General features: G+C 35.3%; 2 protein-coding genes across 2 annotated transcripts in view; both read right to left on the bottom strand.

Moving 5' to 3' along the window:
• The window catches only part of LOC142339811 (protein CASP-like), a 23100-nt gene extending 4611 nt beyond the window's left edge, over positions 1 to 18489 (bottom strand). The window contains exons 1-5 of the mRNA XM_075390097.1: positions 18323 to 18489; positions 9557 to 9635; positions 9375 to 9457; positions 9050 to 9163; positions 3460 to 3552 (exon numbers count right to left, since the gene is read on the bottom strand). Of these exons, the coding sequence (XP_075246212.1) occupies positions 3460 to 3552; positions 9050 to 9163; positions 9375 to 9457; positions 9557 to 9635; positions 18323 to 18469 (516 nt within the window). The 5' untranslated portion in view covers positions 18470 to 18489. The remainder of the gene's footprint in view (positions 1 to 3459; positions 3553 to 9049; positions 9164 to 9374; positions 9458 to 9556; positions 9636 to 18322) is intronic.
• Positions 18490 to 43248: 24759 nt separating this feature from the next.
• On the bottom strand, positions 43249 to 70744 carry LOC142349677 (uncharacterized). Its single transcript, XM_075401403.1, has 5 exons — positions 70262 to 70744; positions 69452 to 69601; positions 47668 to 48256; positions 44600 to 44935; positions 43249 to 44347 (listed from the first exon to the last, which is right to left on the bottom strand). The coding sequence occupies exons 1-5, from the start codon at positions 70553 to 70555 to the stop codon at positions 43476 to 43478; spliced, it is 2241 nt and encodes a 746-aa protein (XP_075257518.1). The 5' UTR covers positions 70556 to 70744; the 3' UTR covers positions 43249 to 43475.
• Between the last annotated feature and the right edge of the window lie 1345 nt (positions 70745 to 72089).

Genomic DNA, 72089 nt, shown 5'->3' with positions numbered 1-72089 from the left:
TTGGACAGAAATTATTTAAAAGCGCGAACCCTTTTGGTGCCACTCCACAGTTAGACATACTCCTGTTTCTTAATGATTGAATATAGGGGCTCATATCAATACCAATAAGCACTAGAAATAGTAAATAGGACTAATTAGAAAAGAAGCGTGCATCCAAAGTTAGGCTATATGGGTTTATCCAGTTCTATTCCAGATTTCAGTTTATGACCCCATTCATTTTAAATTGCGTTGCCGAGCAACTAGCCTGTTGAAGTACGAAATATTACACACAATGTTGAACAAGCTGCGACTTACGGTAAAGGACAACAAACTTTTATTCGACGAAGTAAAATAGGGCCGCTATAATAGTCGGCGGAAAAGAATAGTGTGGCTATTAAACTGAAATAAATCGAATCAATTTCGGGTGAATTGCTCTCGAACGACAGGCGGGGGGTGTTTAATTTAGAGAGGGTGTAGCTTAGAACAATTTTAAGGATGCAAACTTTAGGGGTTCGAACCACTGACCTCCAGGTTGACAATTTCACATCTTAACTACGCAACCACAATGCCTTGGATTTCCTTTCGCTCACAATCGCTTTTACCAACAAACTTTATTACAGAAAGAGAGCAACTTAGACCACACAAAAAGAACAATTAAAGTGTGAAAAAGTCACTAAAGAGGTCACAGAATGTTCTTGAACAACAGCAGAAAAACGGTCAAGCAAAATTTGTGCATAAAAAGACCAACATGTTTGTAATAGTTGATTCAAACATCGTTCGAGAGCAATTTAGAAGCCAAATAAAAGACTGCACTACGATACAACTGAAGGCATATATGCTGTGCATCACAAAATGCAATGTAAAGTGATAGCACATAAATTCTGTGAAAATGAAATTCTATTACCATTTCCATTCTTGAAATCAAGTGGCGCCAGAGCTTGTATCTTAAAACCTGTACCTTAAACTTCAACTCTTTTATTGAACGATTTTCATAATCAGAATCCAAATACCGACTAATAGCCGGGAGATTGCCGGAAAATAGCCGCGATAGACGCTTCAGGCCTTCCATGGATTTGAAGCAACTAAACATAGCTGGCAAATTGCCAGAAAATAGCCGCAATAGCTTCAAAGATCTGTAGTCTCAAAAAGATGGTAAAAAGACAGACCAAAAAAAATATACTTATTCTTTTCATTAAGCGCTGAGATGTTAAATTTTGATTACAAATCTATATAAATTATTGCTGTTTCTATTTGCTGCTCTTAAATAACCTTCAGAGCGACAAGCACTCATTTGACCTTATCTCTTTGAATTAAAGCAAAAAAGTCAATTTTAGAGTGAGGAAGTCATTTTTAAGAGTGAGGTAAGTCACGTGTGACCAAAAATTTAATCACGCAAATGAACAAAAAAACTCGCTCCACTAAGAGTGAAAAATGACTTCACGCACGCAAATCAGTTGAAATTGCATGAACGAATGAACAAAAAGCAGATTTGAAGTGGTTGTGACGTCATATGGTCGTAACAAAATCATGACGACGAAATAAATAAAAAACCAAGAGAAGGCCAAAAATAGCCTCAGCTATCGCTTCGCGGCTATTAAAAAAGATAGACAGATTGACCACCAATCCTTTAATAGACCGTTAGACCTTTTGGGTGAGATCCGGTCTGTCATTTTTATGAGATACAAACGCTCTATAGGGAAAAAGCCCTGAGGGAGATTTTTCAAAAATAGTATTTGAAACCATAAATTCAAGACTCTATCTAATACTCAAGAATTAGGGAAAATACGTTTGGCAATACTTAGATGCACACTATTGATCTTTAACTAGTAATGTGTCATAAAGTTTAAAGTTCATTAAGTGATTTCATAAGTCATTTTTTAATTGAGTAAGTTCACCACTCTAAGTACTTGAAGGACTACTAAACGCGGCAAAGGGACTGTAAGGAAACTTGAAGCCCGCTGAGCTTTACCTGTTTATCCCGTTTTGAAAGCTCAAAGTCATGAAAGTCAGGGTAAGAAGAAACAAAAATCTGTTAGACAAAAAAATAGGAGCGCAAAAATAGCCGCCTGGAATTGCTGACGCGGCTATTAATAAAATTACATAACCAGGCAACAAAAATTGCAGGCGAAAATCAATTTGACTAGAACTTTTTCGAAAACGAATGGTTTCCAAGTAAATCAATCCATTAGCTACAAACTGAAACATACCCGGCAGATTGCCGGGAAAAAACCGCCGTTGATTCCCATGACTCTATTGGGATTGAAAGAAAAGAAAATATCAACAAAAATTGATTTTTGTATAAAAACATTTTTAAATTCGATTTATTTTGATGTCATTTCGTAATTGAACACTACTGTCTCTCAGTGAGAGGCTACAGAGTCTAGTATCAATACCAATAAGCATTATAGATAGTAATTAAAACTTATGAGAACAAAGTTCAAGTACCGGGCATCTAAAAATGGGCTTTATGGGTTTATCCCGTTTCTATTTCTGACTTTGATTTTTTATACTGACTATCTCCATTTTGAATAGCTTTGCTGAGCAGCTGCTGTTTAAAAAGACTTTGAGCAGAATGACAGAAGAGTGAAATAAGCCTAGAGAATTCAAAAAGATTTCACATTTTGCGTGAAATGTCGAAAACGCGGCAAAATGGGTAAAGCGAAAAAAAAGTTCGTCGAAGTAAAAAAAATAGGAGCGCTATAATAGCCGACTGAGAAGATGAGGGCGGCCATTAAACACTCAAATTGATTAAACGCATCCTAATAGGAAGAATTGAATCCGGATGGGGGACGGGGGAGGAGGGTGGTCCAAGAGGAGGGTGAATCCGGAGGAGGGGGATGGGGGAGGAGGGTGGTCCGGGGGAGGAGGGTGGTCCTCTAGACCCTCGGTGCGCAAAGACTTGGAGCTCACTAAAAATCTAAGAGAGCTGCTCAGACGCTGAATGCCCTCGGGATTGATCAGTTTATCTCATTTTTGAAGACAACAAGTTGATTTAAATTGCTCAAGCGAGCGACAGAAATTTATAGCCAAAAAGTAAAAAACGGTTAAGCGAAAATTTTGCAATTAAAAATATGACAGGTAGAATACAAAAACCGACTCAAATGGATCGTCGTGAAATACGAACTCCTTAATTTACCAAACCTCGATCAGAATTAACAAATTGAAAGTAAACATGAAACAAAATTTGATTGTCTTATAACTACACTGTTTTCAAAAATTCCAGACTATTTCATTTCTAGGCGGAGGTTAGGTTGGTGGTAATAGTGGAAGGGCTGGGTGGTGGGGTATGTGAGGGGTACGGGTAGGTGGTAGGGGTAGCTGATGCGTAAGTGTTCAAGCCATGAACTGTTACGCTTGAGCTAAAAAAATCAACCTATATCATTCGCTGAATACAGGCAAAAATTTCTTAACAGCAAAGGCTACACAGAGCTCAGGAAGCAAAGAGCTATTTAGGGCTTTAAAGAGTTCTTCACTTCTCACCCTTTGACTGAAAGTGGTGAAGGGGTCCAGTTTGTTCTCGTACTCTGCCGAGTATCTGTTCTCAACATCATTCTTGCTCTCACTTCTCAGGGTCTGAAACAAAAAAATACGCAAACAAAAGCATTACCTGTAAGCTAGTATGGACATATTTTTAATCCGACCCCACTGAGTGGGATGGTGGCGGGAGTTATTTATAGTCAAGTGTTCCTTTCAACCAATTATGGCCCATCAAAATAATTCGCCATATTTTATACCTGAAGATGTAAACCAGGGATCGCAATCAGCGTAAATAATCATATTTACCACTTTTACAATCCTCATTTCACTTATTTAGGCGTTAATTTCGGAGAAATTTATCTCAAACATTTATGAAACAAACGGAGTGTTGAGGGGGTGGTGACTGAAGGGGCAACTTTAAAGATTAAGAACCGCCCTCCACACCATGAAATTTTCTCAAAACAGTGTTGGTGAATCGCATTCTTAGAGTATAGTAAAGCTTAGGGCTATAAGAGAACGCTACGTGTTTATCCCGCATTTGAGGACGAAAAGTCAAATGGGTCAGACGAAAAATCGCGCAAGCGAAAAATCGCATAAAAAGACTACAGGACTAATATAGTTACAAAACTTCGTTTGAGAGCAATTAATCAATAATCATCCAAAATTGATAATTCGTTTTTGATGTAATTCTCCGAATCGGTGAAACTTTTTAATGTCCGCCAGGCTCTTGAATTAAGGCTGCCAGTCATTTCAGGTCTGCAGTTTTTCTTCCCACTATACTTCAGGATTTTTCCTGCTTTGTTTTTCTTACATCTGCTCACACATTTTGATTTTTGATGGCAATGATCAAAGAAAATTGGAGTTAAGAGAGTCACATTGGAAACGTAAAAGAGCCAAATGAAGTAATTTTAAATAATTTTAAAGCGTTAAATGCTTTGACAGTGCTCTCAAAGTAAATAGGGAAATTTGTATTTGAGCGGATTTTCCCTTTCCAGATAGAATTTTATTTTACGTGCGACAACTGACTTCCGTTTTAGCTGTATTCTCTCTTTTTTCCAATGCCAAATTAAGTGTTCTAATGGTGAGCAAATGATGTGATTTGAATCATTCAATATGTAGTTAATATTTTTTGCTTTAAAGGTAGCTAATGTTCTTTTTTTAAGGGTCAGCTTATGTTTTTTACTTCTAGGGCCAATCAGTAGTCAATACGTTGACATCTACAGAATTTTAACAAAATCATTATTTCGTTATTGTTCCCGCCCGACTTCAAGTGTGTGGGAAACTATATGCCGGAATAGGTTTTTCAGTGAATTTTGGACCTTCGATATATTTGACATCAGACATGATGGATATCATTAGAAATCCCATCGGGCGTACACTTCAAACAAATTATTATTATTTTGTGCGCTTAACAATATTTTGGCTAAAATTTGATTAATTTCGATAGATTTTAGAACTGGCATCAAAACTGGCATCATAGAGATAACTCTTATTTTACGTGCAAATTTAATTCGGTTTTTGCTTTATCTTCATTTTGTCTCAAGTTCTTCGGCAGCCAAATAAAGAGTTCTAAAGGCGCGTAGATGAAGGGGATTTAATGAATCAAAGGTTAGTGATTTTTTTTACTTTTGCACAGTGCGTTTTCCGTTTACAAAATTGTGAAATTTGGTGTGCCGGTAATTGTTTTCTTGTCCTTTAGCATCATCAATGAAAGCTCTCACTGACGTTCTAATTATGCCAAAGTTATTATATACATGTTTTCAAAAATAGCATATCCAGTTCATGATTTCAGATTTTGTAAATTTTTAGCGATTTTCTGAGTTTCTCTCCTTTATTAATTTTTACGATAAAAAACAAATTTATGTCGTTTCACTGTCCCTTTCCATCTTATCATTATGTCTCATTTAAGTCACGCCCATTGACCTCCTAAGAAGTTAAAATTGAGTAATTGCTACGATTTCAGTTGATAAATAATAGATTATATTAAAACTGTGTTGATAGATGACTTTGTGCCTTAACTTTGTCCATTCAGTTGACTTGTAATTTAGTCTCAATGAAGACAGGTTCCATAAAGGTTCCAAAAAAATCAACTAATATGTCTATTTGATTTGGTTTAACCTAATATAATTTTTGGCCTTTTATCCAATTTCTTGTATCAAAATGAATAATCCTGAAAAAAACTAATAACAGAGCTTGATAATATCAATACCTACTTTTTTTCGGTCTTGAAAAGAAAAGATTTTATCAACCCCCAACGAAACGCTCTTTTAAGTCATGTCAGATTACAGTGGATCTTTATTGACCCTGACACATTTGTTTTTGCTATTCACTTTCCGCAATATCGTTACTGCTCTTTGGTAGATATAGAAGTCGATGGGATCTTTTCTGCTAGCGCCCCCCCCCCCCCCCCCCAGCCTTATATAGCCGTTAAATTTGCACCCCCCAAAATCTAAGTTTTGTGAGACCGATATTTGCATTCCATTGAAACAAGAGTGTCTAGGTAGATTGAAGGCACTTTTAGAATAGTTTCCTTAAGAAGTTTTAAAAAAATCAAGCCCTTACTGTAGCCAAAAACACCAAAAATGATCTAATACAGAAATTTTTATTGATGCTTACGTTAAATGCAACAAATTTTGGTTGAATACGTAATACTTTCAAACCATAGCTGTGCTAGCTTTTAGTAAATGCATATTGCTCATATATGTTCACGTATAACATTACGTAGCTTTAACAATATGTTTACACATTTATAAATGGGGGGTGCCTAACTAAGCGGGGGGGGGGGCGCTAGCAGAAAAGATCCAGACGATGTTGGCCAGCAATCTTTTGATCTCGTTTTTTTATTATCTTTGACGTCGCTGAATTTCAAAAACGTTTTTATTTCCTTTAATCATTTTCGTTACCTTGGTCTGTACGGTCTCATTGCTTCTCAACAAAGTTAAGTGTATGATTTTTGAGCACAAGTAGCGTGGAGTTATTCAAAACACAATTTGTTGAGATATCATTACCATTTACAGCAGTATTTTTGAGGAAAGGTGCCCGTTCAATCTTCCATACTTCTTACCATATCTTTTAATTATATTCGAATGGACGATTTCTCAGTCAGACGATATTCAATATTTTTAGATTCGTATTCAAGACCAGTCTTGGTTAAATAAACCTGAAAAATTCGGATTCTTAAAACCTAAAGAATTTTGATTTAAATTGGAAATAAAAGGTTTTGAACTCAAAGCTTCACGAAATTTTCAATCGAATGTTATAAGTCAATGGGCAGCAAATTCTCTTTAACTTATGCCATCCGTCATCGTAAACTATTAGTGTGTTTTGCCTAAATTAGTTACTCTTTCAAATGAGTGTAATTAAGAACAGGTGCCATCGGCTTTCTAATAAAGTAGAAATAAACCTATTTAAAGTTTTCAGTTGATAGCTTTTGTGTCTCATGGCTTCACATGTAGTGTAACACAATTGAAATTTTGAGTTTTACCCGTTATCGCAGTTCATTTTATTGCGCCTTCACATAAATGCCCTGAAAACAGTTCGTATTGGCTCGCTAGCGAAGTATAATTGAAAACAATCAATGGCTTCACACCATAACTTATGGCTCTGACTACTAATTGTTTTCACTAAATTTAATAAATATTTGAGTTGAGAAAGTAATTATAATTTAAATTTGTTGTGCTGTCATTCAATTTCTTCAAAGTTACTTTCTGTAGTTACCACGTTTGTTTTCAAAAATTAAAACCGGTTTTTGAAATCTGCTCAGAAACGATATGTCTAAACAAATTTCTAATGAGGCCTTGAACAATCTATTCGGTGTCTAAAAAGCAATAGACTGAACGCTTACGGAAAATTCAATGAGTAAGGCACCATTAATTTTCTCGAAAAATTGAGAAAGAAGTTTTCATCTCTTTTTATTTGTTCATATTAGTTTGGTTTGTTATATGCTGTGTTGACTACCATATACTGTTCTAATAATGAGGCCGATTGCAAAACCTTTATATTGTCAAATTCTTTGGACCTGATTCCAGGAATTCTCCAGTTAAATATTTTTAGTTCATCTTCCTTAATTTGTTACGATTATATAATAACGCGCCACGAAGTCGAATAGTGACTTTCTGGTGACTTCTATTACACTCAAAAGCTGAATTTTTGTGTATGCTAAATTAGATGTTTCCTTGTTAAAGTGGTTTTTGAATGAGAAATTGCAAACCAAGCGTTCTAATCTGTTTAGTCCAATCTAGTAAACAAATATCAGCCAGCCGTATTAAAGAACTGGCATAAATATCAGTCATTACTTTAGACTAAATCAAGTTTTAAATAACAAAGTACAAACTCTTCTTTGATGGTTTCAAAAATTTTGTATTTATGCTTTATTTGGTACAGAATTGAGCCAAAATTCGGATGATCTGATCGCAATGGCAAAATACCAAGCCTCCTCGTTACTTTTAATCATCACTTCACCTACACTTTATGTTTTCAAATCCTTAGCACACAACACAGCGTTCATCGGAAAAATACAAGAATCAGATTCCATGGCTTTTTAAGTTTTTATGCTTAAAATGAAACTAAACCTAGGAAACTGTTTCTATTTCGTTCCATTTTTCTTTTGTATAATATTCCGATATTGAAGTTTGGAAAACATAACAGACTAAACGTCGAATTGCTCTCGAACTACAACCGCTTGAAATTGTGATTGAGAGAGAATTTAAGATCACGCGAAACGCAAAAAGTCAAAGGCGTAAAAGTCACTCGTTTACAATAATTGCTATGAACTTCGTTCAAGAGCAATTAAAAATAGTTCACTTATGACGAAATGACGTGTCAGCACATCTTTTTACAGAACTGCTATATTAAGGATTAAGTCAATTTGGTAAAAAAAAAGTGGAAACAACCAACTAGCGTCGGGAAAATTGCTTCCAAAAGACGGTCGAGCGGTTGACGTCGGTAGTAGCCAGCTGAGGCTTAAGGATGATATCATTAGTGGGGGTGAGATTCATCCCGTGTTTGTGGACGAAATCGTTCAAGCGAAAAATCGGACTAATATAATTGGTACAAACTTTGTTTGCAAGCATTTAAGCATAAGCCGACGGCAACTTAATTCAGAGGGGGGTGCCGTCTTGATAACTTTACGGGCACATAAAGAGTTGTTCGACCCACGGAACTCAAGCGTACTAGACTGAAGGATTAACCACTCTGCTATCAGGTCAAAGTGCTAGCGACTCTTACAATCGCTTTTGTTTTGGCAACAGACTTGATTTCTGAATAAGAGCAATGTAGGTCACAAAAAATCACCGAGAAATGAAATCGAAAGAATGTTTTAGAACAAAACGGCCAGACACACATGTTTACATTAATTCCTTGAAAGTTTGCAAACGCACACTACCAAGCCTCTTTGTTGAGGCTTCTTTGTGTCTACATTTTTGTACTGGGCACTTTTTAATCTAAATGGAAACCATCATTTGACGCTCGCACAGTCGTAGATCAAACAACGAAACAATTATTCCTCTTTAAAAACTGCCATCACTCATCACTTCATTTACATCACTTCATATTGTTTCTACATATAGAATTGGGTTTCTGTTTGTAAACTGACCTGATTGTAGCTCTGGAGGTATTTAATCTTTTCGTACAATTTTACATTATCAGTCCTCAGCTTGTCACACTCTCCTCGCAACACTCCGATCTTCTGCTGATAACCTTTGTTCTCCTAAAATAGAGCAGCCACTTTCAATCTTCAGATATCATCTGAACTCCTCTTAGCTAAGTTTCGCAGCAATTATCTAGGCACAATTTGAACAAATTAACAATGTTAAGCATTTAAACTCGTCAGCAACACCTAAAGTCTCTGCGAGAGAAATCAACGGTTGCCCCTAAGAAACCAATTATTGTAATAACGACCTTCAAGATGGTGTACTAACCACTTCAAGTTCCTGATTTCGCGCCTTGAATCTCTCCCGCTGACTGGACACAATTGATAACAAAGTGTTCTCTGGCTCACTTTCTGAAAGCAGCAAATAGCTTCAGTAATCAGATCTATCTTGTGTTACATATTCATTTGCAGCAGCTCTTTGAAAATGTTATAGTATCTGCAATAGATTACCTTCAACTTTGCCTTGGACTGCAGCCGCTATCAATTTTTGCTCGGTCGTGATCTCTGGTTCCACAGTATTGCTCTCAATCTCAAAAAAAAACAACTGATAGTTTCTGTTTACATGCAATAAAATGTATCAATTGACATACGTGTATTCACCACCTGTTGACAACTATATCCTTCTTTTGAAAACGAAACTATAAATTACACATTTCTAGAGGCTCTTTCACGGTTCTGCACTTTCCGACGCGCAATGAACTTATGCATACTGAACATTCGATAAGACAATTGCTGTATCTAGAGCAATTATGAAAGTGTTAAATTACTTGTTAACATATTACTTGCTAAAGTGTTGAACTACTTCTGAAGATAATTCATAATTAGACTGCAAACAAAACAGTTCAGTTCTTGGTACCGTTATTCGACCCAAGACGCAATAGGTTACGTTATAGGCACCATTCGCTTAAATATTGATGAAAATAAGTATACATCAACAGCGCAGTTATATCTTTTGACACCAAACATTCAAAAGTTTTAACTGGAAACATGAAACATTGCACCTAATTTAAGTGAATTCTATGTATTCAAGAGAACCTACACAAAAACGTCATCAGTTATCATATTAATGCGAACTGCAACCTTGTACAATTTGCTCATAACCCCATGAGATTCGCTGAAAACCAGGACTTCTAAGCAGCAGTAAATAACCCAGACATTTGGCTAGCCAAGCACTTCAATCAAAACAGCTTCAATTCGAGCTCCCAGGAGGGTCACAAATAACATCGCGCAAACAAATTCAGCTGCATAGTGGTTCAAGTCAGCAAGAACGTCGCACCTGGACTTATTAACACCTGATCAAATGGTCGCAACAAGAGCAAAACGGACCACTAACCGCGATGCGAACAATATTAGCATCGCTATCGCTTCGCAGCTATTAAAAACAGAATACTCAGCTACTAAGTTGAAGTGTAAAAATTACAATATGCTCTCAACTACCTGATAGTCTTTCTCAATTGATCAAATGAAGCTCAAGATGAAGTAGAGTTCAAAAATTCCCTTTATTATTAAAGCAAACTTTTTGAACTCTACTGCATCTTCTGAGCAGTTTACAATTGATCTCAGAACAAAAATGATGAAGACATTCGTATTCAGTCATGCCATCAACATTGATGTCCAGTTGATTATTTGCCATATGTGCACTATTTTACATCTCTGTCATCTGCTGATTCGACATGGTTAACAAAAAGTCAAGCGAGTAGGCAGCACAAAAACATCAGAAATCATCAAGAACTGTCGATCTCACGAAAACTGAAAACTATCTGTTTAGCTTTTAATAATCCATTGTAATCCCTCATTAGTTCAATAATTAAATCAATCTCCCAAAGTTTCCCAAGGCGGCCAATGTAACATTCTGACACCCAATGAACGAAAGGACAGCTAACATCTCCTTCAATTTTCTTGGTGATCAGGTTAAAGTAAATTTTAAGACACAAAAGACCCGTACCAAGCCGCGGCAACCCATCATCGCCCAACCTAACAATACAATTATATTTGTGACTTCTTGCTTACATTATTTTCATTTCCTTTGACACTGGCGATTCGCAAGTAATTTCGCCAGCGTTTCTTTTTTCTCGCACCTAGAGAATTTTTTCCGGATGAGTAAAAAGATTGCACTCCAAATTAAACCTCAACCATTTTCTGTTATCACTCCGAAAACAAAATCTCGTTTTTTCTCCGGATTTAAATAGGGTTATTTGGTAGATATAGGGTAAATGGTTCTGGTATTGGTGGCATCTTTTCGTTAAAGTTTGGTAAGGTTTGGCGAGGCTTGGTACGGTTTGGTAAAGTTCGGTGAGCTCAAGTCAGTTTTGGTAAGGTCCAGTAAGGTTTGGTGAGGTAGAGAGTTGCTAGGTATCTGTTAACCGGCAGTTACGTAAATCGATTTTGGTCATCGGATATGTATGTTTGAAAATGTTTACAAACAAGCCAAAACAATTTCAAAGCTCGAACAGGAAAATCAGTACGAGCTAAACATCAGGTAATCTCTGAAAGCTCTACGAAAACGAAGAACTCTGGGCAACTGTGTTCAAGAGCTTATGGACATTTCGCCACGCCGAAACATTCTGTTCTCATCTTCCTTAGCAGACTTAGGTTCAATATTCAAAAAACAACCGTGATTTCCGCAAACACAGGAACGAAGCTCAAAGTGCAGAACACAGCAGTGTTTTTTCAGAAAATTCAGGGGCATCATTTGATAGTAGCAGTAAACCAACAATTGTTAGTACTACCAGGACCTGCACATTTTTCTCAGCATCTGCTGGGAGCAGAATGTTCGGTCGACTTATTTCATATGACTTTGCAGTGTTCAATAGCCCAGTCAAATCCAGCTCCACTTTGCCTCCGGCTAATAAGGAATATATGTTAGTTCTCCACTGCTACTTAATCTGGCAACCCTGTTCAAACTGCTTTGTCTTCGGATCCATTTGTGGCTAACTAAATAAGCTAAAAAATAGTTCAGTCAACCAAGACACTTCATTTCATCTTTCGAACAGTATTCCAGCATTTAGACTCCTTCCAAATCAACAAAACACAGATCCGTCGGCGTCCGCTACATTTTGCTCTGCTTCATATCAGAATTCCCACTCCATGGCAACATGTTTTCAAAAATCTGTGCCAAAATTGCGAGCACAAAAGTTTGACGACAACCAGCTTGACTGAAAGAAGTGGTTCAATATATTACAAGCTACAATAGATCACAGGCCTGTGTCAATATCAGAAATGAGAAATCTTCAGTCGCTACTGACTGGAGAGGCAAAATAATTATTAGATTGATACTACCGCAGCGTCAGTTTGTATCGTCTTGAGGAACTTTTCGGAAAACCAGACCGTGTTGTGTCTTTCTCGATAAACTCGCGCAGTTCAAGCCTGCTAATTCAATTTTCCCTGAAAGCTACACTCAATATTCAGCCTTTCGCCTGATCCTAGTTGATACATTTCAACAACTTCAATCACAACATCCACTCTATAACACATCTAAATCATGCATTTAATAAGCTCCCAACATCAGTCCGCATGGATTGGAAAAGTATGTCCTCGAAAAACTTGTAGAAACAACTTGTTGCCGAATTTCCGTACAAATCAAGCCATACAAGTCTCAAAAGAGCCCACTAGTTTTGATCAATGTAATAGCAGTACCAAATCTCAATTTGACATCAGATAAAACCAGCGTGTTCATTAAACTTTGTAGTAAGATTGATCACATTAAACACATCACATTTCCAAAATTCAATCAAAATCAAGTCTGCATAATCATTGGAATGGATAGTCTTATCTTTTCCACTACTGCGAAAGAGGTAAAGTCCCGAAAAACACAACCTGGGCTATAAAGACACCAATAGGCTGGGCTTGCGCAGGAAAAACCAATATCATTGTAGATGAGCAAAATCCTGTTTTCACCACCCAAATTTGTTCCCATGGTAAATCGGACAATTTTCAACAAAGTTCGTGATTGGATGAAACTCGAAAACTACGGCATTGTATAAAGGAAGAAAGCTATGTCCCAGAACGATGAAAAGGCTTTGGAAATTTTTAAATTCACAACATGATTCTTGGAAGGTCAATACGAAGTTAGCCTCTCAGGAAAAGAACACAATTACCAGATAACAGAAAGCTGGCTGAGCAACAGTTGAAAGCAAAGCCCATGGTAAATCGGACAATTTTCAACAAAGTTCATGATTGGATGAAATTCGAAAACTATGAAAAGGAGGAAAGCTTTGCTTTCAACTGTTGCTCAGCCAGCTTTCTGTTATCTGGTAATTGTGTTCTTTTCCTGAGAGGCTAACTTCGTATTGACCTTCCAAGAATCATGTTGTGAATTTAAAAATTTCCAAAGCCTTTTCATCGTTCTGGGACATAGCTTTCTTCCTTTATACAATGCCGTAGTTTTCGAATTTCATCCAATCATGAACTTTGTTGAAAATTGTCCGATTTACCATGGGAATTACCATGGGAAACCGATTACCCAAATTTGTTCCCATGGTAAATCGGACAATTTTCAACAAAGTTCATGATTGGATGAAATTCGAAAACTACGGCATTGTATAAAGGAAGAAAGCTATGTCCCAGAACGATGAAAAGGCTTTGGAAATTTTTAAATTCACAACATGATTCTTGGAAGGTCAATACGAAGTTAGCCTCTCAGGAAAAGAACACAATTACCAGATAACAGAAAGCTGGCTGAGCAACAGTTGAAAGTAAAGCTTTCCTCCAAAGCAGTATAAAAAACACGAAGAAACTTTGCAAAAAGACTTGCAACATGGATATGTTGCAAAAGAGATTCTTGTACCGAAAGCCCAAAGTCGTATTCGAATCTGCCTCATCATCCAGTCTCGAATGAAAATAAGCCCAGAAAACTCGACGGGTGACCAACGCATCCAGCATTTTTCAAGGACAATCTCTAAACTCTCAAATTTGTTGACAGACCGGGACTTGCTTAGTAACCCTGTTGGGATTATGCGTTTCAAAGGAAAACCCACGTCGCATCATCCACCGTTATTGAGAAATTGTTTGTGCATGTCAAAGATGCTCCTTCAGACCGTTCAAATCCTTGTTTTTTAATGGATCACAACGGCAAAATAGTAGAATACGGAAACTAGCCACATAGTTGAGGCAATGTAATCACCTTGCCGTGCATCGTACGCTCTGCGAAAGATAATCAAACAATATTCTGAGGTTTCCCATATTGTAGAACGCAATATCTACATAGACGATTTGTATATTTTCACCGACGACCTTGAAAAGGCTGTACATATAATGAGAAGCACTAAAGCATGCCTCTCTCTTGGGCGTTTTAATCTCTTCAAATGGAATCGTAACTCTTGAATTTTTGCAACAAGGCAGTAGGGATCAAATTTTGAACACAACCAAACCTTCACATCAAAAACAAAAAATTCTCAGATTATAGTGGAATGCAAAGACAGATGATTATAAAATCGAGAAAAACATTTCAAGAAGTGTCCTTTTGATTACAAAACGGTAGCGCAACTTAAAACATTTGTGGTGTGTCGCTTCCATTTTCAACCCTCTAGGAATTATAGCCCTGCTCACCATCTGAGTGCATAAAAATCTACAGGCCGCCTGGAATCATTGACCAAACAGGGACAAATCATCTAACATTAAAGAATATGTGGATCTAACAACTGCAAAAAGAACTCCGAGACTTCCACAAAACTTCAATATCTCGCTGTTTATTCACTAAAAAGGCAATAAAACATACATGTCTCCATAACTTCTCAAACGCGTCGGAGTACTCTCAGCAGTCTCGTATCTGAGGATGGAATACATCGATGAAACCGTTCAAGTGAAATTCGTCAACGGAACAAGGTTTAGCTCCAATCAAAACGATGACAATCGCAAATCTAGAGTTTCAAGCGGCTGCCTCCGAAGCTCAGCTTGCACAATACGTCAGAGAAAAGCATGAAATTAAGAAAAATGTAACTATTTTCAGGTACGACAGTACAACTCTTCTTTATTGGCTCAGAACGCAGATATAGGTCATCCCATATTTGGTGCTAAAGGACTGACGACAATACTTGATTGATGATTCAGCAGCGCATGACTGGAAATACATAACCTCAGCTGATAATCCTATCGATGATGGCTGAATAGGCTATGAAGGAAACAGATGAAGTCCAACTTTCGATGATTTAATGGAACATCCTGTCTAAAATTAATTAAAGGTGACTGGCCAAGTCAGGAAATCTTGAAAAAGCAAAATAAACGTTCTCACCTTTCATGCGTTGGACACTGATCCGCACACAACAAGGAAATGTCGCATTGACATCACACGTTTCAGCAACTGGAACCAACTGGTTTGAGTTGCATCATACTGCTCCTTTGGCGGTTGTTTGAAAAAAAAAGCAACAGCTCGATCGAACTTTGGCTTACAGGTACATCATTGGCGTTGCTCAATGTCAGAGTTTTTAAGACAAGATTTTGCTTAAAAAAGGCAAAGATATAACTCCGTCAAGCCTCCTCAAGATGCTCTGTCCTTTTTTAACGGAAGGAATGAACTCCGCGCCAAAGGTCGGTTGTCTAAGGCAATGGTCTTGAAACCGCACACCATACGCTAAGTTTAGTCGGAGATTACCAAATCGTTCAGCTCCTCATATAAAATACTCTTGTATTGATCAGTCATTCTGGTATTTAACAAACACGTTGCTTTCTAATGGAAACTATTTCATTCTGAAATGCCGAGCAGTTGTTACTCAAACAATACCTCAGTTCATTCCCTACCGATAATTGACAAGAAATAAATCTACCTCAGATGTCAGATCTGCCCAGTGAACGCTTACCGCTTCAAAGCCACTGAGTCTGCAACAACTGGTCTGGACTTCATGGGTCCATTAAAAGAAGTGCGGTAATAATGCAACCCGCTATGCTCTTCTATTTAAATGCTTAGTGGTAAAAGCCGTTCATTTGGAAGTTTCTGAAAGGCTTTCAAAAAATTTATGAGGAGTTGTATCCGCAGATTCATTAGCAGCCGTGGAAAAACGAAAATTCAATTCCGATTACAAATCTTTCGTAAGCTCCTTTCGTTCCTTGTTAATAGAAGGAGTAGAAGCTCTCAAATCCTCGCAAGAGTTTGCATCTACGCTCATCATACCAGACATAGAAATAGATAGAAAATTCAACCCTCATCTTGCTCACATTTTAGCGGTAGCTGGGAAAGTTTACTTCAAGATTTCAAACTCTCCCTCTACAAAGTCATTAGCTCGAGAACGCTAACAGACGAAACACTGTCTACATTCATTTGTGAAATTGAGTAAGACATGGATTCCCACTGGTTGATAAATTTTTTAAGCGATATGAACAATCCACTCCATTTAACGCCTAATCATTTCATCTTGGGTAGACCTTCCATCAATCTCACTCCTGATTCTCGAAAAAAAATTATAGGTGACTAAATCGGTGAGAACATCAGAAATTAGCAAACTTAGAGAACCAAATCATTAGAGAGTATCTCCCTAACCAGCAGAAACGCTCTAATTGGCTTAGAGTAAATCATAATTTACCAAGTTAAAGACTGAGTCTAAATCTTGGAAGATTTCACACCTCGTGTTCTCTGGCCTCTAGCAAAAGTAATAAAAGAACCCATGCTCGGACAAATTAGATCGGTCAGTCAAAATATATACTGGATTAGATAAAAGTTTCTATAGAGTAAACTACTTCCATATTCAATAGAAAATCGTACATCCCTTTAGCTCCAGCTGCCAAAATTTCCGCCAGCAGAAATATACGCTATCATTACAGAGAAGCCACATCAATTACATGTCAATCAGCTTCCGACTTGAAATTATCCGCTATATTAACAGGTCCGTTAAATTTGAGAAGTTATTGGTAGGTATAGGTAGGTTGAGTTATGCAGGTAGGTACAGTTAGGTATAGGTAAGTACAGGTTCGTGCAAGAAAAGATTCGGCGTTGTTATTCTTGTAACCCCTTTTCACGCCCAGTTACTTTCTTTAGATTTATGTACGGGCTACAACGTTTATTTAAAGAATTCGACTATTTGCAATCCTCCAAATGGGGCCGGCGATGTCATCAACATTTAAGCCGAGCTGATTATTTGCCATACGTGCACTACTTTACAACTCTGCCATCTGCTGATTCGACATGGTTAAAAAAAAGTGAAGCAAGTAGGCAGCACAAAAACATCAGAAATCATCGAGAACTTTTAATCTCAGAAAAATTGACAACTCAAAATTGTTTTATTTATCATAAACCACTATACTCCCTTATTAATTCAATTATCAAATCAATCTACAAAGTTTTGAAGGCGGCCAATGTAAACATAGCTGGTAGATTGACGGAAAATAGCCGCGATTGGCGCTTGTGGCCTTCCATGAATTGTAACAACTGACGAAATAAGATCGACAGATGAACCACCAGCCCTATAATAGACCACTAGAATTTTTGTGCTAGATTCGGACTGTCAATTTTATGAGACATACGGTCTATAAGGAAAAATCCCTAAAAGATCTTTTTCAAAACTGATATTTGAAATCAAAAACTCTAGTCTAACACTCAGGAATTAGGGCATATAAGATTGGCACTACTTAGATGCACACTATTGATCTTTAACTAGTAAATGTTCATAAAACTTAAAGCTCCATAAGTGAGTTCAGAAGTCATTTTTTTAGTGAAGTAAGTCACGCAATTGGCCTAAAAGCAGTAATAACTTCACGCACGTGAAATAATACTAGCTAAAAACTTATTGACAACGATCTACTACATATTTATCTAAATAGTTTTCGAATATAATCATTGCTTCCCATACATAGAGAATTTACATAGGAAAAAACATTTTGCGCTAAAATGTCAAACAACCTACTGAGAAAATGTGTTTTTCGCCAGTGTATCCAGTTCATGGATCCACCATAGTGCTTTCAATAATATTGTTACTTTCCAAGTATTATCAGGTGTTCGGAAAGAAGTTTTTATAAAAAGCTATGGGCATCTTCACGAAAAAGTACAGGGACCTGGTCTATAAAGGAGAGAGACAATGTTTAGAAGAAACTCATTATGTTGAAAATATTAGCATTTTCATAATTTGGCACATTCATAGACTTTGGCGCATTCATAGACTTTGGTACATACATAGACTTTGGAACGAGATCAGTCTCGCTATTAATTAATATCGCACTCGGCTATAGCATCTAAGATAGACAGATAGCTCTCTAAAGTGCAGAGATTGTCTACACTCTCTAGTTACTAACTGAGAAAGGAGGAGGTGGATTGGGCGCTCCATCTCCCTCTGTTCTGAACTTCGAGAACTGTGCATTCACACTGGAGAGATCTTGCTCCAATTGGTTGATCAAGTTCTTCTGCTCTGCCATCGTCTTGGTAGCCACTGTCAGTTCCATCTCTACCGTTGACACACGCTCTATTAACAAACAATCACATTTTGACAGTTAATACAAATATTTTCAAGGTGAGGTCACCCCGTATTAAGTGGTACTTGCATTGTTGCAAAACTACACCAAATTTTAAGCTTGTTTAATTTCATCTGGTCGAAAATAATTCCGTACAAAAGCCAAATTTCGCATTTAAAAATCCTACAAATAGAAATATAATCGGTCTTCGATCTGTTACAAGAATTAATTTTTTAAGATATTTCAAATAGAAAGCAAAAGCTCTTTTTTAATAACTGCGGTTACAGCATCATCTTGTGGCCACCATCAATCGCTTCTAAGGAGTCAGAAAGAATATCAATATCTGTCATTAATTATGCAGCAAGGTCATAACTAGTAAACAAAAACCCAGCTCTTGGGTTCCTCAACACTATCAGTCTTTAGTTTGAACAACAGCTAGATTAATTTTTATGTTAACTAATAATGTTAACGCTCGTTTCGCGAATGAAACATTTAGTCAGGCTCTCTAATTTCCGTCAAATACGGTTTCAAACAACTTCAGAATTAAGCTATAACAGGAGCGCTGCGACAAGAAGCTGTTTCGATTGGACAGGTTAGTTAAGCGAACTCCTACCGCTTAAAGAAACTGTCATCAGTACCAATAAACATTTGACCTCGGACTCGTGACTACGGCCCGTTAACACAAAGTTTGTAATGGGCATTTGAATTAGGCTTATGGGGTTTATCCTGTTTTTTCCTCTAGTTTTCAACATTGACACCGTTCAGTTTCAATCGCTCTGCTGAACAACTGTAAATGCGTATCGAGCAGAAGGAGCAATGAGAATTTTAAGCGAAATGTTGGAAAAGCTGAAAAAAGGAGTTCGGTGTAGTTTTTTAATCTTAAATGTAACTATTTCAGATTGCTTTACTTAGCAACTGCTCTATAAAACGCTCTTTAGTAGAATGAGCGATGGAAGCTACCCAAAGGAATTAAAAAATATATTTGAATGAAAAGAGCCAAACGAAGCAAATAAAACATAGCTTGCAGATTGCCCGAAAAAAAAATAAAAGACAGACAACGAAAGAAATTTATTCCTTTCATTAAGGGCTGAGATGTCAAATTTTTATTAAAAATCTGTATCACTTATTTGTTTCTATTAGCTGCTCTTAAATAACCTTCAATTACAGTGATATCAGTTTCCAAGTGAGGAAGTCATTTTTGAGAGTGAGGTAAGTCATGTGTGAATAAAAACTGAATCACGCGAATGAACAAAAACTCGGTCCATTGAGAAAGGCAAATGACGTCACGCACGCAATTCAGTTGAAATTTGAAGTGATTGTGACGTCATATGGCCGTAACAAAAATCTTGACGACGAAATAAAAAAACATAGCCGGAAGAATTCCGCAAACGACTCGAAGAGTCGTCTTCGTGAAAGAAGTACTTTTTAAATCAACTGGATCCTACTAAACTGACTACTCAAAAAACCATCAGTCAAAAACGACGATAGCCCATAAAACCTACGAAATTTTAAAAAATTACATTCAAGTCATGATAGGCCAAAAAGTCAAGCCATGATAGGCTTCCAAAACTTTTTTTTGGAAGACAAATTTGAATACTGAAAGAAATGTACAAAAACTGTTACAAAATCTATCAACTTCCGTAATTTCTCTCAATCGAAACACTACATTATAATATAAAAACAATTAATCAAGAAAACGACTAAAGAGACAGAACATTCGAACCAAAATTTATTGAAGTCAGGGCGAATAACAACTATAGGTCTTAGGAGAATATTAGAAAGAAACAGGCTAGAATGTGAAGAATATATACATTGTAAAAAACATTACAAAAAACGAATTCGCAATTTCTGAAAAATCAAAAACCTAAAATAAAATTGAAAACTCTAATTAAAAACCAAAATGAAAAAATTAAGCTGAAAACATAGATTTTTTGTTAATAAGCAATCGAGGCTTAAAAACATTACATAGCCAGTCCCAGTAAGAAGTGAAAATGGCTCAACTCTGAAGCAGTAAAACAATTTAAAAAATGTACAAAATGTTTAAAAATTTCATGAATTTTAAAGAGTTAACGCCAAAAACAATTCAATTATCAACGAAACGAAACCAAAAACAGCGGTGGTGCACAAGACTTTTTATGGTACAAAAAGTCACAGTACAAACAAAAAAGTGGAAAAGATTTACACAAACCTATTAGTATATGTATTTTTAACAAACAAAAACACCTCACGTCAAAAAAGGAATTATCCAAAAGACGTTGACATATGTACTAATCTGGTTTAAAAAAGTCCGCTTAAAGAGCCCAAAAAGACGAAATTGATGAAAGAAGCCAAAAAAATGGTAAAAAATGAGAAATATGTGCCAAATTTTCACTTGAAACACATTATTCAGCTCTCTGAAACAATGTGGTATCGATTGCAGATGGTCGCATAATCAAGCGGCATTGGTCAAAATCAACTACAAAAAACCAAGCTACAAAAAAATTGGCCAAATGGACGAAAATGCGGGTTTAAAACTGTCATCTATAGCTTGCGAAACGTCTTTACGATTGTAGAAGTAGGTTAACTATGCAAAGTTTTCCTAAAAAGATTGAGAAATCAAAATGGCACAAATTACCTCAAGTAATCTTTCCAATTGCATATTTTTCTATTTTATATTTTTTCTACATAAAAGCAACAATACAGGCTACAAATGAAACCATAAACCGACTAACGTCGGACAACTTGCTCTCTAATGACACGTGGGGTAATTTAGATCAGGCTTTGCAGCCTAGATAAGTTTTAGTTTTTGGGTGCAAAAAATCCGGTTAGAAGGTATTTTTGAATTCCCAACCTTCGACATTAACCACTTGTCTTTCAGGCCCTCATATTTTTCTATCTGACAAGCGCTTTTATTTCAGCAACAAACAATTTCGGAGTGACAGCAACTGAGTTCACTCAAAAATGAAAAGACTTGGGAAGTCAATGAATTTTATAAAACAAAACTGCAAAAACAATCAGGGAAAAAACTTTGCATAAAAAAGACACACATGTTTACAAAAAATTTTCTAAACTTCGTTCGAGAGCAATTGAAAAAATAGATTTGCGCTGAAAGGTAATCACCAACAGTTCCTCAGAAACAAAGAAAAATAATAAACATAAACAGACAAACATCAGAAGCATTGCTTTCGATTGAGGCGCCGCAATTTAATTCAGGAGCTTAGATAAATTTTTCTTTATGGGTGTCAAAACATCTGCCGAAGGTAGAATTCAAACCCCGACCTCCTGAGTCCGATTCCTTCACCTCGACGGAGATATTAGCCACTCGGCTATCAGGGCCTTGTCATCTTCTCTCTAGCAATCGGTTTTTTGAAACAACAAACTTTATTTCGGAGTGAGAGCAATTGAAACCACTCAAAAATCATGAAGTGCATGAAAAAATCACCTAAGAAGTCAAAGATTATTCTAGAAGAAAGCGAAAACCGGTCAAGCAAAAAAAAATGCATAAAAAAGACACACGTTTACAATAATTGCAGCAATTAAACATAACCCACTAACGTCAGAAGAACTGCTCTAGACCGACTCGTGGGAGCTCTCAACTTATTTTAACATGCTTTGGGGGGTGGTAGCCCGGAGCTGAGCTGCTTAAAATAGTGAATGAGAGAAATTTTAGATCACGCAAAACGTCAAGGGCATAAAATTCAAAACGTTCAAGCCAAATGTTGCATAAAAAAGACACACGTTGACTATAATTGCTTCAAACTTCGATAGCAATTATTAATATGATGTCTGGTTCCTACTATATCACGCTTTCCATTAATATCACGACAGCTGACACTCGAATAAAAGAAATGCAATCTTAAACATTAAGGACTAAGTTGCTCTTAGGACTTATTAGTACTTCCTGTGTCTTGATGTTGCAGATTGAGCAAAATTTGCTGATTGAAAAAGAAAATTTGTATAAAATTCAACTTTATCATTTCTAAAGTTACTGTTCTCAGTTGCACTTTTCATTTTAGACATTTCTGACTGCTAATGACATAACTCAGACAAACCACTACTCAAAAGACAATATCTAGAGCAACATTTAGAAGCAACACATTTGAAATTCAAGTATGGTTTCAGAACTATTAACTCCAATTAATCTCTTTCCGAAAACTCAAATCAATTAAATTTTTTTCAAAGACATGCAAATGCGAAACAATCATTATCAATTTAACTTTTTGTTACAATTGCAACTAAAACTGTTTATAGTATTCCAAATATAAACCAGCTGTAATGGGAAGCGCAAAAATACAAAAATTAATTTTACACGAAATAAACCCCCACAGAAAAAAAACAATCAAAATCAAGAAAAATGTCCAAGCTTAAAAACCGATGCGGTGAAATTACTTAAATCAGCCGCTGAATGCAGTGAAAAAACCTCTATCGCCTGGTAGGGGTGAAATTACATAATATCACTGCTGAATTTAGCGGTGCAATTACATAAATTCATCGCCTTCAAAATAAGTGTCCAAATTGTGTAAGATAGGCGATGAATGCGATGAAATTACAAAAAATCACCGCTATACCTAGTGGTGAACTCACATAAATTTACCGCTTAAAAAAAGTGTTAAAATTGTATGAGAACATCAGTGAATGCGGTGAAATTACATAAATTCACTGCTTAGAAAAAAGTGTTAAATTGTATGAGATCAGCATTCAATGCGGCAAAATTACATAGACTCACCGCTAAGAAAAAAAGTGTTAAAATTGTGTGAGACCGCTCAACTTAATGGTGAAATAACATAAACTCACCGCATAGAAAACGCTTCGATTTGCCTTCTGTTCAACGAAGTTAAGATACATTTATTAAAAGACGAATGGAAAACTTACCCAATAATAATCATACATCTTTTTGAAAAATTTTTTTTAGCGTTGTAAGCGGTGAACTTACAAGAAGTAAGCGGTGAACTTACAAGAAGTAAGCGGTGAACTTACAAGAAATCACCACATTTCACCGCTAAAATTTGTAATTTCACCGTTAATCTTACAAAAATTCAACGCGGATGTTTTACAAAAAGTAGAGGGATTTGATTTAAATTCAAAACAAATATGCTAGAATTTAGTGAGAAGTGGCACAGTGGAAGAAGATGTGGCTGACCTGCAGGAGGTGAGAGGTTCAAATCCGTGCAAGGACACTTGCGTGTAGTAAGCGATGAACTTACATAATTTCACTGCATTCACCGCAAAATTATGTACGAAACTTGCGGTGAAACACCAACTTTTCGCCGTTTATCTTACATATGTTTCCAATTCTCACTCGAACCGGGAGAGCATAAACAATATGGATATAGTTAAGAAAAACGTTAGGCACCTGAGTAGAACCGACTGAAGTCGTTTTTCAACAAGTGTTAAAAGCAGAGCTGATTAGAACTAAATCTCTCAAAATGATAGACTGAAATGAAAATGATAGACTAATAAATGCTAGAGTGCGGAGAATAAGGACAGAATCAAAAACCCATGAAAAAAACCAGTTTTTGAAAGTTAAAAATAAAACAGAAAAAAAGAAGTAGAAAAACAATAACCTTTCCTTATTTAGCAGAAAATTACAGCTATCTTCCTCTAAAAATTAAAATGTAGAAACAGGGTTCAAAGAATAGAGCCAATAAAATATTTTGCAGTAAAATTGTCCAAAGCTTTCAAAATTGCACTCATGAAAAAATTATGCAGAATTTTAAATGCAGAACGCAAAATCTTTCAGTTAATATTAGCAACAGACAATTAGGATCAAAACAGACAGTGAACAAAAAGGATTTTTAGTAGTAAAATAAATTAAACTCAAACAAAAAAACTGGAAAAAAAACTTGACAAAAACTGCCAAAATCGGGCAATCATGTGTACAATTCTATAAAAACAAAAATCGCTCACGTTATAAAGAGGCATTCAGTGCAAGAAGTATGCAGGATAATTTACCAAACGCACTGATTTTTGAAAAAAATGCTTTAAGGTACTAAAAAGAAGAAACTAATGAAAAAAAAAGTCAAAAGATTTAAAAAAATGTGAAATATGTGCTCATTTAAACGCATTATTTAAAACGAATCATTAGATTCTTGAAAACACTGTGATATCAATTTCAGAGGTTCACATCAATAAAGCTTCTATTAAAAATTATTTCCACAAAAAAATAAATAAGCAAAAAACTGGGCCAATTGGACAAAACGGCTCAAAATGGTTATCTATACGCGGCATTCTGTCAAAAAAACACTTTTCAAAGTCGGAAAGTCATTGACTGATCGTTGCGCATGATAAAAAACTTCTCTCGCTCAGAAAAAAAATAGTTCACAGGGCAAAGTTACTCTTTCGCTTTTAGGTCAAAACGCCGTCTGAACGAATGTACTTCCGGTAAAAAAAACCTTAAGAAAATCAATACTTCTCTTCGAGTCATAAAAAACCACGATTTCCCCAATAATAGCCGCTATCGCTTCGCGGCTATAAATAACAAATAAAGTTGTATAACAGAGCGTTTCCAACAAAGTTGAAACAGTTATTTAAAGAAGGTTCAAGAACATGTGGTTCCGGAAACAATAAACTGTAAAGCGGATCATTTTGAACATTCCCTCAAAGCGTGCGTTTGTAACTGATTGAGGTTAACTTAATCAACTTGAAGTAAATATGTTCAAGCACTTAAAGCTGGTGCTTGTTAGAGCTTACGAAAAGCATCCGATGATCTTGCGTTGCAACCTTCAATTCAGAACACGAGCAAAACCAAGCGTGGAAATTGTCAAGCGAATGAATGTTTTAGAACAAATGTGAACAAAGATAAAACAAAAAAAAAACAAAAGCACTGCAAGTTTTTTCTGACTATTTTACAAGTTCCAAAAAAACCACAATAAAAAATTTTGCTTCAGATCTATTTTTAAAGCTATTTAAAAAGTTTTAAGAAAAACGCAACAAAAAACACGAGGACATCTCATTTCGAACAATGCAGACTAGAGAAAAAAATTGCCTCTAAGTCACTGCTTAGACCAAAATCAAGATTAATTTTTCTCAAGCTTCCAGCTTTTGATCAGCTGATAAGTAAACGAAACTGTAAACTAATGCAGCAAAAATTCATAAAATTAGTTAATAATAAAAATAATACCACTCCACTATCCAGTTGCTTCATATAGCTCCGAAAGTTAAGTTAGCAGGAACCGAAAAGACTTGAAACCACGCACTCGAAAAAACTATGCGAAATATAGAACCAAAAGTCATTCGAATCCGCCATTGGCCTGTTTACAGTTGACATAGAGAAACACAGTAGCATCACTCTAACATATAAAAGAAGCCACATAGCGACATGGATTCGGATTATTTTTTTCTGCCAGAAGACATTCAGCACAAAACCTAACATATTCGCACAAAACTGTTTACGATCAATTACAAAAAAAACCTCGCTTAGCCTAACCAATTTTTCGAAGACATATCAAAATGCTTCTTATTTTCTTATTAACAATAGTCATGTCGCACGGCTTGAAACCATATAGCCACCGCCCGCGGGCATTAAAGATTCGGTCATCTTTGATTACTACTCTCAGCAAGCTACATTTAATAATTCCAGTACACAGCCACTTCACAACCTCGTAATTTTTGGCGAACACCACTGGTCTGTATAACACCCCACCGCATAATTAATGCCAAAATATCAGTAAGTTCCATCCACAATCGAAACAAACCACCCATCCCTTTCTGAACAATATGACTAGATATTGCAATTCACTCTAAGTAGGCAACTTAAACAGAAAAAAGACTGGCTTGATTTACAGATATAACTGGCAAACCCACCTCCTGTTCATCTACGACAACTAAACCATTTCCTCGCTGATCATTAACACCTCGCAAACATTGCAATCGTGGAAGACGATGGAGCTGGCATAAGTTGCACAGAAGAAAGACAACAAAGAATACGAGCGCAGTTCATACGAGGGAGACATTCAAATACAGTACTTCTAAAGGGAAACAAAAAAATTTCCCTGAAACGATTTATAAACGAAAATCAACCGTTGAGTCCTCATTGACCAAATTCACCCAGAAAGCTCTCAAATAACTGCGTGTAACTCATCTGTCGATGCAATCAACCCAGCAGTTGCCCAGGCCCTCGAAAAATGATGGCAGAAGGTATTACCTCAAGGTAAACGACACGCCCTTAAGATCAACAATTCCTCTCCATTCCAAACTAACAACCAAATTTCAATAACTAAACGAGACAGAGATTACACCGGCAAGCAGACCAACAGAAAAAAACTTTAACAAGAAACCAAACAGTAGACAGTTCCACTATTAGGACGTAGAGCACGAGGAGCCTTCAGGTGACAGTAGATGAAAATTTGAAGAAATAACAGAGGGCTCCTTAATAGAAATGAGCCTCGAATATTTTAAAATAGCCGATAGCGGTATCTTTCTTACCACACTTTGATCCTCCGACTCCAACTAGGTATCCTTCGTCTTCTAATGTGACGTAAAAGTTGGTTTTTAAGGAATATCACACTTTAACATGCAGCACAGTAAATTTCGGCTCCACTTTATAGACAATTCTTCCCTAAAAATGGCCTATTTGTCAACACGCCAATCCGAGTATACCGGAGTTCAACGTTTCATTAAAAACGGAAGAACGGGGTTCATTTGATGGTGAAATCGAATTCGAAAACTTCAGATGATTAATTTTAACAAAGTACCTACCAACGTACACCTGCTTGAGACTTTGAACCAGTTTACACCACACATATACTTTTCCCACTAGGGCCTTATTTACAACAGTTGCATCTCGAATTGAGTAAAACAAATCAGAAAAACTCTTGGACAAAAAACTATGATAAATACTTATTCTAAAATACTTTCAAGTACAACAGCGAAGGAAGACAATTTCCACCAGAATCTTCCTCCAACTCTCATAGTCACTATTTCCCCCAAACTATTTCGACATTAACCACTTGTCCTTCAGGCCCTCATGATTTTCTATCTGACAAGCGCTTTTATTTCAGCAACAAACAATTTCCGAGTGACAGCAATTGAGTTCGCTCAAAAATGAAAAGACTTGGGAAATCAATGACTTTTATAAAACAAAACTGCAAAAACAATCAGGGAAAAAACTTTGCATAAAAAAGACACACATGTTTACAAAAAATTTTCTAAACTTCGTTCGAGAGCAATTGAAAAAATAGATTTGCGCTGAAAGGTAATCACCAACAGTTCCTCAGAAACAAAGAAAAATAATAAACATAAACAGACAAACATCAGAAGCATTGCTTTCGATTGAGGCGCCGCAATTTAATTCAGGAGCTTAGATACATTTTTCTTTATGGGTGTCAAAACATCTGCCGAAGGTAGGATTCAAACCCCGACCTCCTGAGTCCGATTCCTTCACCTCGACGGAGATATTAGCCACTCGGCTATCAGGGCCTTGTCATCTTCTCTCTAGCAATCGTTTTTTTGAACAACGAACTTTAATTCGGAGTGAGAGCAATTGAAACCACTCAAAAATCATGAAGTGCATGAAAAAGTCACCTAAGAAGTCAAAGATTATTCTAGAAGAAAGCGAAAACCGGTCAAGCAAAAAAAATGCATAAAACACACGTTTACAATAATTGCAGCAATTAAACATAACCGACTAACGTCAGAGGAATTCCTCTAGACCGACTAGTGGGAGCTCTCAACTTATTTTAACATGCTTTGGTAGCCCGGAGAGTTGAGCTGCTTAAAATAGTGAATGAGAGAGATTTTAAATCACGCAAAACGTCAAGGGCATAAAATTCAAAACGTTCAAAACGTCAAGGGCATAAAATTCAAAGCCAAATATTGCATAAAAAAGACACATGTTGACTATAATTGCTTCAAACTTCGATAGCAATTATTAATATGATGTCTGGTTCCTACTATATCACGCTTTCCATTAATATCACGAAAGCTGACACTCGAATAAAAGAAATGCAATCTTAAACATTAAGGACTAAGTTGCTCTTAGGACTTATTAGTACTTCCTGTGTCTTGATGTTGCAGATTGAGCAAAATTTGCTGATTGAAAAAAAAATTGTATAAAATTCAACTTTATCATTCCTAAAGTTGCTGTTCTCAGTTGCACTTTTCATTTTAGACATTTCTGACTGCTAATGACATAACTCAGACAAACCACTACTCAAAAGACAATATCTAGAGCAACATTTAGAAGCAACACATTTGAAATTCAAGTATGGTTTCAGAACTATTAACTCCAATTAATCTCTCCGAAAACAATTAAATTTTATTCAAAGACATGCAAATGCAAAACAATCATTATCAATTTAACTTTTTGTTACATTTGCAACTAAAACTGTTTATAGTATTCCAAATATAAACCAGCTGTAATGGGAAGCGCAAAAATACAAAAATTAATTTTACACGAAATAAACCCCCACAGAAAAAAAACAATCAAAATCAAGAAAAATGTCCAAGCTTAAAAACCGATGCGGTGAAATTACTTAAATCAGCCGCTGAATGCAGTGAAAAAACCTCTATCGCCTGGTAGGGGTGAAATTACATAATATCACTGCTGAATTTAGCGGTGCAATTACATAAATTCATCGCCTTCAAAATAAGTGTCCAAATTGTGTAAGATAGGCGATGAATGCGATGAAATTACAAAAAATCACCGCTATACCTAGTGGTGAACTCACATAAATTTACCGCTTAAAAAAAGTGTTAAAATTGTATGAGAACATCAGTGAATGCGGTGAAATTACATAAATTCACTGCTTAGAAAAAAGTGTTAAATTGTATGAGATCAGCATTCAATGCGGCAAAATTACATAGACTCACCGCTAAGAAAAAAAGTGTTAAAATTGTGTGAGACCGCTCAACTTAATGGTGAAATAACATAAACTCACCGCATAGAAAACGCTTCGATTTGCCTTCTGTTCAACGAAGTTAAGATACATTTATTAAAAGACGAATGGAAAACTTACCCAATAATAATCATACATCTTTTTGAAAAATTTTTTTTAGCGTTGTAAGCGGTGAACTTACAAGAAGTAAGCGGTGAACTTACAAGAAGTAAGCGGTGAACTTACAAGAAATCACCACATTTCACCGCTAAAATTTGTAATTTCACCGTTAATCTTACAAAAATTCAACGCGGATGTTTTACAAAAAGTAGAGGGATTTGATTTAAATTCAAAACAAATATGCTAGAATTTAGTGAGAAGTGGCACAGTGGAAGAAGATGTGGCTGACCTGCAGGAGGTGAGAGGTTCAAATCCGTGCAAGGACACTTGCGTGTAGTAAGCGATGAACTTACATAATTTCACTGCATTCACCGCAAAATTATGTACGAAACTTGCGGTGAAACACCAACTTTTCGCCGTTTATCTTACATATGTTTCCAATTCTCACTCGAACCGGGAGAGCATAAACAATATGGATATAGTTAAGAAAAACGTTAGGCACCTGAGTAGAACCGACTGAAGTCGTTTTTCAACAAGTGTTAAAAGCAGAGCTGATTAGAACTAAATCTCTCAAAATGATAGACTGAAATGAAAATGATAGACTAATAAATGCTAGAGTGCGGAGAATAAGGACAGAATCAAAAACCCATGAAAAAAACCAGTTTTTGAAAGTTAAAAATAAAACAGAAAAAAAGAAGTAGAAAAACAATAACCTTTCCTTATTTAGCAGAAAATTACAGCTATCTTCCTCTAAAAATTAAAATGTAGAAACAGGGTTCAAAGAATAGAGCCAATAAAATATTTTGCAGTAAAATTGTCCAAAGCTTTCAAAATTGCACTCATGAAAAAATTATGCAGAATTTTAAATGCAGAACGCAAAATCTTTCAGTTAATATTAGCAACAGACAATTAGGATCAAAACAGACAGTGAACAAAAAGGATTTTTAGTAGTAAAATAAATTAAACTCAAACAAAAAAACTGGAAAAAAAACTTGACAAAAACTGCCAAAATCGGGCAATCATGTGTACAATTCTATAAAAACAAAAATCGCTCACGTTATAAAGAGGCATTCAGTGCAAGAAGTATGCAGGATAATTTACCAAACGCACTGATTTTTGAAAAAAATGCTTTAAGGTGCTAAAAAGAAGAAACTAATGAAAAAAAAGTCAAAAAAGATTTAAAAAATTGTGAAATATGTGCTCATTTAAACGCATTATTTAAAACGAATCATTAGATTCTCGAAAACACTGTGATATCAATTTCAGAGGTTCACATCAATAAAGATTCTATTAAAAATTATTTCCACAAAAAAATAAGCAAAAAACTGGGCCAATTGGACAAAACGGCTCAAAATGGTTATCTATACGCGGCATTCTGTCAAAAAAACACTTTTCAAAGTCGGAAAGTCATTGACTGATCGTTGCGCATGATAAAAAACTTCTCTCGCTCAGAAAAAAAAGTTCACAGGACAAAGTTACTCTTTCGCTTTTAGGTCAAAACGCCGTCTGAACGAATGTACTTCCGGTAAAAAAACCTTAAGAAAATCAATACTTCTCTTCGAGTCGTAAAAAACCACGATTTCCCCAATAATAGCCGCTATCGCTTCGCGGCTATAAATAACAAATCAAGTTGTATAACAGAGCGTTTCCAACAAAGTTGAAACAGTTATTTAAAGAAGGTTCAAGAACATGTGGTTCCGGAAACAATAAACTGTAAAGCGGATCATTTTGAACATTCCCTCAAAGCGTGCGTTTGTAACTGATTGAGGTTAACTTAATCAACTTGAAGTAAATATGTTCAAGCACTTAAAGCTGGTGCTTGTTGGAGCTTCCGAAAAGCATCCGAAGATCTTGCGTTGCAACCTTCAATTCAGAACACGAGAAAAGCAAAACCAAGCGTGGAAATTGTCAAGCGAATGAATGTTTTAGAACAAATGTAAACAAAGATAAAACAAAAAAACCAAAAGCACTGCAAGATTTTTCTGACTATTTTACAACTTCCAAAAAAATCACAATAAAAATTTTGCTTCAGATCTCTTTTTAAAGCTATTTAAAAAGTTTTAAGAAAAACGCAACAAAAAACACGAGGACATCTCATTTCGAACAATGCAGACTAGAGAAAAAAATCTGCCTCTAAGTCACTGCTTAGACCAAAATCAAGATTAGCTTTTCTCAAGCTTCCAGCTTTTGATCAGTTGATAAGTAAACGAAACTGTAAACTAATGCAGCAAAATTTCATAAAGTTAGTTAATAATAATAATAATACCACTCCACTATCCAGTTGCTTCCTATAGCTCCGAAAGATAAGTTAGCAGGAACCGAAAAGTTTGACTTGCAACCACGCACTCGAAAAAATTATGCGAAATATAGAACCAAAAGTCAACCGAATCCGCCATTGGCCTGTTTACAGTTGACATAGAGAAACACAGTAGCATCACTCTAACACATAAAAGAAGCCACATGGCGACATGGATTTGGATTATTTTTTTTCTGCCAGAAGACATTCAGCACAAAACCTAACATATTCGCACAAAACTGTTTACGATCAATTACAAAAAAACCTCGCTTAGCCTAACCAATTTTTCGAAGACATATCAAAATGCTTCTTATTTTCTTATTAACAATAGTCATGTCGCACGGCTTCAAACCATATAGCCACCGCCCGCGGGCATTAAAGATTCGGTCATCTTTGATTACTACTCTCAGCAAGCTACATTTAATAATTCCAGTACACAGCCACTTCACAACCTCGTAATTTTTGGCGAACACCACTGGTCTGTATAACACCCCACCGCATAATTAATGCAAAATATCAGTAAGTTCCATCCACAATCGAAACAAACCACCCATCCCTTTCTGAACAATATGACTAGATATTGCAATTCACTCTAAGTAGGCAACTTAAACAGAAAAAAGACTGGCTTGATTTACAGATATAACTAGCAAACCCACCTCCTGTTCATCTATGACAACTAAACCATTTCCTCGCTGATCATTAACACCTCGCAAACATTGCAATCGTGGAAGACGATGGAGCTGGCATAAGTTGCACAGAAGAAAGACAACAAAGAATACGAGCGCAGTTCATACGAGGAAGACATTCAAATACAGTACTTCTAAAGGGAAACAAAAAAATTTCCCTGAAACGATCTATATACGAAAATCAAGCGTTGAGTCCTCATTGACCAAATTTACCCAGAAAGCTCCCAAATAACTGCGTGTAATTCATCTATCGATGCAATCAACCCAGCAGTGGCCCAGGCCCTCGAAAAAATGATGGCAGCAGGTATTACCTCAAGGTAAACGACACGCCCTTAAGATCAACAATTCCTCTCCATTCCAAATCAACAACCAAATTTCAATAACTAAACGAGACAGAGATTACACCGGCAAGCAGACCGACAGAATAGAACTTTAACAAGAAACCAAACAGTAGACAGTTCCACCATTAGGACGTAGAGAACGAGGAGCCTTCAGGTGACAGTAGATGAAAATTTGAAATAACAGAGGGCTCTTTAATAGAAATGAGCCTCGAATATTTGAAAATAGCCGATAGCGGTATCTTTGCTACCAAACTTTAATCCTCAGACTCCAACTAGGTATCCTTCGTCTTCTAATGTGACGTAGAAGTTGGTTTTTAAGGAATATCACACTTTACCACGCAGCACAGAAAATTTCGGCTCCACTTTATAGACAATTCTTCCCTAAAAATCGCCTATTTGTCAACACGCCAATCCGAGTATACCGGAGTTCAACGTTTCATTAAAAACGGAAGAACGGGGTTCATTTGATGGTGAAATCGAATTCGAAAACACTTCAGATGATTAATTTTAACAAAGTACCTACCAACGTACACCTGCTTGAGACTTTGAACCAGTTTACACCACACATATACTTTTCCAACTAGGGCCTTATTTACAACAGTTGCATCTCGAATTGTGTAAAGCAAACCAGAAAAACTCTCGGCCAAAAAACTATGATAAATACTTATTCTAAAATACTTTTAAGTACAACAGCGAAAGAAGACAATTTCCACCAGAATCTTCCTCCAACTCTCATAGTCACAAACTATTTCCCCCTACCAAACAATTGTGTCTCCGTTAAAACAAAAACAGCATTTGTGAAATCCACTTCATAACAACTTTCTACTTAATTCTTTCAAGTCAAGTCATTATACATCTTCCAAAAAGTTTTTATATATCGAAATTATCACTGGTCTTTATCTGATTTCATTTGCTTTTATTCCTCGCTTAGCTCCCACCGTGTTAGGAAATGCCTCAAAATCAACAGTACAGACCACGATGAAAACACACCCGGCCCGACGGAGGCTATATACCCACTATTCACATCTTCCCTGTGTTTATCAGCCTCTACCACGCCACGGCCACAACTAGAGGTGACAATAAACAGGTCACATTTGATGATTTCAACATTCATGATGATGGACTTACATACCTATTAGTCAAATATACGGTACCGGAAAACAACCCGTACGGCTTCAAGAGTTATGTTTGGCTACACTTTCTCATCAGTGTGCAACCATATTCCCATCTTTCCTATAAATCACAAGTCAGACACCGGAAGGGGTACTTGAATAAAACATCCATTATTAAACCTCCATTCTCCCCTCTCAGTCTCTAATTTATATTAATGCATATATTATAAATACTAATGCAAATGATGGATGTTTTCCAATGAAAACTAAAAGAATAAAACAGAAGCCAAAATTTTTGTAAACAGCTCAGCTGAAGGAACCATAACCTGTTTACAATTTAGTCAGCACTTATTCAATTTATGCAGCGTCACCCTAGCAAAATATATAGTGACTCCACTTTCTGGGCAACATTCATAAACATAATTAATTCCTCTTCAAATCTACGAAATGAATTTATAATGACAACCAACCGCTACTCCCATAAAGCAATTCATCTTTCCCAACCTCAGAAAACTTTTTCAACACAGATTGGACGCCTAATAATTTTAATTTTGATATTGACTGAAAAAAATTACTGAAAATCTTGATGTTGCTATACCTTACTCTTGAACTTCAGATGGATCCTTGGGCGGAAGAATTGACACCTTGAAATCTGTCAACTTTCCCACCTCAGCGACTGCAAGTCGTTTCTGACAGATTCGAAAACTTCAGTGACTATTTCGAAGCGAGCAACAAAACGTTTTCAAAACATCGGGGTACTGGCATTCCTCGGCCCGAAACAACAGCCAAAAATCCACTCCAAAATTTTTCCACAAACTTTTATTTTTAAATTTTTGTACTTTTACAATATACATCTAATGTTAAGGTACATGTTGCCTTAAAAAATGTTAAATTGTCTGAATAAGGGGTTTAATATTTTTCTTTAGAATTCCCAAATTTATTTTCATTTACTTTCACTCCTCGCAAAAACATTACAATTTAAAAGCTTTGTTCTTTGCACAGATTTTCCTTGCATGCCAAATAGTAAGTTCACAACAACTAACATTACAGACCAATAAGAGCGACCTTGAACCAAACTATATAATCCCTCCTCTCCCTCTCATTGTTCATTAAATTCTACCGTGGCCCTACTGCCGCAGTTAATCTAAAACGGGCAACATTTTATGATTTCAAAACATGATGACAGACGTAATTCCCCCATACCAAACAATTCTACCTCTGATTTGAAGAACACCCACTTTATACCAGGCATTCCACTTAATTGTTGAAAATCCAGTTAAGCTAATCAGTTTTTTCTAGAATACATTTTACTCAATTCCTTCTACTACTATTATCTACATCTGATATTTGATTATTTGTCATAACTCAAAAAAAAAAATGCGGACCTTAATGCTCATCTCGATACTTTCCAATTTTGTTTTCAAACACTTTCACACCTCAGTCAGCTCCTACCATTTAAAAGCTTTGTTCCCTGCGCTGATCATCCTTGCCAGCCCATTATTCAGTTCAACGAAATCAACATTACAGGTTTACAACATGACACTACGCCCGACCTGGACCCAGGCTATAAACCCAAAACTCTCTCCTTCCCTTTGTTCAATAACCACTACGTTGCTCCGTGCATGAGGTGACTTTAAACTTGCCACATTTGATGATTTCATCATTCATGATGACAGATATAGATCCCAATTTGTCGAATAAAGGACCCGAAAACACATTATCGTCCTAAACGTGGTACGTTTGATCCAAACTCCACTGAAATTATTCTTAATGACAAAAAACTGGTTCTCCAACAAAGCAAATTAACTTTCCCACACCACAAAATTTATTTAACACCGGACAATTAATTAGCATTTTGATACTTGACTATACAAACTTACTTAAATTTAGTTAAAACAATTACACGTCCTGTATTTACTTGCCCGACTCTTTCTTAAAAACCTATCTCATTTCGTAATTTATTTCATTAATAAACCTCGAATTGCCCCTCTTGGTGTCATTTTCACCTAACCACAAAACAAGCAATAAATTGAATTGAGGACTATACGCCATTAAAACTAACTTCTTCGTTATGTTGATTTAACATTACTCCAATTTGAAACCCTCTTTCCTTGCACAGATTTTTTTTGTCAGCTCATTAAAAGTTCAGACAATTTGAAACAAGACCGAAATTAAAATTCGACCGAACGCGAACCAGACTATATAACTATTCTTTTCCCTTACTCTATGCTCATTGAACTCCACCATGGCTCTCCTACCACAGTTAACTTAAGAGTGGCCACATTTAATGATGTCATCAAAAATGGTGACAGATTTTATATCCAAGTGTGTCGAATATGGGACCAGAAACATTAGTCCCAAACGTACCAATATGTGCCCAATTTTCTGACAAGTCTCCAGTCAGACACAATAGAAGGTATAGTTGACCAAGACAACTCTTAATAAACCTCGAATTGCCCCTCTTGGTGTCATTTTCACCTAACCACAAAACAAGCAATAAATTGAATTGAGGACTATACGCCATTATACGCAAAAAATCTTTAACTTTTCCCTTGCCAGGAAAAATATTTAGCATGGTACTAGACTAAAAAATTTAGTTACTTGTACCGAAGTACTTCTAAGTCATGTATTTACTTGCTCGACCATTTTAAACAAAACAACCACAATTCAGAGACGTTTCATTAAAGTTCGTGGTGATGTTGCTTTTACATCATTCTTCGTCAAAGAATGAGGTAAACCTTTTACCTCATTCAGGTTTCTTGGACAAAAGCCATGACACCTTGGAATCTGTCACTCTGCTCCACACGCTTCCCACCCATCGACTGCGAGTTGTCTTATCTGCTTTGATTAATTCAGGGAACCTGTCGAAGCAAGCGACAACACGTGTCCACCAACATAAAACTGGCGTTCATCGGCCCAACAGACAGCAGCAACGACTCTCCCATCAGACAAAAAACAGCGCCTTGATTCGTACCGGTGCCGTTAGATGCGGTGGTTCTTTGTCGTCATCGCTCTCGCCAATGATCTCCCAACCAAAAGACATGAGGTAAGCTCCCGCATTAGTGTTAATACCGCATGATAACACCTCGACAGCTAGAATAAAAAGCTATCTGGGGACAGCATATAAAATCAAAAATGACCACCTTGAAATACCACACACTTCCGTCTATTCCCAATGGCCCTCATGAACTCGGGTGTGCCGATACCTTCGCCAGAAGCCGTGAAAGATTACCATTTTCACAAACAAAATTTCACCAAACGGAGTCGTCGAGATGATAGTATCATCGCCATGTCCACTGATTCCACTAGAAGATTGCACCTTGCTTCCTCGAACGGAATCCTTCTTGGCAACTCGATGTTTCGCTGTTCAGGCAATTCTCAATCAACCAGCTGTCAATGTTCAGCAGTTCTTGGTTTAGAATACCAACGAGGTCCATGGCCAGCCATTGCCGGAAACGGATGCTTCGCCATATAACTGAAGCACCTTGCGATTCAATCCTGCCCACAATTTTACGCAAGCTACGTCAACCACCGGTACTTCTGCCCTCTTCAAGCGGCGCTTCAACCAAGAGCTCTTAATTTCTCCCTCCCAGAACAATCCCCCTTTAACATACTAGCAATTTAGGCTCCAATTTTACAGTATATTTGATCAGTTTAGGATATGTATACTCAATAGCCAAATAATCCTTTTTAGTTTGATAAAAGGGCTTATATAGTCCTCTAGTTCATAATACAATATACCACAAAGTTATTCAACAGGACGACATACCAGAGGGTCACCAAAACGATACTTTATTCCGCGCAGGGAAGCAGAGAAAAACAACAAGACGACACAAGGGCCCAAAGCCAATCCCTGTCCAAAACATTGAAAAGAAGAAAAATACAATTAAAACGAACTTAACGAAAAAACTTAAAAACCAAAAAACCAAACTCATTCAATACATTTAACGTATGAACTTATCAACGAACAAAAATGCGACTATCTGAATTAACTGAACTATAGCATAGTTAGCGCAGTAACACTATTCTTTTTCGCTAACAGTCTGGAAGTTATGGGTTCAATCCCGCTTCCGTTTTTTTGAGAGCAGCAGTATAGAGCTTCAAATTTTGATTTATTGATATAGAAACAACAAAATAATGCATGCAGTAACTTTCATAAATTAGTCAATAATACTACCGCTACACCATTCAGTTGGTCCATATAGCACAAGGTAATATCTAAGAAGAATTTGACTTAGCATAAATCAGAACGTTTTGCCTCAAAACCTATTTTGGAATTTGGTTAGCTGTATTTTTAGGGAAAAGTCAATTTTAAAACATGGAAAAGCAGAAAACCACAGGTGATTTAGGGTCAAATACTTCATAGCTGTATTGGAATTCCTTCAAAAAAGTTGAAAGGTTCATCTCAAAAATCAGGCCAATTATAGATCATAAAATTCTCATTTGGATTTCAAGGTTCTCGTAAGATTTTGTTCAGAAGGAAGGCATTGGAAGAGCGATAGGAAAAACCAACACAACTCAAAAACGTCGTTGAGACGGTTCGAAACTTTTCAAATTTTGAAACATAGCTGGCAGATTGCCAGAAAATAGCCGCAATAGATTCGTAGATCGGCAGTCTCAAAAAAAAGTAAAAAAGACAGACCAAAAAAATTCGTCTTTTCATTGAAGGCTGATCTGTTATATTTTGATTAAAAATCTATAATTTATTGCTGCCTCTATTAGCTGATCTCAATTAACCTTCATTTAGAGTCGCACACACCCATTTGACCTTATCTCTTTGAAATAAAGAAAATAGAAGTCAATTTCAAAGTGAGGAAGTCATTTTTGAGAGTGAGGTAAGTTAAGTGTGACCAAAAATTTAATCACGCGAATGAACAAAAAAACTCGCTCCACTAAGAGCGAAAAATGACGTCACGCATGCAATTCAGTTGAAATTGCATGAACGAATGAACAAAAAGTGGCTGTGACGTCATATGGTCGTAACAAAAATCATGACGACGAAATAAAAAAAAACCAAGAGAAGGCCAATAATAGCCCCAGCTATCGCTGTGCGGCTATTAATAAAAAAGACGAGCAATGCTTGCTTTGCGAAGACAAAGTTTCCAATGCTGAAAAGTGTAAATCACAAAAAATAAGAATTTCTACAAAAAAATAAAGAATTGTCTGATCGGATGGCAAGCGAACAAAGTAGCATTTGTTTGAAAACTCGACTCAACCGAAATTGTGAGTGAAGTATCTCACAGCCACCATACCTTGGTTGTTCTGCAGTCTTAGAGACAGTAAAAACGGACTAAAGGAGATTTCTTCTTTTTACTAATTGCTGAGATGTTAATTTGAGTACGTATCTATATGACTTACTCCAAAATGCTGCAATATTTCTTGAAAGCAATTGATGTCAAAGTCATAGAAGTCATCAGATTTGAACAGAAACAATTTAATCGCTACTATTAGCAACATATGAGACCTGTTATTAATGAGAATGAACGATAAGACAACAAAAATTACAAAGTACGACAAATCTCAAAAATTAACTCAAAACTTTTGCGATGTAGTTCTTTCAATTAGGTTCTTTTGCGCCTCCTTAGCAATCAATGAGACCTGTCATTGATGACACTAAAAGATAAGACAACAGAAAAAATTTTTGAAAGTGGGGCAAAATCAAATATTCTTTAATGTTTTCTGAAAAAGTGTTTAGGTCAGAAAAATTCTCAGTTGCCCCTTGATGAACTCTTGCAATTTCAAATAGGCGCAGTTAAAAAGCACTCAAGGAAAAGAAACTCTGAAAACGTGAAAAACAACTCCCTCTCAAAAACCGAAACTTCTTCAAACACTTTAAGGTAGTTCGAAAAAAAACACCTTAAACCCACTCTTTTATTCACTCCCTTAGAACATCAGCGTGACTGAAATCACCACTCTAAGTTGACTTCTCACTGAAGTGAAAAGGCCGAAAACAGGCGGAACAGATCTTAAAAAAGACAGCACACATATACAATCCAAATCCTTTAGATTGTAAAAACAAAGAATTCCAAAGTTAGCCTTAGTCAAAAACCGAAAACTTCTTCAAACACTTTAAGGTAGTTCGAAAAAAACACCTTAAACCCACTATTTTATTCTCTCCCTTAGAACATCAGCGTGACTGAAATCACCACTCTAAGTTGACTTCTCACTGAAGTGAAAAGGCCGAAAAAAGGCGAAACAGATCTTAAAAAAGACAGCACACCAATACAATCCAAATCCTTTAGATTGTAAAAACAAAGAATTCCAAAGTTAGCCTTAGTCAAAAACCGAAAACTTCTTTAAACACTAAGGTAGTTCGAAAAAAACACCTTAAACCCACTATTTTATTCTCTCCCTTAGAACATCAGCGTGACTGAAATCACCACTCTAAGTTGACTTCTCACTGAAGTGAAAAGGCCGAAAAAAGGCGGAACAGATCTTAAAAAAGACAGCACACATATACAATCCAAATCCTTTAGATTGTAAAAATTCTTTAGATTGTACCACTTTGCTGCTAGTAACGAAGAATTATAAAAACATAGCCAGCATATTACCGGAATATCTGCGAAAGAATACACTTCTGCGTTCCGTAAAATAGAGATCGAAACAGATATAGATCTAAATTGAAAAATCGCGCCGCTCAATAACCTATGTAAAAAATATTCAGCGATTAATAAAGCTTGTTTAAATTTATTAAGAACGCAAAAACCTTTAATTAGGGACCCGTAGTGCATATAAGAGTTCCTTTGACCTTAAAATTAATTCAAATTAAACTTTAAAGCAGTTTAAAAGCAAAAGTCATTTTATTGAGTAAGGTCAGTCACGTTTGATCGAAACCTAATCACGCAAATGATCTTACCTTAGCTAGAGAGAGAATGAGATATGACGTCACACGCGCATATGCCGTTATTGAGAGGAAGAAGTCCTTCAAAAAATTTTGCTGTGTGAACAAATGTAAAACGAAAAAGAGTCAGACGACAAAAATATAACCAACTAACGTCGGGCGAATTGCTCTCGAACGACCGGCGAGGGCAATACCTCTTTATTCCGTTTCTGAAGACAAAAGTCAACTGAGTCAGATGAAAAATCGGCAAAGCGAAAAATTGCATAAAAGACAAACAGGATTAATATATTTGCTACAAATTGCTTTTGAGAGCAAATAACAATGGTTACCTAAAAAGTGCTAGTTAGATCATTTATGATTAAAAACATTTCAACTATAACTCATTGATAATGAGGATCAGAGATGATGACATTACGCCACATAACAGCAGCTGAAGTGCGGCATCAACAAAGAGCAAGAAAGATAAAACGTGAACGAGAAAGAGAAGGAAAGGAACCCTAACCAAAAAAGAGTGAAAGAGACAGGAATCTCTTCCATGATTGGATTCGACACTGCAACTTCTAGTTTTCTAACCTTGTTAATAAAATCATGTAGAAAAAAAAACGTAAAGGGCAAAATTAAAAAGTTTTCAGCTTCGTAATAAAGAAAGTTTAAAACCATTTTTTGTCTCGAGGGTTCTGTCAAGTAACCCATCTCCGAGACTTGAAAACTTGCAAACTTTAAAAAAATCGTGCTAAAATTCAAGACATTAATATCTTAAGAACAATTTAATTGTCCCAAGAGACTATCCGGTATCCTTGTTTCAAGCCTGAAATAGTTTCACAGGCTCATAAAGATCCTTACACTTGGAACAAAAAAAAATTAAAACTGGAGTAAAAAATGTTGATCACCACTCCATTAACTCGAGAAACTATGCAGCAGCTTATCATCAAACCTTGGAGGAGGTCACAGGTACTCTGTTGCCGAAAAAAGATCAAATATGGAAAAATTGCAATTTTTTTTGAAAACTCGCTTAAATTCGTGACACTAAAATCTTGAAGAACATTCCATTACCTCTGTAATTTATGCAGTAACATACTATCAAACACTAAAGGAAGATCCGTGGCCATTGAGGCTAGAGAAACCTAAAAAATGACAAAAAATTTCAAACTTAAAATTGCAAATTTTATTAAAAAAATTGCTAAAACTTGTGATATTAAAAAGTTGAAAATTAATCCATGACCAACAAAAATTTTCCAGTTACTTATTATCAAACTCTAACGGAGATTTTTTGTCCCTTGAGGCTCAAAGAATCTTACTAATGACTAAAAGTCAAAAAATTGGAAAAAATTGGCAAAAAATGTCAAAAATATGCCAAAATTCTTGATGTCAAAATATTGCAAGCCATTCCATTAAATCCAGAAACTATTCAGTAACCTATTTTCAAACCCTAGAGGAGGTTCCTTGGCTCTTAAGGCTGAAAAAATTTCAAAAACGACAAAAAATTTCACAAAAACTTGAAAACAGCAAGTTTTATCAAAAAATTGCTAACACTTGTCACATTAAAAAGTTCAAAAACTATTCCATGGCCATTAAAAAATTGTCAGTAACTTATAACAGAATTTTTTCTAGCCCCTGGGTCTAGAAAGACCCAAATAAGGGAAAAAATGTCAAAAAAATTTGGAAAAATTGCACTCTAAGAGCACTTAATGCCCGCTGGGCGCTACCTGTTCAGCCCATTTTTGAGGACGAAAAGTCAAAAGCGTCAAACGAAAAATCGGTCAAGCGAAAAATCGCATAAAAAAAGACCGACAGGACTAATATAATTGCTACAAACTTCGTTTGAGAGCAATTAAAAACAAGAGCACCGCAATAAAGCTCCACTCAGCTTACAGCTTCGCAGCTATACTCATTTTGACCATTCAAATGTTTAATCAGAAATATCGCCCACATGAAGAAATCTCGGGTGACTCTTCTCTCAAACAACCGGTGAGTGAGAGGAGAGATTGAGTGGTGATGTGTGTGTGGTCGTGGGGGGGGGGGGGGGGGGGGGGGGGGGGATTGAAAATCGGATTGACAACATGGTCAAACTTAAGAACCGCTCAAACTTAAGCCGAGTCAAACTTAAGATTAAGAACCGGATTAAAAATAGGAAAAATGAAAAAAAAATATTGCATAATACAAAATTTTGTCACATGTGCTGACTTTTACATCTTGTCTTAAAACAACTCGACCGATTAAAAATATCAGATTGTCATAACTCCTCTTCGAGTCGCATAAAAGAGTATAGAAAATTCGAGCTACGATTGCTTTAGTAACGTTAGTTAGCCGAGAGGAAGATATCAAAGCTAGCAGCAAACTCAAGCACTAGGAAATGCTCAATAATCTACATGCGACAAAGATTTTAAGAATCGCATGTTCTACAGCTTCCATATAGCTTCTAAACCACGTGTGATTATTCGCTAAGTTGCAAACGCGACAAAAGTTGATAATTAATAAACCACAGAAAAGCAATAAATATAAAAATATAACATCGGTCGGTGCTGTCAAATATAAAATTGCACCCAATTGGTTTATGTATTTAGCTAAAGGAACTGGGACCTTTAAACGTACAGACCGTGTTTCAACTGTATTGATCAATATTTGACAGCATTGTTTCAAAGCAGTTAAAAAGCTACATCTACTAAGAAGCATTCTCATCGATATTCAACATTAAATTATTGCAGTAACTAAGTTTCAATATTGCAATTCTTGAGTAGTTTGAATCTAATTGCACGTCGATAAAAATGAGAAAACGAAGTTAATGAAGTCCACGATTGTCTCGGAATATCAAATGGTATCAGATTCTGGACTATCGCCCCAGGGGTCGCTTTGGGAAGTAGAAGCCAAGTTTGATTGCATTTTTGAAATTAAATTGATGGCTTCCATTTGGTCATTCCATGGTTCGCTGTCATTTCGCAGAGTATTCTCTAATGCAGCAATTCTAGCCAATCGCTTTGGATCATTCTTGTCTTCTTTCACTACCACAATTGAGACAGCGTTGTTAGAGCTCATTTCAGGAGCACTTAAAAGTTCGTCCTTGGAGACTTCGAAAGCATCCTCGCTATTAGCAACACTATCGTCCAAAACACTGCTATGGGTGCTAGATGCAGACTGCAATTTTGGAAGTGCGTTCCAAATTTCATCAGCTGTGTCTTGGTTCAGAGCTTCTTCGTGAATCAGACTTCCCAGGAAGTTATCGGGTGACTTTGGTTGCACTACTACAGTGTTCGGACTATTCTCTAGTTCAAAGCTGGTCAGGTCGTCTACCTCGTTTGAACTCTCATCGCACAATCCCAATGCACTCAGGAGTCTATTGCCACTTTCGTCATTGTCATCCGTACTCAGATAACTGCGAACAAAGTCCGCTGCCGCCGCTTCAACTTTTGCATCGTCAATTTTTCTATCCTCAAATCTAGAGGCATTCCAGTCTCCCATTTTAGTGACGTCAATTTCGCTCAGCAAGGACTTTTCCAAGTTAGGCGAGAGGTTGTCAACATAAGATGCGAGTTTCTGAATCGTCGTTTCAACAGAGGTTGCGATTGATGATGCAATTTGGCTTTTGTCGTATACAACTGGTTTGTCTACATAGTTGGATTCCATACGAGGCTTTTTGGTCGGCGGTTCTTCGGCAAGCTGGACACTCACACTCTTCCGCACTTCTAAAAAATCAGAACCTACTTCAATGCTTTAGAATTTGAGGCTTATTTTGGACCAACTGTTTCATTTACCGGAGCGCTTGACACTCTGGTTCTAGAGTCAACAAACGTAAGGACCGGATAGTTGATATAGATATCATTAAGTTAATATAGCGTTTCAGAGGTGTAAACAGTTGTCAACGAACATATTTTTAACTGATGCCAATGCATTCCTGACTATAATATAGAACGAATTTTATGAAAAAACGCACTAACCGTTAGATGCTTTGGATGTTGAGGGTGGTGGAATAGAGGCCAAATCTTCCCCGTAAGAGTCTATCAGAGGAAAGCTGGCAGGGTTATTGGCCCAGATCTGGAGTCTAATGTACGCTTCTTTCACCCTCCTATGCAGGCCATGCCATGGTCTCGGTTTGTTCAACAGGTCACACACCGAGGCCTGGCAAAGACCCAGAATATTTTCGCCCAGAACTTTCTGCCCGATTGAACGAGTAGACATTAGAAGCTTCACTTGGTCCGTCAATCGGAAGGTGTCAATTCCGTATGTGGAGTAACTCTGGAATATTTCGTCTGTCAATTTGATAGAACGTCGCGCTGAAGACAGAAAAAAATCTTTATATTACCAATGATCTCAAAAAATTGCTGATCAGGTGGTTTTCGTCAGAGCTTTTCTTTCTTTTCGCCACCTAATGAAGAACTTCCTTAAAACAGTTCTCCATTTATTGAATCCTCAATTTTGCAAGACAGACATTTTTTGTTTACACCTTTTTAGATATTTTCACAACATTCAGAATCGGTACTTCTGTTCCCCGAAAAAGAAATACAAACAGCTGCACAGCGGTCCAGACGTAGCCGCAGAAAATGTTCATCAAGTCTTGGCTGATCTTAATTTACAAATCAAAAGTTGAGCTGAAAGACGTCTGTGATGCTTTAATTTTAAATTGTGTCAAACTTAAATTATTTTTTCAAATTTATTTGTGATGATAATGATGAAAACGCTGATTTTTGAGATCCTCAAGTTAAAAGCAAACAGCAAGACCAAAGACAAAAATTCAAGACTTAAAGAACTCAAAAAGTGAGATTTATGTGTTCAAGTCATATAGCTTTGTAATCTAGTTTGACTGAATTCTATTGAATTTTGATTACATTTGATTACATTTGAGTTAACATTTTCAATTTAGATTTAATAGATGAGTGCTGAGTTCATTTTAATCAGTAAGAAAAGTCTGTTGAGAAAAATCAGGTCAAAAATTTAGTCACAATATTGACCGAAATTGATCACGAGATCCATATGATAAAACGGGTGAAACATGAGGGGAATTACAGTACCTAAACGCTGCGTTTGTATTGATTCAACTACAAATCAAAACAGTCCCCTAATTCTTCCCCTAAGTCTTTTAATGAACCAGGCTCCGTAGCGGTGCATTTCACTGCAATATTTTTTACATCAGCCGTGAAATTTTTGGTCCTTATGGTTCTAGACATCAAAAAACCGTAAACACACGGCTGTTTAGGTAATTTAATATTTTTTAAAAAATTATTCTCTGAAAAGTAAGACTAATCAAACGCAAAAGAAATTAGGTTAACTGTCCAGTTAGCGCTTCATTCATCCAGCAGACCAAGTGCCTCAATGACCTCAAATCTAGATTACACCACGTCTCCTCTCCCATTCGGATATCGCGTAATTAACCACCAGCATTACAATAGAAGCAATAATTTCCTACGCAAAATTCTAACAAAAATACCAAAAAAACAGCCAAGGAGATTTCAATATTTACTTAGGAGTCCAAGACCAGCAACAGCTGTCCAACATGCAGTTGGAGAAAAATGGACAAAGGAGAATGTGAACAATTTTCAATGAGGAGAATGCGAACAATTTCCTTGTATCTTCAGACAAAAAGACTTTAACCAAAAGACACTTTTAAAGCTATTATTCACTACATCAATAAAACTTAGAGCATTCATATGTGTGATTAAGTTAGGGAGACACTAAAGTTTTTCGCTTGACTTGTAAATGAATGGCAATGAGCTAATTCGACAGAGTCAAATTGTGAGATTGAGACACACTGATGGAGAATTTTCACCTCGATTCATGAGAAGGATAGACTGGGAGACAGCACAGAAAAACAAGGTCTCATCAGAAATATAGAAAGTTGACCTCAAATTCAATAAAGCAAAAATATTTTCGGTTACTGTTATTGACCTCTAAGCCCATTTTTTTTAAAAACTTAAGTGTCAAAACTTTTAAACCCAAGATTTTTATGTCACTAGCTGATATTGATACGGGTCCCAGGGAGTCTTGAATGGAACAACTTCATCGTACATCCCATTTGATTTTTAGTGGCCCAATATAATCAATTAAGTTCAATTTTTTCAAAGTGCGATTGAAAGAGCAATTTATATACGCGCAAAGTCATTGACGCAAAGTCACTCCGAGAGAAAAAAATGGTTTGACAAAAATTTTAATAAATTTTGATAAATTTGAATAAACTTTTGATAACATACACGACAAATTGCCGACATTGATTCCCAAAAACCAGGACAGAAGAATACAGAAAATTATTATCTTAATTAAAAAAGTTTTTAAGTGCGCGCCATTGTGAATGGATTTTGTAGTTCGACATACTCCTCCCGTTTTCAATGATACGAGACAGGGATCGGAACCGAATTGGCATCAAAACCAATAATCATTAGACTATAACTAAGACCTATGAGAACGAACTAAATTCACTAAGGGGGGGGGGGGGGGGGCTTCAAATGACGTCTTTAGAAGTTATTATATACCACACATTTAACGTGAAAAAAATAACAACAATTTCGGCACACTTTTCATTTGACTTTTAGTAGTGAACTATCGCCATTTGAGTTCAAGCGCTAACACTAGTGAAAGAGAAATTTAGATCACCCAAAACCAAAAAATCAAGGGCAAAAAAGGCACTCGAAAAGTCGAAACAGTCAAGCAAAAATTTTGCATAAAAAGTTTACAATAATAGCTTCCAACTTCGTTGGAGAGCGGTTAACAATTAAATCAATTTGGTACAGTATAAGTTTGGCTGAGACAGACTAGCAGCAATCCTTGTAGTTTTGATCAAGCTGGGTTCAGTTGATGCAAAAGCTTGTATTTTTCAACAGATTTAAGATTTAGCTCCATGTTTGATACGAAGAATCTCCTACTACTTAAAAGTTTGATTTACAATTTTTTATGATTCAATTTTTAAGAGGACTTTGGCAGTTTTAATTGTTTACTCTAAGCAAAGAATTTGCACACATTACACGGCCTTCTTGTAAGTGGAAACTATCGAAAACATGGTAAATTGAAAACTAACGTTTTGAGCTCTTGGCATTGCACGAGGTCGTTATCGGCAGACTCTTCGCATGAACCTGCAACTGTTTCCCAATACCCTCTGTCAACTTCACAACTTGAGGAGTAGTAACCGGAGCGGGACTGAATTGCTCCATTTTGACAGCAAAAGGCAAGGGACTTTTTTTGATGGATATCTGAGCGCAGCTGCTTGGTCCAGGTTGTTGATGTTGCTGCTGTAGTCGCTTTTGGTCATTGAATAGCAGAAGACTTTCAATGTCTGCTTCCGATTTGATAACAGTAGGTGGTCTTGGCAATATTTTAGGCTGAGTGACTTTGGGTATATTGAGCACTATTTCTTTGGCTTTAGCCACAGTTGGAATTTTGTGAATAGTAACTGGCTTCTCTAGGGGCACAGGTGGCGGTTCCACTTTTTTCGCCTCCTTTAATTTCGGAGGCCGCGACTCCTTCAGGTTGTTTGTCGAGGAGGTGGATGAAGATGACATCTGCTGGACGTTTGTAAGAACATCACTCAAAAATGTGGCATTGAGTTGCTTTAAACGCTCTACTCCAGTATCATCTTCCAACCACTTCTGCATTCGTATGTATGAAGCCTAAAACATGCAATAACCGTATACAATAATAAAACAAATAAAAACAGAACATAGCGGGCAAATCGTCAAAAAAATAACCGCCGTTGACTAACCTGACCGACAGCCTAATTTTTTCAAGTGTAAACAAGTGTTCTAAATTGTTTCGCAGTTTCATTAGATAAAGGAGGTGAATTCAGTCTCTAAACAGGAGGACAATAAGCTTAATACCAATACCAGCAAGCAGTATAAGCTAAGGAACTCTAACTTAATGCACCAAGTCAAGTCTCTAAACCTTAAGTCTTTGTGCCTGGGCTTTATTGGTTTATCCCAATTCTTCCGATTTAGTTTTTTGACCTTAAACGTACTCGCGTAAATTTGCTGAATGCTATCTAGGTTTCATTCACGTGAACCAGTGAGTGAGGTAAGTAAGAATTTGAGGTGAGATGAATTATTTCATTTAAAACGGAAAACGTGATCGAAGGGTATGACAAATTTAAAAACATAGCAGGACAAGTTCTCAATTACGATCCAAAGAAATGAATTATCTAACAGTCAACAAAGCACATGGTCCTATATGCGCAAAAATGAATAAAATAAAAACAATTGGAAAATTTTTGTTTACAGAAACAAGAGATTTAAAGACGATCAATAGGAAAAACATTAGATAAAGATGTTGACACTATGTGTCCTAAGAATGAATAAATAATACAAAAAACTTGAGGAAATCGATAACAGACGAAGTAAAATGGCAGAACCTGAGATTTTGGGCAAAAATCAGAATCATTTTGGATAATGACAACACAAAACTACTTACTGAAATCATACTTTAACCACAGCACTAATACAACTGAAAAGTTTTTGGAAGACGTTATTGAAACACGTTTTTGAAATACTGAAATAAGTTTTTGAAAGGTTTATGGTGACTTTTGAATCTTGCCTTTATTTGTTTTGTCCCCTTTTTACCTAACGGAAATGCTAATAGCGGTTTTATGTTTCAAAAAAAAACAAAACCAACATTTTAGGTAAAAAGGGACAAAACAAATTAAGGTAAGATCCGAAAATCCACCAAAAACCCTTCCAGAACGAATGGTATCTAAGTGAAAGAAAACAGTAAATAGACGCTGACGCCGATAAATTGCAAGCAATTACACCGCACCAAAAAGTCAATAACTTATTTCGCAGACTAAGCGAAAAGACCACAAAGCGTAAAGAGCTACAAAATCCAGAGATATGGAAAAAGTTTAAGTCATAAAACCAAAATCTATGATCTCAAGTCATTAATTAGATTCTCGTTTTGTATGACTCATTACACATTGATGAGAAACATCATTAAAGACTAAGTTGTGATACAAAGTCATTAATAATCCGCTAAGTTTTAAAAGTTTATGTCAAAGTCATAAAAAGCGTTAACTATGAGCTACACAAAAATTATATACAAAACTTAAACCTATAACCAACCGATAGACCTGTCATTTATGGGATTGACTGACAAGACAACAAAAAACATGCACCGACAAATGTCGGAAGAATTGCTCTTGAGCGACAGGCGAGGCAATTTAATTCAGGGGCTGTAGCCTAGATCAATTTTTCTTTATGGGTGCAAAAAACCGCCGGGATTCGAAACACTGACCCCGCCGGGATTCGAAACACTGACCTACCAATCCACAACCACTGCGCTACGAATCACTTCCCTCTGCTATGCTCCAACCAATTTTATTAGCGACAAGCTTTACTTCGGAGCAATGGAATTCACTCAAAAATGAAGAACGAAAGCGTGAAACAGTCACTTGAGAAGTCAAAGAATGTTCTAGAAGAAAAGCGAAAATGTTGAAGCAAAAAATTTGCATAAAAAAGACCAAAACGTTTACAATAATTGCTATGAACTTCGTTCAAGAGCAATTAGAAAAAGTGTGAACAGATCGTAAAGAAGAACGCCCCAATACAATTCAAATTCTTTGAAATGTAAAAAGGAGAGCACCTACATAACAGCCTTTCAGAGGCTGACTGAGGCTAGTAATTAGATTTCACATTTTCCACTTCAGCGGATTTAAACTTTAATGTTTGCCAAATCTACAGCTAATTTGCTCGTTCTTGAATACAATCATACGGTTGTTGTTGCCATCGAAAAATTGTCAAACTCCCAGACAAATTCGAGTTCTTGAACAAATTTGAGAGGGCGATAACAACTGTAGGGTAATCTTTTTAATCAACTTTCGTGGTTATCACAACAGTTGCATAACACGTCACAGTGGCGTCAAAGAAAAAGATAGTCTAACACCATAGCAGAGTTTCGCCAGTTTCACATGTTTGCAGTATTCATCGTCCGCTAACTTCATCGATGAATAAGGCAACTGCTGATATCGCAAAGAGTTGATTTTATACATTAACCCAGAGTTGTTATCGCCCTCCCAAAGTTATTCAACAACTTGAATTTGCCTGAGCGTTTGATAACTTATTGATGGCGAAAGCAAACGTGTGGTAATGTAATTACACCAGTTGCATAATCTTGTTTATTAGAAAAAGAATAAACTCCACTTTTTTAGACAGAGCGGCGATAAAAAAGAGCCTGATCACAAAAGACTGCTCACCACTGTTCCACATTTTGGCAGCATTCATTGCGCGTAAACAATTTTGTGTATATTAAACTTTTTGACGTACCGAGTTATTATGAATTTCAACCAGAACAAAGATCGAGCAAAACCATTAAAAGGAGTCAGTAGTCTGATGAAAATTAATTTACATTTATACATAAAATTCTCCAACAGTTCAATCACACAAACAAAGAACAAAGCAGGACATGTCTTGACGTACAATTCAAAGAACTTTCATTGACTAAACAAAAACTAGACCTAGAACCGACTGAGTGAATTAGGAACACCATTTCCAGAAAAATCAGGTAAATTTGAACTGAAAATCGATGTCAAAATGGCCAACAACAAACCACTCGCGAGAAAGAGAAATTTGGTTCAAACAAAAAACTAGGCCTAGAATGACCTGTGAAGGGATTGATAAAACCATTTCGAAAAAAAGTCAGATCCAAAAAACCGAAAAAAACATTAAAAATCAAAGTGAAAATGCCGCATGTGAACAATAAACCACTAGCGAGTAAGCAATTTTCGCTCAAACACCGTTTTTTCACTCTACTTTAAAATTAGAGTTAAAAAATTTCACGGCGAGAAACCACTCGCTTTTTCGCTCCACTTCCTGTTTCGGCGTGCCAAAATCACAACTCCAATTTGACTTCAAAAATCATGAAATTATGTGAACAGATCTTATAGAAAAACCCAATAAAAACCGCAAGTTAACAAAAAACCACCAGCGAGAAATTGAAATTTGGTTCAAACAAAAAACTAGGCCTACAATGAACTATGAATGGATTGGGAAAACCATTTAGAAAAAAATCCGATCCAAAAAACACTTAAAATTAAAGTGATAATGCCGCATGTGAACAAAAAACCACTAGCGAGGAAGCGAATTTTTGTCCAAACATCGTTTGCTCACTCTACTTTAAAATTAGAGTAAAACAATTTCACGCCGTGAAACCACTCGCTTTTTCGATCCATTTCCTGTTTCGGCGTTTTATTGACTCCTTTCATTCAAAAGACAAAAAGATAACTTTCAACATTTTTTCACAATGATTTGCTATGAATAGGGATGTGCTCAGTAACTGGGGTAGCATAACCTACTTGGGCAGCAACGGAGAATGTACTGGAGCAGCAACGTACTGAGGCAGCAAAGGCCCAAAAATCATTCCTAAAATTTGTTTATCTTTTTTTGATACCAATTCCTTCTTGTCCAAATCTACAAGTCATCTAGCCTGCCTGCCCACGGAAACATGGCTGGACATAAAAGAACCCAGATTAGTACCCCCAGTCAGCGTTTTTATGCCCCGCGGTTTTATCCCACGCATTCGCTTAACCGTACACCTAGAACTTAGCGGAGCTCTAAGAGAGCTGCTCAGCAACGTAATGCACTCGGCATTTACCACTTGATCAAACTTGTTCTGACGAAAAGTCAAATCACCCGAGCAAGCAAAACCACGTTCTAGAACAAAAACGGCCAGGTAAAAACTTTTGAATTGCAATGTTTACTCCACAAATAAAAGCCCATATTCTTAACAATCCGAGTCAAAATCCAAATACTCCCCTTCGCCTGTCCCCTTCCATTCAAAATCCCATTAGATCACTATACTTGCAGACTTGCTTGCCGTATTATATCGATAGAAATAGATACAGATGTAAGTTGCAAAAGCTACTGGCACAACTCAAAAAGCTATTTAAAAAACAGCTATTTCAGGGATAAATTAATCAAAAAACGGCTATTTCAGCGATAAATTAATCAAAAAAATAAATTAATCAAAAAGCTATGCCAGCGATACATTAAAAAGGCCTGTTAAAATTGATTCTGCAGAAGCCTTTTTTTTAGGGTCACATATGATTTCCTTTGACATTAATTTAATTCAACTTAAGTTTTAAAGGGCAGAAGTCATTTTATTGAGTGAGAAAGTCACAAATGATCAAATATAATCACGCAAATGACCTAATAATTATTTCTAGAAGAGCAAAAAATGACTTCAGGGCGCAAAAATCGTTAGTAAGAGGAAGAAGTCATACAGAAAATTTTGAATTTTCAACTTTGCTGTAAAAAACGAAAAAATGTTTTCGTTGAAATGTAAAACGAAAAAATAGCCTCAGACGACAAAACAGAACAGAGCAGGAAATGTCCCGAAATACAACCCGAGAAACTGAATTTACTAATTACCTGATAGTAACATTAATCAGGCAAAACCGATGACCTTATATGCACAAAATTAAAGAAAAATCATAAACGATCAGAAAATTTTGTTTTCCACGATCTAGTGTTTTAAGGACCCCGCGCATCCTTAGAATGAGTACACAATACAAGAACTCAATGGTAATCAATGGCAGATAACTCAAAATTGAGCGAGCAAAAACTAAGACAATTGGAAGAAATCAGAAATTTCACTTGAATAATTTATCAAAGGGTCTCAGTCAATGAAATAGTTAGAAATTAATGCAAACAATTTGACCAAAATCATGCTGCTCTAGAAGGCTAAAGATAAATGCATTTTATGAGAGTCATTGATAAGAACACAAGAAAAACCAACAAAGAGCAAGACTAAAAATCAACGTTCAGTTTTTAGTGTCAAAAGCACAAAATCGATTACATTTAATTTGATTCCTTTTTCATTATTAGCTTACTAATGAAACCTGTCAAAAATGAGATTAAATAAGGAGACAAAAAATACAACTATCGCAACAAACAAAAACCTGGCTTTACTTTTTTGATTATCATATTAAAATATCCAAAAAAAACCATTAAAATAAATTTTCTTTAGCAACGAACGACACATTATAAAGAAAAAGTTATTACAAAGAAACAAGTACAAATACATGCAGAAAATTCCACAATATTTTTTAAAAAACAAACCATAGCTAAGACCTCTCAAGATTAACTCGATCATTTATGGAAACTTAGCAAATGTTGAGATCTGTCATTAATGAAACTAAAAGATAAGAACACAAAGTGAAAATACAAATTTCAAATGTTCGCAAAAGTAAAAATCAACAATATTTCTTTAAAACAATTAGTGTCAAGTCAGAGCAATCAATAGCTTTAAAAGGAAAAAAACTAAACCGATAAGGTTAATCTCTGTTAGGAACTTATGAGACATTTCCCTAATGCGATTGAATAAGACAACAAAAGTTAACTAAACATTTTTGAGAACAAAGAGTGTCCAAGTCATGAAAATCTCTAGCTGTGAACTCATATCAGTTTTCAGGCTTATTTAAATCTGATTGGCAACCAACAAGACCTGTTATTAACGATAATATGTCAAAGGACGCGAGTAAAATTTTAAAAAGACGGCAGAATTCTAATATATTATGACTACAAAACTATAGCTGCCCATTGAAGAATTCAAGCAATTGCAAATAGGCGCAATTAGAACACACATGTATCATTTCAATAGCACATAAGACAAGAAACTCTGAAAACTCCTCTGAATGTCAAATTGACGCACGTGAAAACTCCCTCTGAAGAATTGAAATTTGTTCAAACACCCTTTTCTCACTCCACTTTAAAGAGAGTTTGGAAAAAAATCACGCCTCTGACCTACTCACTTTTGCGTTCCCTTAACGACATCAAGTGACTAAAATCATAACTCTAATTTGACTCATCATTGACGTGAAAAAGCCAAAAAAAAAGTGTCAACAGATCATTAAAAAAGGACAGCATATCAATACAACCAAAATACTTTGAATTTTAAACAAACCAAGAGCCCCGCAATATACCTCCGCTCAGCTTACAGCTTCGCAGCTATAATATACAGAAAAACGCATCACTCCAAATAAAGCGTACACCGGCAGAGGTAACTAATGCATTATTTTTTTCTGAAAGCAAACGACTAAAAAACTGCAATTTTCAAACAGCCGACAGATTGCCAGAATAGCTTGCGTGCCGAATATCTGATATAAAAACAGATAGATCTAAATTGAAAAAAGTGACGCCGCTCAAAAAGCAATCTGAAAAACCATTCCGCGATAAATTATTGAAGATTGTAAATTCATTCCACAGAGGCATTTTTATTGGTGACCTCTACACAACACATATGAGTTCCTTTGATCTTAGACTGACTCAAATTAAACATAAGTTTTAAAGCGCAAAAATCATTTTATTGAGTGAGGTAAGTCATGTATGATCAAAATCTAATCACGCAAATGACTTAAAAACGTTGGCTAAAGATTGAGAAATGACGTCACGCGTGCAAATGCAGTTAGTGAGAGAAGTCATTCAGAAAATTTGACTTTTTTAGCTTTACTGTGAAACAAATGTAAAACAAAAAAGAGCCTCAGATGACGAAACAAAAAAATTAACTGCACCGCAATATAGCTCCATTCAGCTTACAACTTCGCAGCTATAACCATAGCCGTCAAATTGCCGGAAACTAGCTGCGATAGACGCTTGTGGCTCCCAATGGATTTGAAACAACTAAAGAAATAAGACAGATTGACCACCAGTCCTTTAAGGGACAGATTGACCACCAGTCATTTTTATGCGGCACATACGCTCTATACGGAAAAATTTCTAACAGAGCTTTTTCAAATTCGAGATTCTAAATCACAAAACTCAAGACCCTATAGTCAAGAATTAGAGCATTTACGTTTGACACTACTTGTATGCACACTATTGATCTCTAGCTAGTGAATGATTTCAGAAGTCATTTTTTAGTAAACTAAGTCACGCAATTTGACCTAAAAGCAGAACAAATGACGTCACGTACACAAATTTTAACCGCAATCTGATTGGCAACCAACAAGACCTGTTATTAACTATAATATGTCAAAGGACGCGAGTGAAATTTTAAAAAGACGGCAGAATTCTAATATATTATGACTACAAAACTATAGCTGCCCATTGAAGAATTCAAGCAATTGCAAATAGGCGCAATTAGAACACACATGTATCATTTCAATAGCACATAAGACAAGAAACTCTGAAAACTCCTCTGAATGTCAAGTTGACGCACGTGAAAACTCCCTCTGAAGAATTGAAATTTGTTCAAACACCCTTTTCTCACTCCACTTTAAAGAGAGTTTGGAAAAAAATCACGCCTCTGACCTACTCACTTTTGCGTTCCCTTAACGACATCAAGTGACTAAAATCATAACTCTAATTTGACTCATCATTGACGTGAAAAAGCCAAAAAAAAAGTGTCAACAGATCATTAAAAAAGGACAGCATATCAATACAACCAAAATACTTTGAATTTTAAACAAACCAAGAGCCCCGCAATATACCTCCGCTCAGCTTACAGCTTCGCAGCTATAATATACAGAAAAACGCATCACACCAAATAAAGCGTACACCGGCAGAGGTAACTAATGCATTATTTTTTTCTGAAAGCGAAAGACTAAAAAACTGCAATTTTCAAACAGCCGACAGATTGCCAGAATAGCTTGCGTGCCGAATATCTGATATAAAAACAAATAGATCTAAATTGAAAAAAGTGACGCCGCTCAAAAAGCAATCTGAAAAACCATTCCGCGATAAATTATTGAAGATCGTAAATTCATTCCACAGAGGCATTTTTATTGGTGACCTCTACACAACACATATGAGTTCCTTTGATCTTAGACTGACTCAAATTAAACATAAGTTTTAAAGCGCGAAAATCATTTTATTGAGTGAGGTAAGTCATGTATGATCAAAATCTAATCCCGCAAATGACTTAAAAAAGTTGGCTAAAGATTGAGAAATGACGTCACGCGTGCAAATGCAGTTAGTGAGAGGAAGAAGTCATTCAGAAAATTTGACTTTTTTAGCTTTACTGTGAAACAAATGTAAAACAAAAAAGAGCCTCAGATGACGAAACAAAAAATTTAACAGCACCGCAATATAGCTCCATTCAGCTTACAAATTCGCAGCTATAACCATAGCCGTCAAATTGCCGGAAAGTAGCTGCGATAGACGCTTGTGGCTCTCAATGGATTTGAAACAACTAAAGAAATAAGACAGATTGACCACCAGTCCTTTAAGGGACAGATTGACCACCAGTCATTTTTATGCGGCACATACGCTCTATACGGAAAAATTTCTAACAGAGCTTTTTCAAATTCGAGATTCTAAATCACAAAACTCAAGACCCTATACTCAAGAATTAGAGCATTTACGTTTGACACTACTTGTATGCACACTATTGATCTCTAGCTAGTGAATGTTCATCAATTTTACAGTTCAAGAAGTGATTTCAGAAGTCATTTTTTAGTAAAGTAAGTCACGCAATTGACCTAAAAGCAGAACAAATGACGTCACGTACACAAATTTTAACCGCAAAGCAGTAGAAGTCACTAAATGTCAATTCCAAGAAGTCAGGTTGTATAAATCATCGATGGAGACGACGAATTAAAAAAAATAGCAGTACATGTCTTGACGTACAATTCAAAGAACTTTCATTGACTAAACAAAAACTAGACCTAGAACCGACTGAGTGAATTAGGAAAACCATTTCCAGAAAAATCAAGGTAAATTTAAACTGAAAATCGATGTTAAAATGGCGAACAACAAACAATTCGCGAGAAAGAGAAATTTGGTTCAAACAAAAAACTAGGCTTAGAATGACCTGTGAAGGGATTGATAAAACCATTTAGAAAAATCAGATCCAAAAAATCGAAAAAACAGTAAAAATCAAAGTGAAAATGCCGCATCACTCTACTTTAAAATTAGAGTTAAAAAATTTCATGACGAGAAACCACTCGATTTTTCGCTCCGATTCTTGTTTCGGAGTAACCGAAATCAATACAATTTGACTTTAAAAATCATGAAAATGTTTGAACAGATCTCAAAAAACATAGCCTGAAGAATTCCGGGAACACCTCGAAGTAGAAAAGTGACCACCCTCACTGACCTAATGCGTATTCCACAATTATACTAAGCATTTTGAAACAAGAGGAAAAATGAGAAAAGCATTTGACAAAAACTGATACACAACCTGATAAAATTTAACTTTACTGGCAACTCAAGAAAAAATATAATGGTTAAGGAACCGGTTATAGTGATAGTTTGGTACAGGAACCTGTTACAGTTATGCAACATATTATTAAAAAATGACAGACACGATAAATGGGTTCCTAAAAAGGAACTCGAAAGGGAAAGGAGATGAGGGACGAAACCGTAGAGTTCAATTCTAAAAAAACTCTGCAAACGCTCAATGCATTTTCCGAACCACTAATTAGAGAAAATGTTAATAACATTCTATCATACATCAGTCAACCAAACAAAATTTGATTAAGAAGAAATAAGTAACAATTAGAATATAGGAAAGGCAAAAAAAACAAAATAATTAAAACTTGTTCAACTTAATACAGTGATATGTGCCCTGTATAGCTTTCCCCAACCATTATTCGGCAAACAAATTTTAAACCTTTTTCTTTCAGATGAGTCATCCAAAACGAGGGAGAGAAAAATCAATTGCCTATTGGAAACTGCTAATTACAAAACACTGAAAAAAAAGGAATTTTATGTTCGAGAAAATTGCTATGACTATGTTTGACGTGGCGGTTTGTAGTCGCAAAACCTATAAAGTAACTCTCAATTTAGAACTGACTGAGAAAAATTAGAGCACGAAATGTCAGGTCGGAAGAAAGTCAAAAACCGTAAAAACAAAAATCGGCAAAAATTTGCTCGAAATTAGCCAATTTTCATTAAAAAATATCAATCATTATGATCAACCACCAAAAGCGCTACATCTAGTTTCAACCATCAACCATACCACCATACAAAGGTTAAAAAATATTCAAGAGAAATACAAAAAATGCTACAAATGCTTAAAATAGGCAAAATGGTAAAAAACAATAGATTAAGACTGAATCTCAATGTGCAATATTTGTTTCAGATGGTCAAAAGTTCTTCCAAAACTTAGATAACTGCGAGGAACAACTTTGATTGGAACGTTGGAATTAAAAATAGAAATTGTTTGAAAACGATGCAAGTGATCAAAAAATTTCGTTCTCTTAGCAAAATTTTTCACAACTACTTTTCTCACCTTTAATAAAAAACAATGGTTTTCAACGATACGATCAAAAAATCACTCTTTTCTTCTTTCGATTAGTTCAGCCGTTTGACCTAAACAGTTTAAACATGCGGCAGTGACTCGAACCAAAATTAAGTACATAAATTTATTTAGCAATCATGGTTCAAAAACATTACACGGCCATGCTTCTGATGAGAGAAGAAAATTGAGAAAAGGTTACAGAGTTTCGCAGAACTTCAAAACTGTGCAAAAAATTGTCAAAATAATAAAATAAAAAAATATTTTAAAATTGTAATTAAGACCAATTTTCCTTGAATATCAATGATTAGACGTCAAAAACCCGTAATTAACAACACGAAATTAAACCACTGGCTGTGTACAGAAATACTTTTCGTCTAAGTAAACCCGAAAAAAAAATTGGACAAAATGCAAAAAAAATGATTAGTATGTGTACATTTTGGTAAAACAAAAAAGAAGTCACGTGCAAAAAATTGATTATTATGTATACATTTTGATTTTAAAAAAATAAGCCACGTTAAAAAGAGTTGTGCAATGCATGAATTGCGAACATTATCATATACAGTGAATTCTCAGAAAAAAGTCCGCTCGAAGAGCCAAACAGGAAGACATTTGAGAAAATGTTAATAAAATTCTATCATACATCAGTCAACCAAACAAAATTTGATTAAGAAGTAATAAACAACAATTAGAATATAAGAAGAGCAAAAAAAAAACAAAAAAATTAAAACTTATTCAACTTAATACAGTGATATGTGCCCTGTATAGCTTTCCGCAACCACTATTCGGCAAACAAATTTTATCTTTTTCTTTCAGATGAGTCATCCAAAACGAGGGAGAGCAAAATCAATTGCCTATTGGAAACTGCTAATTAAAAACTGAAAAAAGGAATTTTATGTTCGAGAAAATTGCTATGACTATGTTTGACGTGGCGGTTTGTAGTAGCAAAACCTATAAAGTAACTCAATTTAGAATTGACTGAGGAAAATTAGAGCACGAAATGTGAGGTCGGAAGAAAGTCAAAAACCGTAAAAACAAAAATTGGCAGAAATTTGCGAAATTAGCCAATTTTCATTAAAAAATATCAATCATTATGATCAACCACCAAAAGCGCTATATCTAGTTTCAACCATCAACCATAGAACCATACAAAGGTTGATAAATATTCAAGACGAATACAAAAAATGCTACAAAAGCTTAGAATAGGCAAAATGGTAACAAAAAAATAGATTAAGACTGAATCTCAATGTGCAATATTTGTTTCAGATGGTCAAAAGTTCTTCCAAATTTTAGATAATTGTGAGGAACAACTTTGATTGGAACGTTGGAATTAAAACTAGAAATTGTTTGAAAAAGATGCAAGTGATCAAAAAATTTCGTTCTCTTAGCAAAATTTTTCACAACTACTTTTCTCGACTTTAATAAAAAAACAATGGTTTTCAACGATACGATCAAAAAAACCACTCTTTTCTTACTTCGATTAGTTCAGCCATTTGACCTAAACAGTTTACACATGTGGCAGTGACTCGAACCAAAATTAAGTACATATATTTATTTAGCAATCATTGTTCAAAAACATTACACGACCATGCTTCCGATGAAAAAAGAAAATTGAGAAAAGGTTACAGAGATTCGCTGAACTTAAAAACTATGCAAAAATTGTCAAAATTTTAAAAAAAATATAATAAAATTGTAATTAAGACCAATTTTCCTTGAATATCAATGATTAGACGTCAAAAAAAACCCGTTATTAACAACACGAAAATAAACCACTGGCTGTGTACAGAAATAATTGTCTTCTATGTAAACCCGAAAAAAAATTGGACAAAATGCAAAAAATGATTAGTATGTGTACATTCTGATTTTAAAAAATAAGCCACGTTCAAAAGAGTTGTGCAATGCATGAATTGCGAACATTATCATATACAGTGAATTCTCAGAAAAAAGTCCGCTCGAAGAGCCAAACAGGAAGACATTTGAGAAAATATTAATAAAACTATCATACATCAGTCAACCAAACAAAATTTGATTAAGAAGTAATAAACAACAATTAGAATATCAGAAGAGCAAAAAAAACAAAATAAATAAAACTTGTTCAACTTAATACAGTGATATGTGCCCTTTATAGCTTTCCCCAACCATTATTCGGCAAACAAATTTTAAACCTTTTTCTTTCAGATGATTCATCCGAAACGAGGGAGAGAAAAATCAATTGCCTATTGGAAACTGCTAATAACAAAAAACTGAAAATAGGAAATTTATGTTCGAGAAAATTGCTATGACTATGTTTGAAGTGGCAGTTCATAGTCGCAAAACCTAAAATAACTCTCAATTTAGAATTGACTGAGAAAAATTAGAGCACGAAATGTGAGTTCGGAAGAAACCGTAAAAACAAAAATCGGCAAACATCTGCTCGAATTTAGCCAATTTTCATTAAAAAAATATCAATCATTAGGATCAACCACCAAAAGCGCTACATCTAGTTTCAACCATCAACCACACAAAGGTTAAAAAATATTCAAGACGAATACAAAAAATGCTACAAAAGCTTAAAATAGGCAAAATGGTAAAAAAAGATTAAGACTGAATCTCAATGTACAATATTTGTTTCAGATGGTAAAAAGTTCTTCTAAAACTTAGATAATTGTGAGGAACAACTTTGATTGAAACGTTGGAATTAAAACTAAAAATTGTTTGAAAAAGATGCAAGTGATCAAAAAATTTCGTTCTCTTAGCAAAATTTTTCACAACTACTTTTCTCGACTTTAATAAAAAAACAATGGTTTTCAACGATACGATCAAAAAAACCACTCTTTTCTTACTTCGATTAGTTCAGCCATTTGACCTAAACAGTTTACACATGTGGCAGTGACTCGAACCAAAATTAAGTACATATATTTATTTAGCAATCATTGTTCAAAAACATTACACGACCATGCTTCCGATGAAAAAAGAAAATTGAGAAAAGGTTACAGAGATTCGCTGAACTTAAAAACTATGCAAAAATTGTCAAAATTTTAAAAAAAATATAATAAAATTGTAATTAAGACCAATTTTCCTTGAATATCAATGATTAGACGTCAAAAAAAACCCGTTATTAACAACACGAAAATAAACCACTGGCTGTGTACAGAAATAATTGTCTTCTATGTAAACCCGAAAAAAAATTGGACAAAATGCAAAAAATGATTAGTATGTGTACATTTTGATAAAACAAAAAAGAAGTCACGTGCAAAAAATTGATTAGTATGTGTACATTTTGATTTTAAAAAATAAGCCACGTTCAAAAGAGTTGTGCAATGCATGAATTGCGAACATTATCATATACAGTGAATTCTCAGAAAAAAGTCCGCTCGAAGAGCCAAACAGGAAGACATTTGAGAAAATATTAATAAAACTATCATACATCAGTCAACCAAACAAAATTTGATTAAGAAGTAATAAACAACAATTAGAATATCAGAAGAGCAAAAAAAACAAAATAAATAAAACTTGTTCAACTTAATACAGTGATATGTGCCCTTTATAGCTTTCCCCAACCATTATTCGGCAAACAAATTTTAAACCTTTTTCTTTCAGATGATTCATCCAAAACGAGGGAGAGCAAAATCAATTGCCTATTGGAAACTGCTAATTAAAAACTGAAAAAAGGAATTTTATGTTCGAGAAAATTGCTATGACTATGTTTGACGTGGCGGTTTGTAGTAGCAAAACCTATAAAGTAACTCAATTTAGAATTGACTGAGGAAAATTAGAGCACGAAATGTGAGGTCGGAAGAAAGTCAAAAACCGTAAAAACAAAAATTGGCAGAAATTTGCGAAATTAGCCAATTTTCATTAAAAAATATCAATCATTATGATCAACCACCAAAAGCGCTATATCTAGTTTCAACCATCAACCATAGAACCATACAAAGGTTGATAAATATTCAAGACGAATACAAAAAATGCTACAAAAGCTTAGAATAGGCAAAATGGTAACAAAAAAATAGATTAAGACTGAATCTCAATGTGCAATATTTGTTTCAGATGGTCAAAAGTTCTTCCAAATTTTAGATAATTGTGAGGAACAACTTTGATTGGAACGTTGGAATTAAAACTAGAAATTGTTTGAAAAAGATGCAAGTGATCAAAAAATTTCGTTCTCTTAGCAAAATTTTTCACAACTACTTTTCTCGACTTTAATAAAAAAACAATGGTTTTCAACGATACGATCAAAAAAACCACTCTTTTCTTACTTCGATTAGTTCAGCCATTTGACCTAAACAGTTTACACATGTGGCAGTGACTCGAACCAAAATTAAGTACATATATTTATTTAGCAATCATTGTTCAAAAACATTACACGACCATGCTTCCGATGAAAAAAGAAAATTGAGAAAAGGTTACAGAGATTCGCTGAACTTAAAAACTATGCAAAAATTGTCAAAATTTTAAAAAAAATATAATAAAATTGTAATTAAGACCAATTTTCCTTGAATATCAATGATTAGACGTCAAAAAAAACCCGTTATTAACAACACGAAAATAAACCACTGGCTGTGTACAGAAATAATTGTCTTCTATGTAAACCCGAAAAAAAATTGGACAAAATGCAAAAAATGATTAGTATGTGTACATTTTGATAAAACAAAAAAGAAGTCACGTGCAAAAAATTGATTAGTATGTGTACATTTTGATTTTAAAAAATAAGCCACGTTCAAAAGAGTTGTGCAATGCATGAATTGCGAACATTATCATATACAGTGAATTCTCAGAGAAAAGTCCGCTCGAAGAGCCAAACAGGAAGACATTTGAGAAAATATTAATAAAACTATCATACATCAGTCAACCAAACAAAATTTGATTAAGAAGTAATAAACAACAATTAGAATATCAGAAGAGCAAAAAAAACAAAATAAATAAAACTTGTTCAACTTAATACAGTGATATGTGCCCTTTATAGCTTTCCCCAACCATTATTCAGCAAACAAATTTTAAACCTTTTTCTTTCAGATGATTCATCCGAAACGAGGGAGAGAAAAATCAATTGCCTATTGGAAACTGCTAATAACAAAAAACTGAAAATAGGAAATTTATGTTCGAGAAAATTGCTATGACTATGTTTGAAGTGGCAGTTCATAGTCGCAAAACCTAAAATAACTCTCAATTTAGAATTGACTGAGAAAAATTAGAGCACGAAATGTGAGTTCGGAAGAAACCGTAAAAACAAAAATCGGCAAACATCTGCTCGAATTTAGCCAATTTTCATTAAAAAAATATCAATCATTAGGATCAACCACCAAAAGCGCTACATCTAGTTTCAACCATCAACCACACAAAGGTTAAAAAATATTCAAGACGAATACAAAAAATGCTACAAAAGCTTAAAATAGGCAAAATGGTAACAAAAAAATAGATTAAGACTGAATCTCAATGTACAATATTTGTTTCAGATGGTCAAAAGTTCTTCCAAAACTTAGATAATTGTGAGGAACAACTTTGATTGGAACGTTGGAATTAAAACTAGAAATTGTTTGAAAACGATGCAAGTGATCAAAAAATTTCGTTCTCTTAGCAAAATTTTTCACAACTACTTTTCTCGCCTTTAATAAAAAACAATGGTTTTCAACGATACGATCAAAAAATCACTCTTTTCTTCTTTCGATTAGTTCAGCCGTTTGACCTAAACAGTTTAAACATAAGGCAGTGACTCGAACCAAAATTAAGTACATAAATTTATTTAGCAATCACGGTTCAAAAACATTACAATGCCATGCTTCTGATGAAAAAAGAAAATTGCGAAAAGGTTACAGAGATTCGCAGAACTTAAAAACTATGCAAAAAATTGTCAAAATATTAAAATAAAAAATATTAAAATTGTAATTAAGACCAATTTCCCTTGAATATCAAAGATAAGACGTCAAAAAACCCGTTATTAACAACACGAAAATAAACCACTGGCTGTGTACAGAAATACTTTTCTTCTAAGTAAACCCGAAAAAAGAAATTGGACAAAATGCAAAAAAGGATTAGTATGTGTACATTTTGATAAAACAAAAAAGAAGTCACGTGCAAAAAAATTGATTAGTATGTGTACATTTTGATTTTAAAAAATACGCTGATTTTAAAAAATAAGCCACGTTCAAAAGAGTTGAGCAATGCATGAATTGCGAATATTATATACAGTGAATTCTCAGAAAAAAGTCCGCTCGAAGAGCCAAACAGGAAGAAATTTGAGAAAATGTTAATAAAACTATCATACATCAGTCAACCAAACAAAATTTGATTAAGAAGTAATAAACAACAATTAGAATATAAGAAGAGCAAAAAAAACAAAATAATTAAAACTTGTTCAACTTAATACAGTGATATGTGCCCTGTATAGCTTTCCCCAACCATTATTCGGCAAACAAATTTTAAACCTTTTTCTTTCAGATGAGTCATCCGAAACGAGGGAGAGAAAAATCAATTGCCTATTGGAAACTGCTAATAACAAAAAACTGAAAAAAATAGGAAATTTAAGTTCGAGAAAATTGATATGACTATGTTTGACGTGGCGGTTTGTAGTCGCAAAACCTATAAGTAACTCTCAATTTAGAATTGACTGAGGAAAATTAGAGCACGAAATGTGAGGTCGGAAGAAAGTCAAAAACCGTAAAATCAAAAATCGGCAAACTTTTGCTCGAATTTAGCCAACTTTCATTAAAAAATATCAATCATTATGATCAACCATCAAAAGCGCTACATCTAGTTTCAACCATCAACCACACAAAGGTTAAAAAATATTCAAGACGAATACAAAAAATGCTACAAAAGCTTAAAATAGGCAAAATGGTAAAAAAAGATTAAGACTGAATCTCAATGTACAATATTTGTTTCAGATGGTAAAAAGTTCTAAAACTTAGATAATTGTGAGGAACAACTTTGATTGAAACGTTGGAATTAAAACTAAAAATTGTTTGAAAAAGATGCAAGTGATCAAAAAAATTTCGATCTCTTAGCAAAATTTTTCACAACTACTTTTCTCGCCTTTAATATATACAATGGTTTTCAACGATACGATCCAAAAATCACTCTTTTCTTCTTTCGATTAGTTCAGCCGTTTGACCTAAACAGCTAACACATGCGGCAGTGACTCGATCCAAAATTAAGTACATAAATTTATTTAGCAATCAAGGTTCAAAAACATTACACGGCCATGCTTCTGATGAAAAAAGAAAATTGAGAAAAGGTAACAGAGATTCGCAGAACTTAAAAACTATGCAAAAAATTGTCAAAATATTAAAATAAAAAAATATATTAAAATTGTAATTAAGACCAATTTTCCTTGAATATCAAAATGATTAGTATGTGTACATTTTGATAAAACAAAAAAGAAGTCAATGGCAAAAAATTGATTAGTATGTGTACAATTTGATTTTAAAAAATACGCCACGTTCAAAAGAGTTGTGCAATGCATGAATTGCGAACATTATCATATACTGTGAATTCTCAGAAAAAAGTCCGCTCGAAGAGCCAAACAGAAAGAAATTAACGAAAAATCCAAATATTGACTTTAAAATTGACAATAAGAGCCCATTTTACACTTGAAAAGTAATATTAGGCTCCGCAAAACGTGGCATCAATTTCATAAAGTGAAATATTATCGATCAAAAACAATTTCTACAAAAAACAAAAACACAAATAAAACAATTGAGCCAAATGGACAAAAACGGCTAAAAACGGTTATCTATAGGCGCCGTTCTCTCAAGAATATTTTGCGAAGTCAAAAAGTCATGCATTGAACGCAGCGCATGGTCAAAAAACTTCACTCGCTCAGCGAAAATCTTTTCACCATGACAATTTTTCTCACTTTCGCTTTTATTTCAAGTTGCGGCGTGAACAAAACTACTTCCTGTAAAAAACATAGCCGGAAGACTTCCGGAAGCGACTCGGGGCGTCAAAACTTCACAAAAAATTGCAGCTGAAGCCATCATTTTTTGTATTATACCATTAAATAATTAACTCCCCAGGTCTGATGTAAAAATTGGTGAAACTAACCACGGTCACCAAAAAAAATGCCACAAAATTTTTTATAGAAAACGTTTGGTAACGTTAAAAAAAAGTCGAAATACGATGGTCAGAAAATGGAGAAGCTAAAAAAGCTGACAGCGCTATCAATTTCCCTCAAAGATTTCATTATTCTAATCTCAAAAAAGCTCGCGAGCAAACGGCAGATAATGACTAACTAAGCAAATTAAGTTAAATTTTTCAAAGAATGCTCAAATTTAAGAATCAGAAAACCACTACAATAAGATTCCTAATCACTGTAATTAATACAAAAACAGCACATACTTCTTCCTTGTTATATATATGCTCGACACAGTGATTTCATACTTTGCCATTCAAAAATTGAATTAATCATAGAAAAGACATAAGCAACAGAATAATATTAAAAGGCAAAAAGTCGTTTAAAAACAAAACACAGGCAGAAAATTTCAAGAAATACTAATGAGTGCAAATTTTCGAAAAAGGCTTTCTAGCTTTCTAGCAAACTCTCAGTAGTTCCTTATTTTGAATGAAACCAATTGCAAACCAATGAAATGACGAAAATCTAAAAAAAAACTGAAATCATTCAATTTTCTAAAAGCAAAAAAATCAATATAACGAATATAAATGTAGGTGCCAGGAAAAATCTAGAATGTTACAAAACAGAATGTGAAAAATATGGACACAATGTAAGAAACACCGTAACAAAAAGACTAATTCTTGATTTTTGAAAGTTAAAAATCGAATTAATTCAATAAAAACAAATACATTTCATCGTTCAGCATTCGAGACATCGAAGAGACAACGATTCATCCGAGAAAAAGATCCATCTTCCTGAACAGAACAACAAAAAAAAACAAAAAAAAACAGAATTCAAACATACGAAACATTGGACCATTTTGCAAAAAAAGGTCAAAAAACTTTACAGACTGCAATTATGAAAACAATTTTAACTGATTTCCAAGAACTTAACGCCAATGAAAAGAATTTGAAAGAATTTTTATTAAAACGAAATTAAAGTTCCTTATGTAGCACAAAGAACTATTTCTAGTAAATAAAACCAAAATACAAACACAAACTGACAAAATTGGAAAAAAACTACCAAAATCGGATTAGCATATGTACAATTTTATAAAAACGAAATTACACCGAGGGAAAAAGAGGCGTTGAGTATATGAATTATCAAATGGGAGTTGCCGTATTAACTGATTTTTTTGACAAAAAGACGGCTGAAATATTCAAAAAGGAAGAAATTAATAGAAAAAGCCAAAAAAAAACATAGCTGGCAGATTGCCAGAAAATAGCCGCAATAGATTCGTAGATCGGCAGTCTAAAAAAACAGTAAAAAAGACAAACCAAAAAAATTCGTCTCTTCAATGAAGGTTGATCCGTTATATTTTGATTAAAAATCTGTATAAGTTATTGCTGCCTCTATTAGCTGATCTCAAATAACCTTCATTTAGAGTGACACATACCCATTTGACCTTATCTCTTTGAACTAAAGTAAATAAAAGTCAATTTCAAATTGAGGAAGTCATTTTGAGAGTGAGGTAAGTCAAGTGTGAACAAAAATTTAATCACGCGCATGAACAAAAAAAAACTCGCTCCACTAAGAGCGAAAAATGACGTCACACATTCAATTCAGTTGAAATTGCATGAACGAATGAACAAAAAGTGGCTGTGACGTCATATGGTCGTAACAAAAATCATGACCGACGAAATAAAAAAAAACAAAGAAGGCCAATAATAGCCAAAGAGAAGGCCAATAATAGCCCCAGCTATCGCTGTGCGGCTATTAATAACTAAAAAATCAAGAAATATGTGCTAATTTTGAAATTGAAACGCATTTTCAGGCTCTGCAAAGCACTGTAGCATCAATTTCCGAGGTTTAAATTTCAATATAGCATCGATTAAAAATTATTTCTACAAAAAACCCAAATCACAAGCAAAAAAACTGGGCCACTTAGACGAAAAAACGGCTATCTATATGTGCCATTCAGTCAAAAACTACTTTTCAAAGTCGAAAAGTCATTCACCAAACGCAGCGCATGATAAAAAACTTCTCTCGCTCAGAAAAAATTAGTTCACACGGCAATTTTACTCACTTTCGCTTTTAGATCAAAACAGCGTCTGAACGAATAGTACTTCCGGTAAAAAAAAACCTTAAGAAAACTAATACTCCCCTTCGAGTCGTAAAAAAGACAGCGCCCCAATACAATTCAAATTCTTTGAATTGTAAAAACCACGATGTTCCCTAATAATAGCTGCTATCGCTTCGTGGCTATTGATCAAAAACAATGCTTTCCTGTCAGAAATTTTTTTCTCTCTTGGCCAATTTCGGCATAGCTGACTTTTTTTAATCATTTTTTTTCTTTCATTTTCCTTCAATTGATCAAATTGATATTGCATTAAGCCACCAGGGCAGAAGTCTTGTGGACTGTATTGTCCCGTTATCTGTCCTTTCCGGATCTCATTTGATATTTAAATTTATAACTTTGTTATTCATTTAATATATTACTTGAACCCAGATAAATAAATTCTTTCTTTCTTTTCTTTCTAGATACAGAGGAAGCAAATAGGAAGGAAAACGGAATGCGGGAAAGTTAAGTCGGAAGATAAAGCTTTTCCGAAACTACCTGTCCTTTGCCAGTGGTGGCGCTCCAAGCTTTTGGATGTAACAGCAGATCTGAGACAGAACTTTGTGACATTCCAAGTACATAGTGTCCAAAGACACGCTGTGAGATCGAGTTATTCTCCAAAATGCGGCGAATCTTCTCTGCTAACTCCTGCAAAAGCAAAACATCGAATTACACGAACTCCAATATCACGTTTCATTTAATTCGAGGCGCTGATATTCTACGGCACTAGCAAAGACTCGAACATTTTATTGCCAGTGCTACATCATTCTTTCATTAAAGCATTTCTCTATTAACGAAAACCAGTTCCTTTTGCCAGTGAAATTCTTAAATTTACTTTGCAGCGATCCGGAGAATTCCTGTGCCAAAAAATTCCAACGTAACTGACTTACGTCCGGTGAAATGCTCTAACAAACTGCGAGCGGTTGGCTCTGTCAGTAGGTAGCTCCGGCTTAGGGAGGCTAGCTTTAGCTTAATGGGGGGGGGGGGGGGTGGAGTGTGAGTAGGGGGTCATCAAAGAACCGCCTTCATAGCATCAATTCATGTCTCTAAAACAGTTTCGATGAATCGAATACTTAGATACTTAGAGAATTGTCAGCCGTAAAGCTTTAAAAGAACTTACTGCCCTCCGAGCTTTACCTAAATGGTCAGACAAAAAGTCGGTACCACAAAAAAGCATAAAAAAGACAGCAGGACTAATATAATTGCTGTAAACTTTGTCTGAGAGCAATTGATAATATATTGGCTTTTAATCAAGGCAAAAATGCATTTTTCAAATGGGAGAAAAGATATGCTACAAATTAATCTAACCTGTGTGTCGCAATTGGCGTATTTCATCACATCTCCCTGTGTCAGAGGTGTAATCAGCATTCTCCTCATGTGTGCCAACACGGTCAGTCTACTCCCAGGAACCTTCGGACACTTCCTCAGAAAGTTTTTAGGAGGAAACTCCGTGGGATTAGCACCTGATGCGTCTATAGCACACTCTTTTGTAGACTGTTCCGTTTTGCTAGACTGAGGTTCATCTGAGTCTTTAGCAGTAGCCTCTACCGTGTCAACATATTCCGTCTCGTCACAAGACTTTTGGCCCTTAGTTGCATCCATTTCCTGACGTGCACAAGCAAGAATACGCTCAATTGCTTCATTCGTTTCAGCGTCAGATTTTGGCTTCGTCTGCTCTTCTGAATCATACAACTTCAAAAAGCACAATAATCATCATTACAACATTGCTAATTAAACAATTTCTGCGTTATTGACAAAGTTTCAACACAATTCTCGAAAAAATTAACAATATTGCCGGAAAATAGCCGCCGTTGATACACATCTGGATTGAAACAGAAAAAGATAAAAGGAGATAAAAAAAAATTCACAGAACTTGTTTCTATGTCTCAAAAAATATTCTAATTTGGTGTGCAGTTTCAGTTAGACTATAAATTTATACCCCATTCAGTTTAGATACCGAAGGCTATTAAGCTTAAAACTACTGCCAGCTGGCAATCACATTAATGAACTTTGATAACTTAATTTACTATGAATTAATGACCGCGCTTTATCGGTTTACCCCGTTTTTTATTTTGCTCATGACCAAATTCACTACATTGCGTATTTTTTTTTAATCTTCAAAAAATGTAAATTTAAAGTTATAACCAAAACAAAAACGTTTGGTTAAATATTTACATTTTCAAAATCGCCTCGTAAATATATGAATAGTTTGGTCTTTATACTTCAGTAGAACAAATTTCTAAAGCCTCTTACTTGTCTATCTATTGGAACACGTTTATGCAGTTTGACCATTTCGCTGCTTAGTTTTTCCTTATATTTATTTTTAGTTTTCTCTTTTCGGATTTTAATTCGCAAGTTATCCCACTTCCTAGAAAAATTTCTAATCAGTGACCTGTCACTCCATTTGGAATGGCACTTATTCTTTGGAAAGTACTGGAGAGTTCTGGAGTTTTTGGTCAATTCGTACTTTCCAAAAATCCTGAATGAGGAGTTTTTGGTTTCTCGACTGCTCTCTTTATATTGTGAAAGGAGGTCAAAAAATTTAAGAAGATAAACGTTAATGAAAAGCTCTGCTGGTAAAATTTTGTCTTTCAATAATAGATCTCTTGCACTGTCAAACTTTTTGCGCAGGTGGCAAACCTTTATTCCCTAATTTATTTGTCTATTAACTCCCTGAAGTGACATAACCGACAACGATTGAAAAAAAAATGGCACTGAAATTGAGATGGGACAAAACAAGTGATTTAAAAAGCCCGATTATGCTTTTAATGGTAGAAAATGTCTTACTAAGTAAATTGACCTAATAGCATTTGCCATTTTTGTTAACGTTTTGTTTAGCTGAATATCAAAATTTAGATTGTTATCAATCATTATACCTAAATAACGACAATTTGTTTTTGGCTCTATGAAAATTCCATTAAAATGAAATTGTTCAATTTTTGATTTACCATTTTTTGAAAAAAACACAATTTCTGTTTTATCTCGGTTTAAAGTTTAAAGATTAAAAAGTTTAAAAATTAAAGGTCCTAGAACTGTTCCTTGAGGTACTCCGTGATTGATTGTCACCCAGTTCGAATATTCAATTCCGTTCTTTGCGCATTGTTTTCTGTTACATAAAAACGATTCTAGCATTGCA

This window comes from Convolutriloba macropyga, chromosome 1, assembly GCF_964194025.1.
Source record: "Convolutriloba macropyga chromosome 1, txConMacr16.3, whole genome shotgun sequence".
Taxonomy (NCBI): domain Eukaryota; kingdom Metazoa; phylum Xenacoelomorpha; order Acoela; family Convolutidae; genus Convolutriloba; species Convolutriloba macropyga.
This window is presented reverse-complemented; position numbering and strand designations above follow the sequence as displayed.

Excerpts from the sequence above, each read along its gene's own strand:
- LOC142349677 (XM_075401403.1), bottom strand. The coding sequence starts at position 70,555 with ATGGATGCAACTAAGGGCCAAAAGTCTTGTGACGAGACGGAATATGTT. Across the intron at positions 48,257-69,451 it reads CCACCACTGGCAAAGGACAG|GCTTCATACATACGAATGCA; the intron begins GTAGTTTCGGAA and ends TGCATGTTTTAG. Across the intron at positions 44,936-47,667 it reads CAATGCCAAGAGCTCAAAAC|CGCGACGTTCTATCAAATTG; the intron begins GTTAGTTTTCAA and ends TTCTGTCTTCAG.